Source organism: Gavia stellata, chromosome 18 (genome assembly GCF_030936135.1).
Source record: "Gavia stellata isolate bGavSte3 chromosome 18, bGavSte3.hap2, whole genome shotgun sequence".
Taxonomy (NCBI): Eukaryota; Metazoa; Chordata; class Aves; order Gaviiformes; family Gaviidae; genus Gavia; species Gavia stellata.
Genome location: NC_082611.1, coordinates 14,832,516 through 14,904,604, shown reverse-complemented (window position 1 = coordinate 14,904,604; position 72,089 = coordinate 14,832,516).

Here is a 72,089-nt window from a genome sequence, read left to right as displayed (position 1 = left end):
AATGTTCTTCTCCCTTCTAATTTCATTCCTAAACTTAAACTTCGTTTTGTTCATGATTCAAAGAGACAATGTGGAGCAGGTAATTTTTTTTGCCATTTAGATGAAAGAGAAATTAAGACCTTAACCTGCTAATTACCAAAAAATTTGTTAATTGTATTATATGAAGATTTGTTAGAGTGCTAGAATATTTATATGTAAAAGTATTGTGTTCATTCATCTGTGATGATTTAAAAATCTGTGTAATATTTTCTAGTGCAACAGCCACTGTCTGAGTTGATGGAAGGAGCTAAGAATAAATAAATTTTGCTTGAAATTTTCTAGACCTTATGTGTTGCTTCTTTTTATTATTTTCTGAAAAGCAAACATCGCATTGCATAGAATAGTGACTATGTTTTACATCACGCAAAAATTGCCAGTTGTTTTTAGACTGTGTCGTTTCTTGCCCTCCTTAGAATCAGCAAGGACACAACTGCTTATTTTGTCAACTTGCTTTAGCAGGTTACTCATTTTCTCTCTCGTGCACTAACAGAACTCTAATGCTAAGCCTTACTGTAGCTTTTTGCATTAATATCTTCTGCCTGCATATCAATGTTGTAAAAGAACGCTCACATATAACTTTGCTGATTTTACTCCTAAACTAACTTTCCTTTGCCCTTCCTCTTCCATGGACAACAAGCTGTCCTGCAAAAGGTAGATGATACACCGTGCTGTTAGCCCCGTAATCCGGACTACTTTCTTCCTACTCATTGCCAGAATTACATTTAAAGATTAAAAAAAAAGAAAGAGAGAGAGAGAAAGGAAAAAAAGTGTTGGTAGTTAATGCAGGTATGCGGAGGGAACTTAACAATAAGGTAAAGGAAGGCATGTTGCTGAGTGAGCAGATCCTAGGAATTTTAAATAACTTTAGGGCTGCTAAAAGGAAAAGTCTTAAGGTTTCTGGTGCAGGTGCTCATTCTGCAGAAAAACAGACACCATTAAGAGAGAAACATTTCAATTATCTTCTGTATAAGCACAAGCACATAAGGATATTAATATTGTATTTTAATCAGAGAAGAGACAATGGCTTAAATTAGACTTTTTTGTGTGCTTATTTGCAGGGCTTAGCCCAGAGTATATACATATCTAAGGCGATTTGTTTTCTGTAAATTCAGGAATGGATGTCTAAAAGCAAATTGATACATTTTTCAAAATCAGTGGTAAAATTTTTTTACTAGGGAGCTAGAATTTCAGGATTTTAGAATCATCCAACTAAAAGGCTGGTTTGGGACAACTATGTATATTTTTCATGTGTCACAGGCTAGCTTTATTTTGATCCTTGCCCATCGTATTTGATTGACCTAAGGAGCCATAGAATTGCCTAGTTTTCATTGTTAGAAAAAAGAGTTTTGAAGTCACTGAAGGTAGTTACTTTTGGGTTGAAAATTCTGCCAAAGCAGGAGAATCCACAGCTGTCCTCCTCCTTCTCCTCCTGGGCACACAACAAGAGGAAAGTCTGAGCTTTTATGGCAGATGAACTTTGGGAAGCTGCAGATTAGTACCAATTAAACCCAGCCCAGGGTGGCTCCAGCCTTCCCCTGGGTTAGGCTGGGGACTTGCACTGGAAGAGAGCTGAGATCAAGTCTCTGGCTGATGGATCGTTACTTATGGAGAACAGTAACGTATCAAATAGCTAAGACAATCAAATAATGAATACATAATGCAAACCACACAAATGCAGCCGTCTCAGGATTATTAAGACATCACCATGTGTTGCCTGAAAAAGGAACTCCAAGTTGTCAGCCATGCCACGCAGTACTGATGAGTGACAGCCACTTGCTTAGCGATGCAGTACGTAGGCACAGGCTGCACACCTGTAGGGGTTTAAGGTTTAAGTACAGTCTGATACCTTTGTGTTGTCTGGATGTAAGGCCACAATCACAACTGCTGAACCATGGAAGACAGCCATGGCAATTCTTCGCTGTCTGTCCTGGTAAATTAATAAACCATAGGCCAATCCAATGGGATTAAAATTATTCCTCTCCTATCACTGGTGCCCATTTTATTAGGCCTTCTGTGCACTGGGGAACGGAGGGTGACTCACTCTCTCCTCCCATATTTCTGCATACAGGAATTCTCTTTCAGCCTTCAAAGAAAAAATTGACCTTGAAGAAAGCACAGAATTGAGACTTTTCTCCATCTAAGTTGCATTCCTACACACACAGAGGAGAAATTCATGAGGTTTTTTTTTTGACCTTATGCTTTCCTGAACATTTTTTGTAATAACCCAACCTACGTAATTTATTTAAGGGTAATTGAAAACTGAATTTTCCTAGTATCTCAACTGCAAAAGCAAAGCAACTCTTCTGTGAATCTGTTGATAATGTGGAGAAAAAGGACAAAGACTTATGGAGAAGGAAACTGACAGTCTTGTCAGGAAGTTTAGAGGCTTAGCTCTTCAAGTCGCTTCTAATTATCTCCCCCTAAATAGAAAAATCACCAGGAGCTTGTAACGTGCCCACAGGACACTCCTTCCATTCATAACAATAAAAGAAGCATGTGCTAAAAAGTAATAGAAAACAATGCGGAAGACTTCACTATTAATGAAGTGTTCAGTGCCATGCCCCCATTTACAACTGGCCATCCATCTTCCAGAAAGTTTAACTTGAAACTGAAAAAAGCTCAAGAGGGGTCATGCAGAATTTTGGGAAATTTCCTTATGCCGGGCATCTGCAAAACCTCTGGGACTTCCCCTTATATGGGGAGTAGCTTGTAACTAGGATGGCTTTACTGGAAGCATTACTAAAGTTTTAAAGATTACTTCTAAAAGAGAGCAACTGTGATGGATTGCACTGATTGCAGTAGTCATTGCATTCCTACGGGGCAGCTTATGCAGGTTTTCTGAGCCCTTATTTTTATGTTTGATCCAGGAGAAGCAGTTTGCTTAAATAACTCAACTCAGTGGGGTGGTTTGTTGTTTTACCTTTTAAAGGCTCTTTTTACAATTCCTAATATTAAATTGGAGGAGATTGAGAAGATCAAACAGCAAGTAAAGATTTAAAAAGCATAACAGAGTCTGGAGCTAGGGAAAAAAACCCAACCAAACAAATAAAAGACCAAAGAAAACCCCCAGAAGATTCATGCGCTCTCAGTATATTAATCCGACTTTAAAGGGGAGGAGTCTCTTGGGGCTCGTTGGTGAGTAACTACAACAGCTATCTTTCAAGAGAGACCTGGGAAAAGGGAACGGACATGCAGAGGGGCAGCCCCCAACACACTTGCAGAGCCATTTTTCCCAGAGAGTGCCTCAACCGGTGCTGAAGAGCATAATGCAAAGCCATTATACATGGTGACGGGGTCCCCTCTGCAGCCACTTTCTCTTCCAAAGGAAAGTTCATCATCTGTGGTGTGAAAAGCACAAAGGCACTTACTTGCATTTCTCTTTTTGCAGCCAAGCCATGTGGCAAACCTAGTCAGTTGGGTTTTAAAGCCTTTGTTCTTAGCCCCTGACTGATATATAGCACTGTGACAGGCATAAGTTTTCTCCTTATTCAGCATGAAATTAACTTGACATGTTCAAAGAAGCAAAGCTATCAAGCTAGGATCATAATCAGCGTTAGCTTCTTCAGGGGAATCTTCACAGTCAAACACTAAAATGTAATCTGTACATGCAACGACTCCCACGAGCACCTCTGGCGCTGCAGCGGTCGTTCCACACATGCTCAAGAGCAGACGTGCTCTGGCTGCCCTTGCAAAGGGGCGAACTAAGGTTCAAATATTCCTCATGCCCTCCCCCTGCCTTCCCACAGTAGCCCCAAAGTTATCACAAGCCAGCCCAAATGCATTGTTTTAAATATGCTCGTAATGAGTAAATGCATCCATAGCCATTTGGATCTGGTATTTTAAATGTTTAAGTGCCTTTTGGGAAGCTTTTAGGCTGAAACGTTACTGCTAAGACACTGAAATATTAGTAAATCTTGCAAACGACACAAGTTCTAATGTTCCTCATTTTGGTGGTGCTGCGTGCTGTGCTAATGACCCGGTGACTGGATTTTCTGCTTTTGAAAGCGGAGCTATATGCTGTAAAACTTTCATCTAAGTTGAGCTGCCTCTCTCTAATGAATTTTTTATTTGTTTACTCCTTGTTTCACTAGAATTTAAAAGTAGCAATTAAAAAAACCCAACTAACCAAACCCTCACTCCCTAACAAGGCTCTTCCCTTAATTCAAGGTCTAATATAATGATGGGGAAAACGTCATGCTACATCCAGTAAAGTGAAAAGCAGTAAAGAAAGATGCATAAATATGCTTAGTATTTTACATGCGAAGAAATGCATAATTCATGTGATGGTGGTGTACATTCGCATGGGCCAGCACAGCTACATTCGCCACGCAGCTGTGCCTGTGCATGCCTCTGCATGAGCACAGGGCACTCTCAAGTTTGTCAGACATTCCTGATGTCTTTCGAACACAAGCCCAGCTTACTCTCTGTTTCCAATGTGGTTTGCTCAATATAGGGTGCAAGAGCTCCTGAGTTTGGCCTGTGTCAGGCGAGGGAGGCCGAGCTGGCACGGTCAGCACCTCCACAGTGGTTTGAAGCAGACCCTGAGCAACCTGTCTTACCCTCTGTGCCCAGCGTCCCGTCAGCGGGAGTCCAACGGTCCTTGGAAAAGAGGCCAAGAATGAAAAAGAAGCAGGAGTAGACAGTGAGAGGAGGATGCCGTGATCTCTGTTCATGCTGGGGGGGGGGTCACAAGTGGAAGGGGCGGGGGGAGACACATGATGGTGCTCCCGGCACTGCCGCCCCCCACGGCTGCTGCGGCACGCATCCTTGGCCCTGAGGCACAACCACCCATTTGTCCCAGGGGCTGCTTTGCCCAGGAGTAGAAAAATTACTCTGTGTACAACAATAAATAAAACTAAACAGCACTTACATTTAAAAAGCAGAGTAGAGACCCATATTTACATAGAGTTTACTTACAGTAGAGTTGGTCAAAACAATGTAATTAGAAAACTGTATGGTTGAAATATAGTTAGTTATTTTTGCCTTGTTTCTGAGCCACCTGTAAAGATAAAAATTGCCCCACTTAGGAGATAGGCAATAGATAGAAGCTTGTGCCTAGTGGAAATACATGATTGCCCGCCCGTCTCTTCCCTCTCAAATCAGCTATTATTCTGGTCCTCCAGAGCAAGGCAGGGCCAGGCTGGGCAATGTCTCCACACGGCTGACACTCCAACCACGTCTGTGCCCTGCAGAGCTCCCCAGAGCTCGGCACCGCTGAGAGCGGCGTCACTGGGGTCCAATTTTTAATGTCTAGCTGGAGTGCTTCGGGATGTCCTGTGCCTCTCAGCCCTTGGCTGGTACGAGCACAGCGAGGAACCTCGGCTGGATGGGGCACGCTGGAGAAATGACCCTTCTCCACTGGTTAGTGAGACAGGACACAGCAAACGTACCCCTGTGCGTGAAGTGGGGAGACAAGCCATTAACGATTTGGCTATGGGGAAAGAGCAAAGAAATGCCAGCACATTCACCCACCCCATGGAATGGGTGAGTTTTTCTCATCTCCATCCTTTCAGTGCCAGAGGTTTACAGCTCAGCCTCAACACAACGGTACTGGTGTTCATGGGGAGTGGCATGCTGTGGTGCAAGGGCCAAAATGAGCGGTGGGAGGAGAGGGCTGGGAGGGGCAGGAGGTTTTGCGGAGGTGTGGACAGAGGCAGTGTGGACCAGCAGCCCAAGGCATCCTCCTGCAACACTCAGCCGGCCTCGAAGTGGAACGCACACCTTCTGCTCCCCATCTTTTTTTTTTCTTTTTTTGGCTACACTCAGTTCCAAAACTTCCTGTTAGAGCTCCAAAAGCAGAGAGAATAGTGTGTTTTGAGAGTTGTAGGTCTTTATTACGGTAAAAATCTTAACATCTAAAATCCAATTCAGTCCTTGCTATAAATAAGTATAATGAAGAATTTAATGATATTTCCACTAAAATTAGTTAGAAGGCAAACTTTAAAAAATGGCACAGATCATTAACTGGGAATATTTCTCAGAAGAGATTTGTTATATTAAAAAGGCACTGAAATTACTAGCGTTAATCAACTGTATTGTATTAAAAACTCTGTAGATTAATTAAGTACTTTAAAGATGAAGAAATAAAAAAATGGGGGTATAGAAGAATCACAGGCTTGAATCTGGGGTTCCTGCCATGCTGCTTTCCCTGCACTCCTTAAGCACCTAATTTAGTAAGAATTCAGATTAAATAATTCTTCTTGGCTGGTCTAAGCTGTTTTTAATACCCCAACTCATAAGTAACAAAATTCCTGGCTATGAGAGTGGCATCACTTTTCATTCACTTTCCTCAAAGGCAGATGCAGGGCTCTCCCCCCACCCCAGCTGAATCTAGTCAGTAAAGGCCAAAGAAAGTCAGCAAAATGTATTTTATACAGTTTCCATGATACTTAGCTGTGATTCTTTGCCTACAGGACCTGGCATTTCTAGGCGGCCTCCTGCCTGAACAAATCTGGGTTTGTTTAGCCATTGACTTCAGATAAGAAGCGCATCCAGCTCAGTACGCCTAAAATTTTTATTTGCCCATGAGGGCAATTTAGCCTCTACACTGCTGGCTCCCTTAGGTACCGGCCTTTTAAGACAACTTCAGTTAAAAGTACCAACTTTTTTTTTAAAAATACTGGCAAACAGGTAGGCTACAGTTTATCCTCCTTCTTGTGGGAGACACAGAGCAGCTACTCTCTCATCCCGGCTGACAGCCTTGCACGCTGTTAGAAAGCAAGGTTATTCTGTGGATGGCCAACCAGCAGGACTAGGCCCACAGTAACCTCCTCCACGCAGTCAGTGGCTCCAGGAGTACACGTTCCTCTCCTATACCAGCCTACCTCATTGGCATATACGTTATATAAAATATTAGAATATTCACTACTCATTCTTGCAGAAAAATGTACTTTGCTATTATGGCACAGGAGAAGCAAACTCGTATTTGCCTGCTTGAATGTTGCTACATTTTTCTAAGCTTTTGCCAAATCCATTTGCACCAGCGATATTTCAAGAACTAGAAAAAATGGTGCTCCCTCTGCCTACAGCACCTATACTATAAGGAAACATCTGTAAGAATGGTCAACAAAGCTGTCCTCTCCCTACCTCCAAGATAAAAAGTAAAAATGTCTTTTCTTGTAAAAAGGCCTAAAATGAAGTTTATAAATGAAGAAACTTTAAACCAGTCTTCTTCCCATCCTGCACATGCACCAAGCACAGCCCAGCCTCCTAAAATAGAATGAGGTTGCTAACAGAAATTGTACCTCTTGGGCATTTGCGAAAGAACCACCTGTATGTTGTTTCCAAGCCTGTGTGCACTACAAAAGAAATTTCCTCCAGAGATCCTCTGCTTCAGTAACTGCTATTGAAAAGGCAGCTCAGAAGTAGAACATTTCACTGGTTTAAATTAAATATTCAAACTTGAAAGCTGGGAGACTTAGATTTTTTTTTTTTAAAATGGGCTTAGCATTAACAAAATAAAAAAAAACATTCTTGTGCAGTTTGTCTGGCTCAGTAGTAGGTATTATCATATATTCTTGTCCCCCACTTTCTTATTTCAATTGTGTGGTGCTTTAAATGATGCTGGGTAATACAGCAGACCGCGTATCAGAAGCAGGTCACCAGCTGATTTTCTGCAGCTGCTTTATAGAAAAGAATATTCCTTAAAACTCAAAAGCTCTTCAGCTAAGTCCCCAGTACTCAAGGAGCTGTTGTATATACAAGTTTTGTTACAGTGCATCTCACATTCTGGGCACGCTCCTTAGTTATGTGATAAAAATACTGACATATATTCATGTAAAATGCAATAACCTAAAATGTTTGTATCCACAGACTATCACTCAGACAAAATGAGCTGCCGTAATTTATTTATTTTATTTAATTTTATGGAGACAGTAAATCAGAGGATTCATTCACCTGTGGAGTTCAGCTCAAAGGATATACTTGTAATTATATTAATTGAAACATCTGGACACTGCCTTATACTGCAATTAGGCTTATGCTGCATGCAAACCATATTTTTTGTGATTATTTTAAAAACAGCAAAATAGGCATGTTTTCAAGCAGTCTTGAATTTTCTCTTTTTCCTGGTGTTTGTTTTGACTTTTTACTCCCTTAGCATTGGTCATTTTGCTATTGGTCAGGCAGTAAGATAAAAACCTGAAAGTAGCTGCAGCTGTTTTTCAACTCCCAGGCACTTCCCAGGGTGGATCTTCCAAGGCAGCAAAGCTGCTGGTGCGGAACCAGACATTAAGGAGAGGCTTTACTGGTGCAGCAGCCTTTCTGTGCTCCTGTGAGTAGTGCTGGTGGCTGTAAGGATGTTTCTCAGGCAGGAGGAAACCATGGGAGTCAGATCGCATTTTTCTTTTTTGTGGGAAAAATCTTTTGGCTGTGAAGAGATTTGTGCCTCAAGAAAAAAATGGCATGGGTGAGTGTTACTTAATGCAAACAAGCCCATGTTTGTTCTACTTTTCAACTTCTGTAGAGGCAAATGAAAAAAATCTCAGTCTTAGAGTTGGCCCTGAATAGGGAGGAGGTGGAGGAGTTGGGGATGGGATGAAGGAGTGAGGTTGAGCCTGGGAAGAAGGGGAATGTGGGGGGCAAGGTATTTTAGGTTTTGTGTTTGTTCCTCACCATCCAACACTATTTTAATTGGCAAGAAGTTAAATTAATTGCCCCCCTGAGTTGAGTCTGTTTTGCCCATGATGGTAATTGGTAAGTGAGCTCCCTTTATCCTAACTCATGAGCGTTTTCACATTATTTCCACCTCGTCCTGTTGAGAAGTGGGAGTGAGAGAGCGGCTGGGTGGGCATCTGGCAGGAGGCCATGGTCAACCCACCGCAAAGGGGGCACCACAGTGGCGGTGCGGGAGCACTTTGAGTGGGTATCATGAAATATGACAGTAACATTTATTTACTGAGGAAGAGGGAAAAGGGTTGTGAGACAGGGAACAGGAAGGCTAGGGGCTGGGGAAGTTTAATACAGGCAAGAGGAAAGCAAAGTGTTTGGCTGAGGAAGGTGCAATAATTGAGGGTTTTTGGTTGTTAAGGAATTTAATCAACCAACACTAATGGCATGTAAGGTTTATATAAATTAGAAGATAAACACAAACACTGTATCTGAATTTCCATGAATACTTGTAAAGAAGGTGTATGAGGCTATAAATATATTTCTAGCTTTTAAACATAGGTGGTCTGTTTATACCTGGTTAGCTGCCAGTAAAGCATAATGCTGCAGAATAGCCCTCAAAAGCAGAGGTGAGGAGCATAGGGCACAAACCAAACCCCTATCCAGGATTTAAGTCAGATTTGAGAGGTATGTGGTATCTGCACCTAATGCAACTCCACTGTGCAGTGTAGCCAGTCCTGAGCCCCTGGTAAAGGATGTCTCTTTGGATGGGTAAAGGGGTTCTGTTGTTTGTTCAGGTCCTTTCCTAGCAGTACAGCAGAGCTGCCGTGCCAGGCAGGCAACCGGTGCCTAATCTTGCTCTTAATATCTGCCTCTTGCAACATGTGTGTTGTTAAACTAGTGCTATACCCAAGCAGTTTTCATGAGTTAAAAACTTGTGCTCTGCCCATTTGTGGTGCAGGCTCATTCAGCAAAAGTGAACAAGTGTTACTGCAAAAAACCTCCTCTGATTGTGAGGGGTGTGAGCTGAAAGACACATCATTTCCACATTGCTTGATTAGAAACTTAAAGTGATAGTTCGGCTCAAGAACCCACATAAACTGGAGTACAAACACTTAATTGGCTTTTTCTGCTTTTGCTGGGAGGTGCCAATTAAGCAGACTCTACCTCACTGAAGTTGTTTAAGAGGGCAGTGAGGTCAAAACCAAAAAGCTGTGAACTTGGAGGGAGAAGGGGGTGTTAAGGAAGATCAGCTGTGTCCCTGCATTAGAAGAAAAGTTTCCTAATTTGTGAAGCAAACTTTTATAGCCAGCAGCAGAAGTGCAAGCTTGCAATGAGAACATCCCTAGAAGAGTTACTGCAGTCTCTTAAAAGAAAAAAGGCACATGCATGAGCACGGGCATTCCTCCCCTCCATGGACGAAAAGGTTTGAAAATTCCCTCCAAAGCACTGGGCTGCTTGCTTGCTTTGTATTTGAATGGCTCTTCATCTCTCTTCTAATTCAGTAGGTAGCAGCTGGGGTTTGTCCTGTAATGTTTGTGTCTTCTAGGTGATACCTAGTCACCAATATTGCTGAAAGTAATGTTAACAGCAGAAACAGAAGAAATGTCTGTATTATAATAAAGGAGTCATTTCTTCCAGGAACATTTGACTAGAGGCTGAATGACCTGGCCGTAAGTGTGCTCCAGGAAAGGCTCATTATGTCCCTCACTGGTGCTCATGAACCCTGGCCTCTTCTCTGTTGATGGAAGGCGATCATTGCTTATAGGCAACAGACACAGGAAGTGTGGAGGGGAAACATGATGCAATCACACAAATATATACTTCTAGTGTAAGCCATCGATGTATTAGTGCCTCATATTCAGATAGACCTATCAACACAGCATGAAAATAGGCCTTGAAGTTACTGTGCCTCAATGATGATCCAGGAACAGACTACAGGATCGTCAGGGAGTGTGTCTTCAGTTCTTCATACTGTGTTTCGAAGAAAAAAATAATAGGCAATCTCTGAGTTGCTGTGATTTTCAATTGTCTGAAGTGATGCAAGGAACCAGTACTACTTAATAAGGTTTTGTGGTTTCATGGCCCGTGTTTCATTTGAAGGGAAAGGGCATTTGCACAGACACTAAAATATAGTGGAGAAGAACTGTACAGAATTTATGCTGCCCCTGGGGTTAAGAGTGTCTGTATCTGAGGGTTTACATCCACCTTTTTTCCAGAAATGTTTGTGGGGTGAATTTTAAGTATTTTATCATGTGCAGGATTTGTAAATGTACAGGAGCAGGGTTAGGGCCATTGTGCTTTTAAGATAGCTGTTGTAAGCCTGGCGCTTTCAGAAAGCATGTGTACCTACGCAGCAGGTTTAATTCCAACGTGTATTGGCTGAACATGCTGCACTTGTGCTGCCTTATTCTGATACATCCCCAAAATTAGACTTACTATGCAGAATTTGGGGGTTCGCAAACTTGAACTGGAGATTTCAAAAGCAGGAAATTGGTTCCTGTGATCACAGAACCAGTTAGCTTTTGTTTTCTTTCTCTTGTTTAAGATGATAGCTTTAAACATAAGTAATTTTGAAAAATACAATCACTTCTAGTCTAAAACTGGGCATTATCGAATGGCAAAAAGGTTTCCATTCTGTGTAAAGAAGCTGAACTGGTGATTGTGACCAGGAACTGAAATCAAGTGTTTAGGATGCTTAGCCAACCAGAGTGAGCGTTCACAAATGTAGTACTTCAAAGGCGGTTTGCATTAGTGGTAAACAACCATCATGATGTTCTTGCCTGTTATATTACAGCTTAAATGTTCTGCGGTGCAGAACTGTTAGTTCTGCTTGTGTATAGCTATTACTTTAAAGTGAACGAGCTGTTGAGAAGAATGACTTTCTAAAGAATAACTTCAGAGCCCCACAGCAGAAGGCCAGCTTCCCCATGCTGGGATGCAATTTCAGCACTCTGAGTTTGGCAGAAGGACTTTGCCCTGCCCTCCCCTAAAAACTTTGCATGCATCTCCTCTTCTCCCCCACCCCCCTTTTCTTTTAGTATTTAGGTCAAAATTACAGTTGCACAAAAATAGGAGGTTGAAATGAAAAAGCATTCATTCCCAGCATTGTGTTAATATTGGAGCATAAATTGTAAAACAGAGCAGGTCAAAACCAGTTGAATCGCTTTGACTTCTTGCCGGTAAGGAATTAACAGAACATACGTTCAGTTCTGTTAATGTTCTTCAACTTTTCTGTTGCGTAAGAAAGTTGTATTTGCATCTCTGTGTATTTTGCCACTTTTGAATAGCACTATAAACTAGGGGCTGGAGACTGTATTCCCATATAGGGTAGACACTTGAACAAAAGTCCAGCTTTAAGATCATCATTGTTTTGACCTTTCTTCTCCGTTTCTGCTCAGTCCATACTGTGATCAGTCAATAGCTGCTGTGGGAACCCTGGGTCAATATAATTTAAACTGGTTAGTATGTCAGAATGATGCTACTTCAAATACCGTAACACTGCAACCTTGCTGTATAAATAAGTGTAGTAGAAACTAGTTGGAGAAAAGACAGGTATTTTTCTTTGAAAGGTGTGTTTAATGGGTTAATTATTTTAACAACATGACACCGCTTTTCAAACATTTCTGAGCTGACAAGTCTGGATGCATGCTGATATAAATGTTTCTTATAAAAACAGAACCAAAAACCCCTGGGAGAACTGTTTCCCTAATCTCAAGCAGATCACAGGAGAAGCTGGGGAAGATGCTATGAACATGTGAGAAACTAGCTTTGTCTCCTCCTTACCAGGTTGGTCTGAAGTGCTCTGGTTCATTAAACCTGAGCAGTTGCACCCCAGACTTCTGACTTGGAAAGTAGCATGTGTTGGTCAGAGAACTCCTTACTTGACCAAGGGTTTGTTTTCCCCATAAGAAAAATGTGTGTTATCTTAGTGATGGAGCTGTCGTTCACCTGGAGGTGTTGAGAGGTGTTCAGGCTGCCACTTACTGATTTGGGTAAGCCTCTGGTTCATGGTACTTTTCCAAAGCATTTACTTTTTTTTTGTAAACAAAGAAAATCTTAGCTTGCAGACTTAATGGAAAACATGAACCATCTGTGAATGTTACTTGCAGCTCATTTGCTTCATTGGCAAATATTAAACGGTGTTGTAAAGATCCACTGAAATTATGGAAATGGGTTTTAACATTAAAATCAAAGTGCAATTAGAACATTTCACTGCATAATTGTTTGGCAGACTAAGATAGTAAGCAGAAGATACCCAGCTTTCTGATTTATTGGTCACAGGTTGTTTCTTTAGAACTACAGAAGCTGGGATACGTTTTTGTATTTGTATTTTTTAAATGATCTACACAATTACGAAAAGACAGTGCACACACATCCCAGGTTTTATTTTGTATGCCTGTTTTTTACATTTCCAACCTGTTATCTCTGTTTTCTCTAACCCACCAGAAGTTGACACTTGCATGATTCAGGGATGGGGGGTACAGAGAGCCCTAACTTCATGTTTTACCTTTGTGTATGTCCTTGTCTGGAACTTATAGCAGATGTGGTTTTAATTATTATTCGGACATAAGAAAAAACAGTTAATCACCAGTGTGGCCCAGAGTGTTTTGTAAGTAAACATGATGTTGCAACAGACATGCAATTAATCACAAAACATACCAGTTCATACCATCTTCAAAATTGAAGAGGTTTAAAAAAAAATTTTGGGGTGAAATTCCTAAAAATAAATATTTTTTACATATGTAAAATAGAGATAGTGTTATGATTGCAATTTATTTGCCAAAAGCATGCTACAAATAGTGTCTGCTTTGCCCTTTTATATGAAGCAATGAGGAATTATGATAGGTAAGAACTGGCCCGTGATGCATAGACTCCTTGTGCTTTTAATTTATGTACAGGGTGCTCAGAGTAAGGATATATTTACCTCTCATGCAGCTGAACACTTGGAGCTTGACCCTGGAAATGAAATAACAAGTAGTTGAAACTACTGCATGGTTGTTTTTAGTGTAAAAGCTTTCCAGACTGCCTTTTTTGTTCAGTGCTTGTATGATGGACTCCTATTTGTGATAGGTTCCCAGGTGCTATTTTAATACAAATACAATACAAATAATTATATTTTTTTAAATGCATACCTTGAGCTCCAGTCTAGCTTCAGGAGTAAATATTTAAGTACCTCTAATACTGAACATTTGCTGAATGCCTTAGTATTCCTGTTATAACTGTTTAGTTTATTTATTTGTAGAATATTATTAGTCTTGAGGGGGCGGGGGGGGAAGTGTGTGTTACTGAGATCAACAGGAGTTTGGAGTCCACAGTACTTTTCTGGATGGGGTGAACAAGAAGTGCAGCAGACGATTTCAGCTCTAAGGTGGAATCATATTAGAATACCACAGAATCACTATGGTTGGAAAAGACCTGTAAGATCATCAAGTCCAACCTGAAAAAAAAAAACCACCACACAACAACAACAAGCCACAACACACCAAAAACCAACCCACCCAACACCACACAGCACCATGTCCATCAAGCTACATCCCACAATGCCACATCCACACGCATATATTGTTCCTTATGAGGTTGGAGGTATACTTCCAATCAGTATTATGGTGAATTACTTCGCAGGGAGCACTGTTGCTCTGTGGAAAGCATATGTTGCTGCTCTATTTGAGTTGTATGGTATCTGGGCATTGCAAATTACTGAAGATGTAGCAGAGCAACTTCTAGTGTTATAGGTGGGGCAGACATGAAGCATGCACCCATAAGCACACAAGGTTAATGCTAAAACCTAGCCATTTCCATGGCAGCTGGTTCAACAGCCAGGTGTTTCCTCTTGCTCCTGCAGCAGTCAGGGTGCTCCAGCTGCACAGGAATACTGGTGCTGGGGACCTCTTGCTCTTGTTCTAGCTTAGCCACTGCTAACCAGGGCAAGAATATGTTTTAGTAACTGCTTTAAAATCAAAGTATCTTTGGTCGCCTCTGCTTGTTCCTTGTAACCTGAGCGTGGTGGAATTCACTCTAGTTTGGTCATGAAAAGCAGTTCTCATCTCATGGAATTTCTGGATACACTGAGGCTCTTAGCAGCTCATTTTTCTTTGATTGCTGAAAAACTACACAAATGAGATGAAACTGGACACTGGGTGGCTGCAATGGCTGCCTTAACCAGGTTCTTCTCTATTCCATATTGATGTAGATGTTGCCTTATTACTTTATCTGGGTAAGAAAATTGGGTTCATTTAGCCATTTATCCTTAACCTGCCTTTGGGTGGTCTAGCTCCCTTTTATGTGCTGGCAGCCAATGTGAAAGCATTGCATTTGTTGGCACTGTATGTTAAGTAGTGATCAGATTTTGAGGCTTTTAAATGTACCTGGGAAACAATCATCTTTGCACTAACGAGCCTCCAGGTTTTCTAAGTTGTGGAGATGCTGGGTTTTGTGTGGTTTGTTAACCATAATACCTTTGACAACAATGCCTTAGGACAGGGAGGACATGTTGTCAGGACTAAGTGATTTTGATGAGATTTTCAGCTACTATCTGCTAGCACTTGTAAAAAAAGCCCTTCACCTGACCCTTAACCACTGTGGCTATTGTGTCTAGTTGGCTCTGGGAACAATGGTTCTACTGAAGGCAGCATCTGCAGATGGTTTCATTGGGTGCAGTCTTCACAAGAGATGAGCCAGGTGGTGGTGACAAGGCAGAGGTATGAAAGCATATTATGGGCTCAGGATCTGGAGGTAAGAATGGGAACCAGGTGGTACCTGAAGGCCAGGAATTAAATTAGGAGGACAAGTCCTGGCTGACAGTTGAAGCTGGAGGCTGTTGTTTTAATCCTCAATTTACACCCTGATGCTGGGTGGGCAGCTTACATAGTGTCTTTGACTTCTATGACCTGAGCTCATTCTGGCTTTGGACAACATTGTGTGTGGATCTACCAACGAAGATGGGCTGACAGAGTTCTGCAGTAGACCTGCCTTTCTGGTTTTGAATCGGGGCCTCTACCATGCCAAAGTGAGTTGAGACATTTGGGAGCTAAGGCAAAAGGATCATTTTGTGTATTCTGGGCCATTTCCCTGAATTAATGTGCTATAGGGTTTAGTGTGCAGAGGCTGACAGTTGTCTTTTCTCACCACCACTAAACACATGGATCAAACAAAACATTTCTCTAAAGGTAAAAAGAGCTAAAAAAAATCTCAGCAAGCATCATGCAAATGAATCTGCCTTCTCAATACAATTTCCCTGCAAACACCAACACAGTGTAGGTCTTTGTAATGTGATAAATCAGCTGAAGCAGCAGGAATCTAACTGAAGGAACAGCAACTTTTTTGAGCACTTCTGGAGGTTAATTGATGAAAGGATTTAGAGTTGATAAACACAACAGGAGGATTTGGATGTTTTCTCTCAGACGACCACCTGTATAGTCTGTGCTGCAAGTTATTTATTTAACAAGAACTGTAAGTATGAACATATAAAATGATAATTTCTCCTCAAAAAAACCTTTCTCCCTTTCAGTCTGTAGTATCCCACTATTGCTGTGACATCCCAGATAATTTCAGCTCTCTTCAGGGGTTTAGTACTTAGATACATGTACGTGCTAATCCACAAAGTAGATGGAGCAGGAAGATGACCTCCGAGCTGTGAATCCCCATGGATGGGAAACAAACAAAAAGGAATGGACCAAGGCAACTTTGCAATATGAAGCTGGCACGTGGTGATGATAAACAGTCAACATTGGCACAATGCTGCTGTTTAGCTTTCAACCGAGTTAGTCTTGCTGCTACCACTGGGAAAACTAATAACATAACAAATGAAACTATTGTTCAGTTTCATTAAAAAGAAATCTGATAAGATGGGGAAAATTGAATTAGCCAATCTCAATAGAGTTGCTGCTTGTTGGAACAAAAGCAGTATCATCTCTAATAGAATATGTCCCAGATAGTTTTGGCTGGTCCACACAGCCATGGAGTATGAATTCTGTGTGCAGATGCTGGCACAGCCATGCAGCACACTAATGTTAGCATTAGTGGGTCAGCACTCTCCATCTCCAGCAGTAGCTCCATAGCCAAGGCTGGCAGTGATACTTGTTAGATCAATGTGATGAATTGATTTCTCTTGGCAAAGCAGCATAGGGCTTCCTTCCAGTGAGGCTGACATGCCACTGCTGAGCGTCTGTCAGGTAAAGTGTCCCCTGAAATCTCGCAGTCTGAAGCCCATACACTAGCTGTCACTGTGGCTAGTTTGCCAGTGTGGGTAACTACTTAGATTTCTTTTTAAAAACTCAGTTCTACAATCATAAAGCTGAAAAAAAATTTCATGCCCAGGCCTCTTGATGCTATAGGCCAATGTTGGTTTTATTGTGCCTTTGAGTCTCCTGGCAAAGCCTCAGCAGAACATTGCTGTCCATAACTATGCATTTTCTGTAATGGTCCTAGCTTGAGCTTGCAATGTTTAAATGCTTCTATCTCTTCATGATGACTCAGAATTATTATACCTAAACTAATCAGTACTTGCCATTTGATGTTGGAAAAGGGAGTAGTTATGGCCTACAATTAACACGGTAGCTATGTTAATGGGAGTTGTTAGGGTTCCTGAGCTACCTATGACACAACCCAACTCCATGTCCTGTAACTTGTCATTGCAAGATGTCTGCAAGTACAAACAGACCAGATTGTATTTTGTATTTGTATAAATCATAACATTCAAGAGAGTGCAGAAATTTAATTTGCACCTTTACTTAGTGTGTGACTACATCTATCTAACCGGTAGGGTATGGAGAAGGATTTCATGCACGAAAGTTTATGAAGTCAGTGTTTGTTGGCAAAAGTTGAGGTGGAAATGGACAAAGTGTGACTGTTGTCTTTTTTCTTTTTTTTTCATTATTTAGTAGGACAGTGCAATGCTGGATTACAAAAAGGCAGGAATCACATGTGGAAAACTTGTTTTGAAGAAACCAAAAAAGAGCAGGAATGATAGGAGCTGTTAGGCTTTGAAGCAGTATGGGGTTGTGGGGTGAGGCAGGAGGGACTTGGTTATAATCAAGTGATAGTATACTTCAGGTAGGATCAATATTTTTTATATGTAATATAAACACCTACATATGATGTTTGGCAACAAAGGGGATATTTAAGGAGGTTAACGTGAATTAAGATTTGCAGAGGATTACCTAGCTAGCATTAAACCCCTTTGAAGTCTCAGTATTAGAATGTCCTTAATTCAGTTTAGATTCCTTATTTCTTATACAAACTAAGGTTATTTAATTCTGAATTAGAGACTTACCAATGCTTATTTTTACACCTTTATTCTGCTAGAATTAATTTTCCAGAGCTGCTTTTTCTTTTCTTTTTTTTTCTTTTAGTAGGCTTCTGGCTGGCTTCTACTAATCAAAACAGTGTTGCTGCTACAGAGAAGACTTCTTTTTCCTTGGCATGGCTGTCTGGGGACTTTAAAGCACTGCAGTGGCTGTTTGGTAATGCCCTATGACTTGTTGCATCTCCTAAAATATCTCTTATGTCTCATTCTTGCAAAAGTGGTGCATTCTAACTGTTCAGGTTTAAATAATATGTCATCAGATTTAAAAGCCTACTGTCCTTAGATGATCAGAATGAACTACTTCATTTTCAGTATGTGAGGAAATGAAACATCTTGTAATAGAAACTTAAATCTCCTGCCTGTGGAATGAAATGACCTTGCATGGTATAAGATTTACGTTTAAGCCAATGGGCACTAAAACCTGCTATATATAGTTTTGTATTTCCAACTAGCTGTAACTCCATTTTGTGAAATCAAAATGGAAATTGTATTCTGAGCGTTTTCATTTTAGCAGATTTAAATATAGTCATATAAATAAAACTATTAGGTGGCAAAGACTGAGAGAAAAAGAGATTTGAAGAGTAATATGTTGGAGAGACTGAGGATGTGTGGCAATTGTCAGAGAGAAAAGGTTCTTGAGCCACTGCTGGGATGCTCTTGAAATGTGAAGCAATAACAGAGAGATGGAGATGAGTAGAAGTTTGATGTGAGTCAGAAAACCCAAATTAGAAAACAGCTGGAAACAGGTTCCAAGTGGGCTGATCTTGTGGCAATGCATGGAGCGTGCAGCAGTTGTAGGAGTCTGTTACAGCATCACGTGTGCAAAGACTTGAAGAAAAAAGTTTTACTATATAATAGTTTTTAACAATGTTATTAACTGCCCTCTCCTATGCTAAAGAGCAGACCAAGTCTGTTCATTTGCATATTTTCTGACTTATTTGGACTGCCAAGGTGTGAATGACATTTAAATGTGATTCGAAACTTGGTACATAACTACCATGAGGTTACTGGTGTGATAAGGAGGAAGAGCTGTTGTGATGTAGACTTAAATTGTGCATTTGGGAAAATGGCTGTTTGGACTACAAAGGAAGTTCAATAAAATGCTGCTGTATCAAAACAGAACACCAAGAGGTTTTGTTAGTGGAGAGAGAAAACCTGGTTTCTCTTGGGACTGTGTCCTGCCAGCTCCCCTTGTCACCCCTCCGTTGTGCGTTACTGCCTATCTCCCTCGTTTGGCTGGGAAAACAGCAGCATGTTGTGGATGCCTGGATTTTGGTGTGCTGTCCTTGTGGTTGTGTTTCAGGGTAGGGCTTGAATTATCGTTGCCATCCTCAGAGGGGAGGAGAAGGGAAATAGAGGGAATTAGGATGGGTGATGGGAAATAGAACATTAATTTGGGTCTTTGTTCTCTGCCAGTCGTGAGCATTGTAGAAATGTCACATACTCAGGAGATAAATTGATCTTTCCATCAAACTTTAAGACATCAACATTCTTAAAACTTATTGTAGGAGTGGAGGCAGGCGTGGACAGAGAGTGCTTGTGGGTGTTGTGACTTCTAAGGCATCATCCTGTTTCTGGTTTTGGTGTGGATTCCAATATTCGGTTTTATTATAGTGCTATAGCTTTTGTAATTTTAAAGAAACGGTTTTGTTTTGATAGGACAGAAAATAAAGCAAGCTGATGTTCAAAGTAATGCTAGAGTCTACAGATATTAGTCAGGTGACTGTGTTTAAATTGACAGTGAAATGACATGAGGTAGTGAAGTAGAAGGAAGCATAGTGGGCCCCTGTTGATTGACTTAAGCAACTCACTTAATCTTGGCCTTCTGGCATCCAAGGTAAAACTAAAATTTGATCCACAAATTAATTTGAATAGGAAACAGGACAGCCACACACGAGGCTATTCAGAAATGGATACCAGAGAGTAAATTTTTGCTATCCTGTAATCCAGGTTAACATTCAAGAATAGGCAAGTCCTATTAAATAGATTTAACAGCCTATCAAAGTTTAGAACTTAAAAATCTTTGAAATACACATTCCTAGTGACTAGGACTACATACCTGTAACAAAGTATTTGTTGTTGGAGTCTCCATTGTAGCAATGGGTGTAGAACTGTATCTCAAATAATCTCTGCATAATCTCATTACTAATGTTTTCATTAGCATGCCTTTATCTCTCTGCATTTCTCCATATGACTACTGAAATATTGTTGAAGTGTTCTTCCAAGATAACTTCTATGAGTTAATGTAAGCATTTTGATATATTCAGATAACTTTTTAACCAAACTTGAAAGCATTCATATTTCATATCAGCAGATTAACTTCTCATTAGTTCCATGGAACTACTATATATAGCATTTTTTTTACTCTTATTGACTAAAAAGTAAAATGTAAGGATGAAATTTAATAAGGCTCCAGTAAAACTCTCAATGCAGTTTACGGTCTACCGCCTAAATCCATACATCTTTATTTCTGCAGAATTTACTTCATGCTGCGGTTTTATCATTTAAACAGTTGTGACATGGGTGGTCAAAAACAGGGATGAGCAGAATGATGTGTGACCATCTGATATTAACCATTCATGAAAAATAGTGAAACAGTGGAAAGAGGGAGAAAAAAGCTGTTAAAAATGGTCTTGGTTCAAAAGCAAAACATAGCAATTTAAAAGTGATCAATGCAAGTGGGGACTATTTTAAAACAACATCCATATAACTATTTCTTTGGTATATTTAAGTTGAAAAGTAAAGCAAGTAAGGTAGTGATTTTTCCTGTAAGGCTTCGTGAATACCACAGTTTTTTCACATGCTGATGATGAAATGATTTAACTGGAAACAATATAATCTTTATAGGTATACTTTTCTCTTATAAAAATTTGTGTTGTCACTGCTTTATCAATTAACTGGGCCTATGGCATCTTTGGGGAACACTCCCTAACGTTATAGTCTATTTAACCACAGATGGAGGAGGTCTTTACAAAAGGAAGTGTGAGTTATTGTTAATATGTGATGTTGAAGCTAAACTTTGTCTCAGCTGAGAGCAGGAAGAAATTCAGTTTTTCCACTGTATTTGTTGCATCCTTTCTTTCCTATATCCAGTTTGCTTTTTCAGCTTCTATGATTTTAGAAGCTTTTAGAAATAATGGCCACACTCACATCAAATTGTGAATTCAAAGGTTGATAGAAACTGCTCTCTCGGCTTACTTCTGAATCTCAGGAAAACCCAACTGCTGTTAGATAATGCTTTGTATGCTGTAAGATATATCATCTTTTTGATGGGGAACAAACAATAGATCCCAGTGGTGCATGACTGCTAAAACATTACTGAGCTAGCAAAATTCATACTCTAATATCGTGGGCTTGACTTCAGCATTTTCATTTGCTGAAACCTGTAGCTCAGGTAACCATTTCTGCTGCATGATTCATGCTGTGGCTGTATGATTACATTGGATTTCCTGTCTAAAACTATACATTTTTAAGAAACAGAAAGACTTTCCCATAGTTGGTAGTTCCTCAAACAAAAAAATGTGAGTATGTACTTATTTTATGGACTCAGTGTTTTCTTATTGTATGCTATACCTGTACAAGTTGCCATTAAGAGGATAATGATTTTTGGCACTACTTTTGGCTGGGAAGCATAACTCGTTAGCCTAAATTTAAGCTGTGCTTAAGCAGAGTTCATTTTACTTGAAAGATGACAGTGTTCTTTCTGCTGTGGTGCTTTTGCCAACCTCTCTGGTCAGGTGCTGTGTTTTCTGTCTTGGAGGCAGCGGTCCCTTAAAAAGGCATTTTGGGCCAGTAAACAGTTGGCTTAGTTACTCAGCCACCTCGTGTAGCCATCCCCGGCCCCTTGTTCCAAGCAGCAAAAAACCATGATTTACCTGGACTCCGACTACATCAGCAGGACCCAGTCCTATTTCTGCTTGTCACTGTGGAAGCTCTGGCAAAACAAACTACCTGGGAAGCCTTTCCTGAAGCTCCTGGGGACTGGCAACTCAAAAGTAGCTTTTTTCTTATACTCTGAGATATATACCTTTAGGTAAAAGAGTAAGCTTCTGCAGTAAAGGTTAAAGCATGCAGTCCTGCCCAGATAGTTACTAACATTTTAATTTTTTTCTTAATGCTTGGGAGATGTCAGCCCAGCCAACTTTCCTTTCTGATTAAGGAAGGACTGTTTCTCTCCGTTCCTGAATACATCAGGGCATTAGCTGACAACTGTTCCCTTCTCTTCTTATTTGGACTTGGAGGAAGTAGTTTCCTTTGACCTTACCGTTTATGAAAGTTGCTTTCATTCCTTCTCCCACCCCTCCCTTCCCCCTCCCCACAACCCCCCACACCCCCCCCGCTTTAATTTCTGGGAGAAATGTATCCTGTTTGCCTCTTGGGATCTATCTACATGTTTCTCCAATTAATGGTTCTGCTATGATTTCTTTGCAGACTTTGACTATTTCAATGCACACACATGCCTCCTCTGCTTTAACTCTGTACTACTTATCACCCAGGCAGTCTGAAGGCCATGAGTATTTAGAAAAAAAAATTAAATAGAAGTTCTACAACACTGTACCAAAAGTGTCTGCATGGCTGAAACCTTTTCATGTATAATGCATACATGTTAATGAGGTGAGAGGACACACTTGCTTTAAAATTAAATACTGGCTTGTAGCAGAGTAAAAAATTCCCATGGTCATTACCTAGAAAATGCAGCAATTGGGAATGAATGTGTTGCGTGAAATAAATAACACGGAGGCATCTTGATAACACGTGTCTGGTGTTACATTAGCGTATTGTGCTAGAAGGCTTTTGAAGCAAAAAGAAACAGGGCACACGCATTTTCACAGCTATGTTTTGTACTTCAGGTAAGTCTAATGCAAATGAGAGAGAAACTGGTGACACTAGACTAATAGCACTGTTTAGCCCTTAATACACTGTGCTTAATAATGACTCTGTACTTAACATTTTCAGAAGAAAAGCAAAAACAATTCACTCCACAGGAGGCCTCATGGCTTTTTGTTTCCTGTTTTTCAAAAATGAATATTCAGACTAAGAAAAATTAGAGAGTATAATGAAACAAGGTAAGAATCTAACGTAAATCACTTCCAGTGAAAGATCACTCCATGTTATAAAACAGCAGCTGGAGACAGTGGTTTCTTGAAAAAGTAATGGCGGTATTAATATAAAGAGTCTGGAATTACAGCAGGTTGATGCATCTGTATAATCTAAACATAGGCAAACTTAGAGCAAATGCCTTCTGTAAAGTGAGACTTGTATCTCGAGCTAATTCTTGTCCGATAGACCTTCTAATCACTTAAGTGGAAGTTAAGGCCACAACTGGGACTGATCTTCATTTTTGTCAAGTGGGACTGCCAACAGGTCCAGTTCCCATTATTTCAGTGTTATGGGGAAAGCAGAGGGATGACCCAATATTTACTTATTATCACAATCCCAAGTCAGGCATTGTAATAATAATAATAATGATAAAAAATGGAGAATAGAAACATAGCCCAGTTTGCCTCTACTTGATAATCTAGATTCAAGTAAAATAAACTTGTACAGTACATCAACTCCTGTTGAATAAATAACTAGGGCTCAAATATATATCCTGGATCTGCAGTGATAAAATGGCAGCACTCTTGGTTACCTTTCTACTTGTGATTTGTCCATACTGATGACAAACTTTTTTTAGCTGAGTGCACTGCTTATGGTGCAGGTTCCTGTCAGTGTGAATTTGATTCATTTTACATTATTGCACCAATGGTTAAATCATGTCACTTCTATCTGTAGCTACATGTAGTTGATTTGTGGTATATGTCTAACTGGTGAATACATAAGATTGATTACGATAGCATTTCTGAAAGTGTAATGATAACTTCTTATGGCTTTCAACTCTATCATTGTGCTGGTGTCACACTGTTCTGGAATGAAAGGCAATTTGAGAACTCATGTTATATCTGTCATGCTATCTTGCAGGAAAAGGTAGGGAGAGTAGCAATATTAAAACAAACTGGGGTGGGGGGAAATCGCATTTCTTCATTACATTTTTTTGGTAACAAAAATTGTCAAAGTATTCAGATGTTTCACAACACCCTATAGAAAAGAACATATTCAAGATAGTACGGTGAATGGAGGTCTGTAATAGCTGAAAATGAGTAAACAGAAATCTGCATTTGGGTGTTAATGCAACATTAAATATAAGAGGGTTTTTTAGTATCTGAATTTTGAAAGGTCAGTTTTCATGTTGAGTTTGAGACTGTGAAGTGTGTTGGATTGCCTGTGACCATTTTCTCAGATTCACAGTGGCTCTGCTTTTTAAAAGTGGTTAGTGATTTGGGTGCCCATTTAAAGGCATCAGAACTAATAGGATTCTTCAAAACCTGTTAGCTATATGGCCTATGTGGTTTTTTTATTTTAACAAAATAGCCCACTGATACTCTTAAAGCTGCTTAAAGCCTGTGTCAGCCAGCATTCAGAATCTAAGCAGACAAAAGAAATACAGAGTAGGTGAAATGAAAATTCAAAGATGCCATAGAAATTCAGTAGCAGATCTGGGAATGTCTTTCTAATACTTTGGGTCCCTTGATTCATCATCTTCAGAAGCAATGAAACATCTGGCATACTTGACTTCTTGTCTATGCTATATTCTTTTGTATGTATTTCTTCCGAATAATCTGACCAAACCAGAAAAAAGTGTTATGTCAAATGTGGAATTTGCCTGTGGGCTGAGTCATGGAAAAAAGGCAGTGCTTGGTCCTGAGGAAGCAAGTCGTTTGATGTTCTTCATCTTGGAACCCCATGGGCTAAAAATGGATGCTCTATATCAGAAGAAATCCTAAAAGCTTCTCTTCTAGAACTGGTCAATCGTGGAAAGGTCCATAAAATGTGTCCCATTGGAAACAAACATTAAATATCTAGCAATCTTCCTACAGTAAGTGAAAGTCTAATGACAACTAGATGCTTCCAAAGTTATATTGCCTACTTTGCGTCTTCACGATTTTTGTCTTTTGTTTTCCACCCATACACTACCTTTTTTGGAGGACATGCAGATTTCAGCTTGTGGCCACAGCATGTTTTATTGAAGCCCCTGGACATACCTTCTGCTTTCCTTTCATTCCAAAGTGGAGGAGGAGTGAACTATTCTCCCTGTTTACATAGTGATAGCTAAAACCATGGAAGTTCCTCTCCAAAGACTGCACTAAATACAGGTGCTGTGGTTAACTATGGCTGTAACTATGTACTTTTCAGTCAGCTGGAATAGGCAGAGAGCACAACAGAGCCACAAATACAGCAAGAAATAAACTTCTTGCCTTTCTCCCAGGGTCATGCAATAGGAAGAACATTTTAAAGAGCATTGGCTGTGCTGACAGTGTTGGAATAGTGACTAAGGAATCTGACCCTTGCCTTGAAGTTTTCTGCTCAGAGAGGTCATATGTCTCTTGTAAGCAGCCAGTGATGCATTGACAGAATACCTAGCTACAGAATCTGTTTCTGACCAGCTCACCACTCCAAATAACAGCAAACCATGTAGGCTAACAAGATGTTGATTGTCAAAGATCATTCAAATGCAATGATAATGTTTTCAGTCTGTGTTAACTGGGCCTTCCTCCTTCTATAACAGTGTTTGCAAGTACTACTTAAAAGCCAGATGAGTTAATTAAGCTGTTCAAAGAATGTGTACAATACTTGAAATTAAAAGCAGGTTTGATTTGTCTCTAACCACTGTACGAATGCATTAGGGACTGGATTGTCACATCCTTTGAAGATACGGTAGTCAGAAAACCACACTGACCGTTAATTGAGTGCTAATGGCAGATACTACTATCTGGAGTTAATTGCTGGTTGGTATATAAATATATGAATTTTATCTTGCACCTCAGGCATTTAAATAAAGAGACTGTAGTTTGATGTGTTCTGATATGGTGTCTAAGGCACCTTTCCTAGTTGTTTCCTTAAGTTCAACAAAAAGCATTTACTGAAAGTAGCTTCCTGCTATTGGTGGTGTTTTCCAATGAGGCATGTTTAAGAAAATGATTCCTTGTGCAATTGTCAGGTCTTGTACATTTTAGCTGCTGCTCCAGTCAGGATGTAGATGTTCCCTTAATTGAAATTTGATTTCTGAAAGAGTAGGGGGTCAGTAAAAATCTAATGTTTTCACTGTGTATAGTTCATGCTGATAAGCAAATTGAAACAATCGCTGTCCTAAGTAGATATGAATTTTGCAGCAGTGAAGTATATTCAAAGTATACATCAACTCACAAAGAAAAGCACTATTTGAAAGTACTGACCTAATTCTTGACTAATTTGTGCCTCCCACCTTTCTACCAAGGACCTTCTGAGCTTGATCAAGGTGGGCTGTAGCGCCCACCTTGCAAACTCTCATTTTTGCATGATAAAGCATGCATTATTTCTGAGTAATTCCATAGACCTTGTATTCCTGGAAACTGCAAGCCAAGGAGTCCTCCAAAACTACAGAAAATCACCTTTTGACAGTTCATGTTGTTTGGAAGTTAAGTACAGGATCAAATAAGAAGTTTGGGCAGAGAGGGCTGGATTAGGAACAGTTATATTGTTCCAGAGAGATCTGGGGAATGATGTTGGGTTTTGATTAAATCCGTTCACTCATCCCAAGGAAAACTAAGTTCTACTTAACCAAATTACTAATAGTATGAATCATGTGCCTTGCATCACATGCTTTCTCTGGTCATTATGGGTGACAAATCCGTGTGACAGAGGTCTCTAAAATGCATGATAGTTGCAGTAGGAAGGGAAAAAGGAAAAGAGGGAATAGAAAGAGAAGTCAGACTCTGACAAGAGGTTTTTTGTTTGCTTGTTTTGTGAAAATAAGCTGAGGAGTATAACATGCAGCAAAAATCAAAGACTGGTTTTGCAAATATCTGTGTGATCTTTCATGCACCTTTAAAGTCTTGTGTGTAATGCTTGCATACCTGCCTTTCCTTCACTAGAATGCTGTAATTGCACCTTGGAGACTGGTATTTTGTAGCCCTCTCCAGAATCACTTCATGGTACACTTCCGTAAGTTCAGTTACTCTTTTCTAATTACTGAGACTACTAGAAGCAGAGTGGGGGAAACCCTCTCAACTGAAGAGCTTGTCTACTTCAAACTGAGCACCACTTCATAGTAAATTCCCTTTTTTTTGTAACAAGACATGGGAGGGAAATCGTGGTATAACTTTCCTTTAGTAAATGCAACACTTTTGGTCCTATTTTTACTGTGAAAGCTGCTAGAAAATTGAGTTCAGAGTACTGAGGACACAGTTCAGAAGTTTTGAACCCTAATGTACCTGCTTTACTGAAGAAGAATAATGAAGCAGAATAGCCACAACTGCTCAATAGTTTCACTCTATTGAATTGCGTCAGCTTTAGACAACCAGATTTGAACTGTGACATGTGAAAGGGAATGTTGTAAATAGCACGGCTGTGTGCACAGCACAGTCCCTCTCTTCAGCCTGCCTTTCCCTGTAAGTCTGTCTAGCTTAGAGTTCAACACAAGCTTCTTTCTCACCAATATGAATGGATTTTAATAATTTGGAAACATCCAGACATCTGAACTTCAACTCCAAGCTATCTAAGTCTGCTGTATATCTTTTTTTGCATTTGTATTATCTACATCTAATGTGATTTATTCAGTTCACACAGAAGTTTGTTTCCAATTAAAATTTTCAGTTGTAAAATGGTACTGGAGAATTTGAAGTTTTTTTTAGTAGGGATAGAAGAACTAGTTCAGGCAAAATAAGATTCAATTCAAGTGTGGGTAGAGTTTATGGGATTGTAGGGGTTTAGGTTTTTTGTTTTTTTCTCACTCCTCTGTAATTCCTAATTTTGGACAGAACAGATGGACTGAAATTCTTTCTCTTCCCTAGTTTCCCTTCCAGGAGAAGACAAATTCACAGGGACAGATTCACTGGTATAACTGAAGTAGGGAACTGGCCTGCTGTGTTTCTGACCAATTGAAATCTGGAATAGAACAAGAAAGTGAGCTTTAACATGACTTTAGCCAATGGAAAAAAATCCATCCCATTGAAAAAAGAAATAAAGAAAAATAGCCAAGATAGGTATAAGGATCAAGCCGTTAATCAAAAGGAAATGATAGAGGTGTTGGATTAGTCCATATATTAATGTTGGATAAAACAAAGAGGAGTTCCCCTCTGAGGTGACTTCTATCACTATACTGGTGATGTGCCTGTATCCCAGATCAGATGGAAATGATGTAGAAGGTCTGGGTTGCCAGAGCTCTGACTATGGGAGTGCACAGCTGTTCTCGCTGATCCAGGAACCTTGTTGCACAGCTTCTGCACCTACGCAGTGAATCAAACTCAGGTTTAGGCAAGCACAGTATCTACTGCATTTAGGGACAGATTAACTTCATTGTCCAAGTGAAGTAATGACTGTACTATGCATGTTCAGCTCTGGTTAAAAATGAAATGAAGCAAAATCAGTTCATTCATGAAGATGAATGGAATCCTGGCAGGTTAAGTTGTAGAGCTAATGTCTCAGGAGAAGATGCCAATGAAGTTGCAATATAATATGTGCTGGGGCTGCAGACCTTAAGTAGTGCTGGTGGGGGGTATTCAGCCCCAGTAGAGAACTCAACTCGGTGGCTTGGCCATACCAGTTTTTGAGCAGCCACATCCCATGACAGTTGGGAATAATTTGTGGCTGGTGACAGCAAAGACTAAGACAACCTCAAAATCTTTTTACTAAAGATGCCCAGTTTCTGTGAGAACCCTCTTTGTGACAACAGGCTTAGGCAAAAGTAAGAGCGTTTAGCTTTTATAATGGTCTTTTCTCGCATGAGCACTTGGAAGTGAGATCCATTGGAGGGCTTCTAGACAAACCAAGCTGGGCTCAGGAACTCTCTCCTGAGCTGAATATAGTTGGAGACCAGGAAAGGAGTCAAAGTGCTAGAGGAGTTGACACTGCTCCTGTTCTTGCCTGGCTGTCTGCTTGTGGCCAGTGCTGGAGATGGCAGAGTGGTCTTGATGAGCCCTTGCCTGAACCAGTATGATAGCTCTTTGCTCATCGTGTGGCACATAATACTTCACAAAGGTGAAGGAGACCCACAACCCTGAAAGGCAGACTTCTTCCAGCTGCTGGATCTAAATTCTCTTAAGTACCCATCTATGGCAGAGAAGAGAATAATTATAGTACACTGACTCTACTATGTAAGAAAATTATTTAATAAGCCCTTGAATGTCTATACTTAAACGCTAGCCAGCTGGCTTGGTAACTCCAGGGAAGAGAGGCTATGCTTTTCCTTTAACAACTTGTTTTCAATCAAGCAAGCTAAATTTTTGCAAGATCAATATGAGATGAACAGAAAATATTTGATTACCTCAGGAGCTGTCAATGTCTGATTTTTTTTCTAAGCTGACAGAAATAATGTTTGGGGCAGCAAATATACATACTTCTGCTTCTTATTTTTTAACATTATTCATGGGCTGAAATTTAGCTTGAAATTGAAACAATAAGAGGAGTTAGAATTCTGCAAAAGCACCGCTTTAATTTGCAGTATAGGAACAACTGAAACTGCCAACTGGGATGAAGTTTACCAGCATACAGAAGGCATCTGTAGTGTGATGCAAAGTACAGTGAAACTTGCTTGTAAATCACACTGCCTTTTAAAATTCAAGTCCTTCTCTCTGGCAAGGTAGTACGCTTCTGAAGTATTACCCCATGCCTGAAATTACTCTAACAAATATTGTCTGTGAGAAAGGTGAACCAGGCAAATTGTCTGAGAACAAACAGCTTGTGGTGGGCGGAACAAACATGCGGGGTGGATGTTGCAGTCACTTTTGCGCTCTGCTTGTGTCCCATCTAGGCACGAATTCTAAAATTTCCAAGTTTTTTAAATATTGGATGTTATTACTAAATCTCAAATGGCTATATGAAAGGTCACTACCTTCACACTTGCTTTACAGGTGGTTATACTCACACTTGGTAAGTCCTCACAGCAGGAACAAGAATACATCGTACGTTTTCTATCCTGTGCTCTGAAAGTGCCTTTAAAATGTAGTAGTGTTACCTACCTAGCAATTGTCCCCAGCAACCTCTTGAGATCTGAGCTATTAACTACCAGTGAATGAGTATATGTGCTGTGGCCTTTAACCTCATCTTTGGGTTCTCATTTCTGATATTTCTTTCAATAACTTTGCCGGTTTCTTTTTCTTTTTTTTAAACTGTCACTGAGATTTTTTTTCCAGAGCCATGTCTCACATTTTTGGGCTGTATCCCCAGGATAGAAATACTTACCTTTTCTTTCATATCTCATGTGCAATTTGTTGGCCCTGACAATTCCTTTCATTCTGAAAAATATTGCTTTAGAGAAATCAGTTTTAAAACCTAGCAGCAATTCAGACTATTTTTGTCTCTAGCCATTCCAAAGAAATACCAGTTGCCAACTTGTCTTGAATGCTGCAGCAGTAATCAGCACTTCCAGCTAATGGCTTCTGACACACTTTTGTAGAAATGCTGCTGAAAACTCATGATCTGGCTCTTCTTTTTAGGCAAGCAAAGGAAAATGCTGGGGGAGAGAAAAGATGAAAGCATTTACTTCCTCCCCCTTGGAATAAGGGCTGTGAAAAGGGATGAGGAAATGTCAATGTGGGATCCGGAACTTGCTGAGGATGAGCAAAGGGACACTGTTGTTGTGCCTCCAAAGGAGCTGTCACCTTAAGTTATGATGCTGTGCTATGGCAGCCTGCCACCCCCCACATGGGTATACTTTGAAGTGAACAGACTAGAAGTGGTTCAACTTCCCAGGCACAGCAGTTTGGATAATGTCAAGGAGGGGATAAAAGGAAAGAAGCTTGCTTGTCAATGTTAAAAGAAGAAATAAAAAATTAACTAAACCTTTCCCATCTGCTGTGCCAGTAACTTGAAAACTGACCTAGTGGCTTTTAGCCCCTTTTTTTTTGTCGGGCTTTTGAGAGTGAAAAAGTTTTTAAACATGTCCTTCAGAATACAACTTGTGTAGGTGGGGATGCAGTCAACTTTTCTCCCTTCTTGAGAGAAGGCAAGTGAGGGAGATGGAGCACATGTACCAATACGATACCTACAGTAACCTGGGGAGTGCACGGGTGTCCCTGGGTGTGATTACTGACCCTACACAGCACAGAAACCAGATTCCCTAGGTGCTATGGATCGTGTGGAGCTTTGGAAGTAATGTTCCCTCTTCGTTTTCATGGGACAAAGTTTTTGCCCCAAGTGTCTTGCAGCTTGGAGTTGAAGGTACTTTGCCTGTGGACAGCAGTGTCTGGTGCAAGGAGGTCCTTCAGCTTCATTTTTATCTAGCATCCTTCCAGACATAATTTCTAATCAAATAAAGCTATGGTGAATACATTGTAATGATGATGACTAGCTTGTCTGATCTGAACAAGACAGCCTTTTCCTTTGAATGTGGCTAAAAGGAAAAAGGCCTTTTCTTTTTTTTTCCTAGATCCTATATCTTTTCTTTTTGTACTTACAGCACAGCTGTGAGTCTTTTTTGCATCTTTGCAGCCTTCTGCTTGATTCTTCAGCATGTTTATTTTTTCTGTTAGCTGGTCCTTACTGCTATTCCCACAGTCTGAAATGCTTTTTAAAATGCAGTTTATTACTGTTAATAAAAACTCAAGCACTCCTTTTTTATATCTAACATTAATGTTCAGGTATCAGATGTCTGTGGATGTTTAAAATAATGTATTTTAAACTTGAGTATAGTTAATAAGTCTGAGGGAATGGGTGGGAAACTCCATAGGCAGCAAGAGTATGCTTTTTCTTATCTGGTTACCCAGAAACGCATTAATATCGGGGAAAATCACAGCACTGTGAGTTTAAACAAAATCTCATTTGTGTCTCATTATAAGATACAGGTCTACTTAATTTCCTTTTGTTCTCTTTTTTGCTTGTTTTTTTTTAAGGTTAAAGAACCAACCATGTACTCCCTGGCCAAATCTCTACCAAGCCAAGCAAAACCCTTCTTTTTATCCTTCTTTGATACTATAATGCTTTATACAGGACCAATGTAAAATCCTTTCTTCTACCCTTGCCACCTGACATCTTAAAAATAGGATTTATCTATGAATGTTTATTCTTTTCTATCCTCTATTCTAACAGTGTAAATATTTGATTTCACAGTTGTGAAGTTAGTATAAACTTCAGAGTAAAAACTTGGCTTAATTAAAAATATCAAAATATGTGTCAGCTTTGTGTATGTAGAAGAGGATGGGTTGGAATTAGCTACCTACAAATGTCGCTGCACATGTTTCAATGTCTATTCCTTTTTGAAGAATGTCTTTCAAAGGTGGATTTTGCAGTGGGTACAATAGCACTTATGTAAAATTAGATAATGAGAATGAAAGCTTCTCTTCTGTCAGGCACTTCTAAATATAGAAAGTTAGGACTTATCCTAAAACTTCCTTTAAATATACTTTCTAAAAATATGCTTTTGCATGTGGTGTAAGATACACCAGTACAAGTATGTCATAAAAGCTGCTGAATTTTAAACACCCTCTTGTTTATGTGCCTGCCATCATCTCAAAGCACAAAAAAAAAATCTAGAGGTCAAACTAAATGAAATAGCAACGCAATCAGTTAGCTTGGCATATAAATTTTTCATTTGCAATAGTAATTGCTTAAAGATGTAAAAGAAGAGATCATCTTGAAAACTTGCTGGAAGTAAAAAATAAACACATGGCAAAAAGTATGGGGATTACTTTGATCCATGATAGTTCTGTGTTTGATATTATGGCTAAATTTTATAGTTCTCCTGGACAATTATTTTTTTTTAATGTTAGACTATCTAGGATAATTAGTTGAGGGGGGTGAAGGTTACACCACAGGATGAAACATTCATTGGTACTAGAGTCTGGGTAAATAGAAAGCTACATTGCAAAAGGCAGCACTTTAGGTTTTATACAATGCAATGCCAGGTGCAGCTTGATTTCATAAAACAATAACCCCTGGCTGATGGAGTGTAATATGGCACATCTTCAAGAATAAATGAGACAAAATATTCCAATTACAGACTAATCTTACTTCTTTCTATCCTGAGCCAAGTATTTGCCTCAATTGTTCAGCAACAAATTACCCCGGCAGCAGAGAACTACCACAGAGGATAACAAAGTGGTGTCTGCTCAGAGAGATTAACTGTTGATCGGATCCTCATATTGAGAGTTCTTGAAGGAAAAAAAGCAAGCTAATTCACAGCAGATGAGACACTGATGTCTTGTTCTTTGTCTTCAGAGGAGCCTTCTGCGCTGCGTTCACCAGGATTTTTTTGGAAGCTGCTTTTTGAAGATTTGTGCATGCCTTCTGCACAACACATGGTGCAATAAAAAAAAAAGAAACCTACAGGAACAGTTTTATGGCGGGTGGGGAAAATCTTAGATGTGTTGAGCAGTGACAATTAATGCATGTGTTCAGCACTTCCAAGAGATTTAATTAATGATTTGGCATTAACTCTTTCATGTATACATGTCTTAAGAATGTATTCCTTTTTCTATTGTGTTGGATTGTGGTTTTAAGGCTGAGGCTGATTTTCCCCTGCATGCTGCAGAGGTGAATTTATAAAGAGGCAAAACTGAGATGTAATGAGACAATCAAGGGTAATACTAATTTCAGCCATACCATGAATATAAATCTATTATTGTGCTGAAGAAGTTTTAGTGAATGATATTAATGTATGTACTGCAGTTGAACTTACTCCATTTTACTCTGCACGTTGGTATTCCCCCTCCCCACCTGCTATAAATACTTTTATGTAGCTACTCTAATGATGGCCTTTCTGTGTTTTTCAGTTAGAGCTGTGGGTCCCTCGCAGTCATCCGTGGCATCCCCTGGGGATCACATGGATATGCAATTCCTTGTTTGCTTACAGCTGATTAAATGGAGGTTGTTGATCCACACAGACTCATTAGAGAGTTTGAAATTCTTTACAGCCAGGTACTGTTGCGGCAATGATCAATTAGTTTGTAAATATTTTTCTGCAGCTTAGAAATGTATTATTACCATGTTGGAAACAGCCACTTGACATGATGTGTATATTTTAGACTATGAAGATCAGCTGTATTTTTCAATGTGTAAAACCACTGCATTGGAATACCTATATGCAGATGGAAGAACAAATTTGGCCAAAATTTTCAGTGAGTTGTTAATAGCCGTTATTTGGAGAAATTTGGGGTTTAACCTAGCATGGTATCTTAGTATAACACTTCACCTGTGTCTTCTCTATTATTAAACACCCAGATCTAGGTTAACTGAGCTGCTTAGCGAGCACAGGCTGTTAAAGGGAGTTCCTGACATCAGCTATTTCCTTGCTCTTTTGGAAATATTTTCTTCAGGGAGACCAAGCAGTATTTCAAACACAACCCAGCAATCTTGCACAGTCCTGAGTTATTCCCGGGACAGCCCAGACAGTGACTGCTTATGATTCTCTGTCTGCTTGCCCCTCAGTTTAAAAATACAGGTTTTGTTGACCTTGTTTCCGATTGTATTGAGCAGTATGCCTAAATCACTTCAGGAAACAGTCACTGAAAGTCTGAGGTAGCTGGACAGCCCCAGCAACTTTACGGAACAATGTGAGAAACACTTGAAGAAAGTGATTTTCAGAATATTAAAAAAAGCTCAGAGTTATGGGACTTCGATGAAATGTGGCAATTCACTTTGTTTAGGTGGTGAGTGTTAAATAATAATGAATGTAGCAAGTAAGAGGGTTTAATGCGGTCAACTTCTGTTTAAGAGGGTGGGATTGTTGGGTTTCAGATGCTTAGGTCATGGATAGCTCCTGTGAGCAGAGGTGAGAAAGCACAAGTAAGATGCAAAGCCAAAGGTGCTGACGAAAATCAAACCTTTGGAGAACCAGTGTAACCAGCATTTTATCAAGCGCAGGACTCCTTGGGAGGGTAGCACAGGTGAATGAGTTGCCTTCAACTGGAAATACTGATGAAAAATACTTGGTTACTTCAAAATGGAAGACCAAAGAATGACTTTGCTGTTATTTTCCCCATGTATTGTGAGTAATCGAGTGCACTCATGTTGCCATTTTGGCTCCAGCAGAGATGTGCACCAACGCATAGCCGGTCCATTGCCTTGTGTGCAGACTGTCTGTAACGCTATAAACTAGATTATCAAGGTGTTTGCCAATGCTTTGGATTCTCAAAATGCTCGTCCATCCTTGAGACATCTGCAATCAGCCAACTGCTATAGACTTTGCCAGCCAATGCTGTTTGGCAAATAGGAAGGCAGTCTTGTTATAGATGGTTTGATTTAACATACCTGCTCAGAAAAGTGGATGACTATTCATTTAGCTAGCGAGATACTAAGGCTAGTATTTCAGCAGGTTATGATGTAGGTTTGGAATTATGGCATGGTAACTTTTCTTTTCCTGGAGCAATTTCAAGTGAAATTGAGCACTTTTGTAAATTTAGTGGTTTCAAAATTCCATGTACTCACTTTACAAACTGTTCTAACAATCCACATTCATGTGAATGCATATCTCTTACACTAACAATGTCTAAAAGGCTCCTGCTTGCTTTCTCCTTTCATTTAAATAAAAACTTTAGGGGGAAGGGGGGCGGGGGGGGAACAACCCACCTTTTTTTTCCATGCTTCCTGACAGGAGATTGTTTCAAATTTGAGCTTTTCCCCCAAACTCCCAGAGTACAGCTGCTCCTTTGCAGAGCACCTGTACATGGTGAGGTATCGTTATTATGGCTTCAGGCAAGTCTTTGTGCATTGTATTAGAAAACAGTCCCGAATCCCATAATACTGACAAGATATGGCCAGAGCTGTATATGGGCAGATCCAGCGCTCAGAAACCTGGTTAATACAGTGTTCTGTGTCACCATGTGACCATGAAGGACTGACTTTTGCTTTATGGCCTTTTCTGTATCCAGGTTGTGTTCACATAGTGGAAATTTAGCATGGATCTTCAAGTCTTTGGCTAGGTGCCATGACTGTGAGAGACAGGCTCTAAATCCAAGAGATTGCCCTGACCAGAGCTAGAAATGCTCTGCGGTGCTTCTCTTTGTTTCCTAATGGCAAGGCTTCAAACCCCATTTCTCCAGCCTGCTGTAATTCCATAGAAAAATGGGACAGACCAGGCATGCAACTCATTACTTTTGTACCTTACTGGGCTACACAGATTTTATGTATAATGTGGATTTTTAAGGCACATATTTCCTCAATCATAAAGCTATATTAATGCAACACAGGTATGTTGGATTATAGCATGTAAAAGAATGTGACAGTCCTGAAATTCCTATTGGAGGCCTTAAAAATGCATTACTTGTATAATTACAGCAAAGAAGCAGCCGTTCTGCTAATGCCCTGAAATGTGTGCCAGCTCTTCAGGGCATGCTACATAATGTGACCCTAAGAAGAAATGTCCTACTTTCAAAGATGAAGAAGTTAAGACAATGAGTTACAGAATTAGACGATGAGGAAATAATGAAGGAGACATAAGAACTAATTGCAGAGGGAGATGTCACGAAAGTATTTCTAAACTTGTACACCGGGGCAATAGAAGTGGTGCCAAACTGATTTCCATATGCATGTTAAATGTATTAACCATCTTCTTTCCTTATGTAACATATCTAAATAATTAAAATGTGCTCTTTATGTAACTAAAAGAACATACTGCCATTAGCAAAGTTTAAGGGGTAAGAAAAGATTTTGGAAAAAAAAAAGGCTTTCTACCCCTTTAGCTGTAGAAACGATAGCCCAAGTATTGTTTTGCTTATTCCATAATTCTTTGGGCCAAATTTGAGTGAAATGGGCATTGGAAATGTTCTAATGAAACTCATGAGAGTTCCTTTGCTTCTTCCAAGCTTAACTTGGGCTATAGTCATTATTAGTTTGGGGGCAAACTGTGTCTTCAGTATGTTGGATTTGCTGCACTCGCCATGTACAGTGGAAATTCTCCTTTCAGAGGCAGAAATCAGATCTTTGTTCTAATGTTTTTAAATCTACCTTATCTTTTGTAATGAACTGGGGGGCTGGTTGGAAATCAATTCTGCCCAGGTTACATCTAAAAATGACTGAGGTAGCCTCACTGCAGCAAACTAGCTTAACTGAGATGCAGGTGTGTGCAATTGCGTTGTTCAGGCAATTGACTGCAGTTGATAAGCTACCAGGCTTCAGTTCTCTGTAGCCCATTGTAAAGAAAATATGCAGTATCCACGGTATGTTGTTGGGTTTTTTTTTAAACTTTGTTTCATGTTTGTGTATAGTTGCGTAGCAGTGACGTTTCTTCACTGTGGTCTTTGTATTGGCAATCATCAAGAGATATTAAGGTCCTTTTTTTAGATTAAATCCTGGTTTTCTGTGCTAGAAACAATTGAACAGTTGGAAGGAGCAAACTTATTTGTAGCTCCAGTAGCCAAGCAGAGGCACTGTAGAGCTCATATGCAAGACAGCTTTCAGGTGACTAGTAAAGCATCACTCTGGGAAAGAGTATGTGACTTCTTACTATTTGCTGCAATTAAGAATAATATGGATAACTAAGCAAAAGGGGTTTTTTTTTAAACGCTTTTTTTTCTCTGAGTTTTAATTTTGGTTTTGAAGTTCTTCATTCACAACGTTAAAAGTGAAATGATGTTCTTAAGACATTTTCCAGTTGCAGAAGCCCTCTTCTGTTTGCAGCTATGCGATGTGATGTTTCAAAGTGCTTTTCTCCCTTCAGTGCCAAATACTTCTTAATTTTATTTGGCGCACAGTAAATATTTATTTTTGTTCTCCTAGAGATAAAGGATTTGTATGCAATGTTTTTGAGTTGTTTGGAAACAATGTTTGTCTTAATAATTGGATGCATTTATCCTGTTTTGTTGCTGCTTTTTTTTTAAATGGGTTGCTGTTTTTCTTCAGTGGGGTCTGCTCTTTAAAGACTTGTTTAGTGAACCTAGATTCTTAGTCTAAAATATACTAAATATTACATGTTTGCAACATAAGCTGCGTGGAAGGAAAACTACAAAATTATTCCATCTATTCCATTAAATTCTTGCCAAAATGGGGTGTGTGTTGGGGGTTATTTTTTCCTTTTTTAAAGTTATTTCAACACCTGGTATTTACTTAGGAAGCCATCAAGGACTCATGTCGTTCTCAAATTGCTGCTCTTCTCTAATCTTCCTTCTGTTGCTCTTTGGATGAATGTGATAGACTGCTTTGCGTGCCTAGGAAGCTTTATTTCTCACTAGGTAGAATCACGTGTTGACATGTCTCAGGGAGCCCCATATGCCAAGACACCTGATCCAGTCTTTAAAGCCTACCAGGTATGTGTCAGACCTGGAAGAACCTCTTTCAAACTTCCTCTCCTGTCACTTTGCTATTTTTAAGAGCTATCTTAGTAGTGTGCAGAGTGGAATAGACTACAGGAGTATAGGTTCTTATGTATTCCTTTCAAGCAATAAATAAATAATGCATTCCAGGCTGTGTTACCAGCAGATGTTCATTGTTCCAGCATTACGGTTCTAGAGATAGTTAGTAGTTAGTTCCAAAGTAGTTTTACAGTACTTCAGCTACTGGGGAACAACTAAAAAGACACTGTTGCAGGTTTCAGTTCCCAGAAGGTAACTTTAAATAGTTGAGTTTTGCATGTTAGGAAGAGACAGGTGAAAGGGGAGTTAAAATTCTGAACTCATGGAGTGACTTTCATATAATGAGTAGACTTTAGCCTCAATTGTCACTCTAGAAGATGAGTTCTAGTCATTAATAAGCAGGATGTCTCTCTATTATGGCATACATTAATTTGTTTGGCTCCTCTTTGATGAGCTGAAGATCGTTGTTGACTGACTTTTCTTCAGCGTCAGTATCCTCTGAGTGAAATAGTGTAATTTGTATTTCCCACTAATAAAGGAGGAAAGGCACTGACTGATATGATGACCAGGATTGCAGTCTTTTGATTGTTGTTTATGAAGATGTTACATTAATTGGAAAGAGACCTTGGTGGACTCCGAGTCAAACCCTTCTCTGAACAAGGTAGCGAACAATTATTGCACTGATTTGGTAGAGGACAGCCATTTAGTTTCTTATTCTGGTAGTGCCTACAGGCCTAGGGTGGGACCAAGGTCCCTTTGGCACAGTGCTACACAAAGAGTAAGTGGCTACTATGGCCCTGAAGAACTTCCACCCCAATGAATTTCCATCTGATGTTCTGAAGTTCTGTAAATGTCTTAAAAAACTTTCTTAGATAAATTTTGACAGTTTAATGCTGATTTTCTTTCGTTTTCATTTCACTGGCTTTGAAAGAAAGAAAATTATTTTTTTCCTGTCTAAATTTTAAGGGTTTACTGAGCTTTAGCACCAAGTGCTCTTAACTCTAGTAGAATTCTTTTCTAGGGTTGTGAAATAATGGCACAACTACATGCGAGGTACTGGATGTATATCTACCTATGTGCACAAACACTTCCAGAGTTGTTATGGAATACTTTGTCAGCTCATATCAGTCACGAATCGTACATGTAAAATAAAGGGATAACAAATACTTAGAGGCGTTCTAATACACCCTTCTATCTGCCACATCAGAGAGTGATCATTGCAAATGGGATTATGCAGCAATATAACAAATGTCTTTTGGTTTCTATCCTCCAGCTGTAATCAAATAGGAAGAAAGTAGGAAAAACATTCTCTCATGCATATTTTTTTCTTCATATTCTTTTTCTGTGATTGCTGTTTCACCTTTTTAATGTATTTTTTCTTAAGCGAAGGATGAAAAATGTGTATGCTTTCTTGAAATGATGTTTAATATGATGGAATTCAGCATTCTCTTAGGTCAGTGTTTCCTGTGGTTCTGCAGTTATGCATTAGGGAGGTAAACCTAGATCTATGAGATAACTCTTGTTTTGACAGCATCTAAACTTATCCCATGCATTTTACATTGGACCATTTGTTGTGCTATCGGAGGTAAGTATTAAAAAAGTAAATTCTGGTGACCAGATTTATGCTGAGTCTGAACTCTCCTTGGGAATCTTCTACACTTGGTGCAGTTAGCTTTGTCCGTGTTGTTGGTGCAGAAGTTTAGATGCATTAATTTGGGTAGAAAGCCCCAAAATAACTTTGGCGGTTTTTTTCCCTTTTATTCATTCCTTTTGCAGTCATATTTCCTCACTTCCACAAATAAATGTCTTGTTTGGGAGAGGTTTCCCAGGCCATTTCTGTTGGTGAATTAAGTTCGCCTGCCAGCAGAAAGAGGTTCTGTGTGAGGCACTGGTTCTGTGCTGTAGCCAGTACCCAAGGTCTGGTTTTAACTGGTGAAAAACAATGTGGCTGCACACTCTTTTGGTGTCAGACTGGATTCCACTTTGCGCCGATTATAAGCTCAGCAAAACGCTGAGGCGGGTCACTGACGTCCAGAGAAGACAAGCTTACATTTCCAAAATGGCTGTCCTGGAGCCACAGGAGCGAAGCACTGTGGAGACACTTGCATTGTTCAGCACACAGCCTTTGAACGGAGAGCTTGATTTCCCAGGCTGTCAGTTCAAGCGTTTTACACCAACACTAAATCTTAAAGGAAAGTCTCCTTCCAGCAATGTATGGCAGATACACACAGCTGTTTGGCCTGGTGTTACTACACACCCATCTGCAGCGATGCTGCAGACTGGTTGTTCATTGAGAGGAGGGCGTGAAGGGTGGCCTTGGAGAGCGTTCACAGCTTGGGATGTGGGGAAGGGAAGAGGAGCAGGGAACCTCCTTGCCGTCTTTTCTGAACCGTTTGTCAGCAAAGGCTATACATGGTCTTAGGTGAACCCCTCTGATGGGTGGGGCGAGGAGGAAGGACTGAAAGCAACCTTCAGTTTTTGTTGGATATTTTAAGATTTCCTATCAGTTTCTGGTTTTCTGCCTTTTTAAGTTAAGAAGATGGTACAAGAATTTAATACCTGCTCTCTTCCAGTGCTTCTGCTTTATCAGTTGCCGTGCCAAAGCATGAAAATTTCTGTGATGACGTTACCATTTTGCTAATGGTTCATGCCCTAGTGGATACCCTCCATTGCCCTAAAATATGCAATCATTTAATTGTCATTGCAATCCTATTATATTGCCATTATGGAACGTCTGGTGGGGAAAGCTATGAACATGTTATTAGTGCTGAAAGGGACAATTTACTGAATCTTGCTAAATGCCATCACTTCTCAAAAATGAATCAAAATTACTTTATTATGCACATCTTACTTTAATATTCTGCTCAGATAATGATTGGGAGCCATTGATCATTTTCTGAGTTGAGATTCTTTTGCACGATTTTTAGTTTGTTGCAACAGTAGGAATGCTAAAAAATTCTTGACTAGGCTTCTTCCTGCATCCTCCCCTTTTTTTTTAAAAAAAAAGAAAAAGGCAGCTTTTGTTGAACTGGAATTGTGAGTATGGATTTTGAAGCCTTTTGTGTTTAGTGACCTGAGTAGCAAGTGTCATGTTCCTGTTCATAAGTTCTATACGAGTGAATCTGATCTCGGCTTCCTCCTGGCACTGTCACCAATTTTTTTTTTTTTTTGGCTCCTCTTTCCTTGCTTTATTTTCTGTTAGCTGTTTTGTAAACTCTTCACAGCATAGAATCTCAGTGAGTATTTGAAATAGCGTTGTACTATGCTCTGTACAACCTCACTTGAGGTCTCCAATTACAACCGAAGTACAAATAATTAACTTCCCAAGTGTGACTCTTGCACTTGACAAGGGGTTGGTTGCAGTTGAAGCACATGCAGCACATTCTCACTGTGGGATAATGTGCTTATCAAGTGAGCTTAAAATTATAGGCTATTCCCAGAGATGGTTTGGGGGATTGGTGAAGTTGAACTTCTTATTGATTCTAGAAATTGCATTTCCTTCCATGGATGGCTGAAAGGATCATTCCCTCATCTTTGAAATTACCATGCAAAGAGCTATGGGAAATCCGAAAGAAAATGTCTTTGTGGAACACTATGGAGAGCAACAGGGCCTTCTCCAATGTATTATAAATGCTGGAGGAAAAGCTATTTTAACCATAATAGAAGAAGGTATCATAGAAGTCCTTTAATAACTTTATAGTTTGATGTCTTTGTAAGTGCACATAAAACAAACTAAAGAGTGTTACAGGCAAATTGTGATTAATAATTTGAGTTTGGAGGGCATTAAAAATCTTAAGGTGTGATAATTGAGAAATGTATCAAGATTAAGAAGGTAGATATATGCTTATGCTGCAAGTGTGTCTCCAAGCAAAGCAAGAATAGTTTGTTGTGACTTTTTCCTCTTTTTAATACATGTGATATGTTTAGCTGTTTCAGATGGATTCTGCAAATATCTTTTTTTATCCTACATTTCTTCATGGTAATTTCAAATTTGTAGTTCTGGGCCAGCTGACACCACACAAATAGAATTATTACTATACAACTTAGTTTGGAAAAGGGGTTTTGAAAAGCAGTTTTGAATTGGCTTCTGGCAATTCTCTTGTACATAAACTCATTTTAACTGCATAAAAACTACTATATTGCACTGAGAAACTGTAGTGAATGTGCATTTAGATGTTATGAATAACTGCAGTTAAGTAGAAATGAAACTGAAGTAAATCTGAATTTTATTTGCACTTTCCCTTAATTTTAATGCCACTCAAGCTGCTGCTTCCTTTTTTCCAAAGTAACATAGCTGTTAAGGATAAAGAGTGTGCATGTGTTTATCTGTGAAATGCTGAAGTACTGTTGGCCTACATGTAACATGGTTTATAAGCACAGAGGCTATGCAATGAAATTTTGACTGCTGGACATTATTTTAAAGCTGTTTGTTCCTGTCATGGAAATGCATTACAACTAATAAAAGATACGGCAGAGAAAACTGAATAACCACTTCAAAATTTAAGATTTCTGTGAATGATAAGTGATACTTATGCCTTGGCAATCAAGAGGCCGTTAAAAGATAATCGTGGTGGGGATGCGCACAAGGGCTTGTTTCTGCAGATACTAATTGGTTTCTTGCATTGCGCTTGCGGCCTGCCAGAACACTTGGCTTTGTGCTGTGACAATAAATGGTCCACCCAGTGAAACCACGTGAATGACCATAACCCCTCTGGTCTGCATCCACATCTGACTTAGAGGACCACAAGTAACTGTGGGGAAAAATTTCAAACCTGCTTGAAAGATTTAGTCTCCTTTGTCTCATTTTTGAACATTACTCACCTGCCTAGGAATCTCAGTCCTCAGAAAGTTAATGTGTTTTTTCTGCCAACGCAGTCAACAGCTTCTGAAAATTTTACCATCAAAATTGTGGGTTACTGAAGGTTTTCTCAATTTATCAGGCTGTAATGGCTTTTATTGTTTTCCCTGCTGTTCTTGTTTTGTGTTGCCAACTCATTTGTACCTAAACTTTTTGGACCATTTCTCTTCTGTCAACTCTCAACTTTTGTCATATACCACCATGCACAATTACCATCAAAGTGTAATTGGAAATGCTAAAGAAGGTAGTATGAGCCTGTGCACTGCCTGCCTGGCTTCTGCCAGCAACTAATGAACAACCCCTCTGCCCTGAACACACTGATGTGCTGGAAAACAAGCCCAAATATTGAACGCAAAAACTCTTAGCAAAGCCGTCGTGCAGCTGAGCAGTTTGATGCTGCTGCTTTTCCACAGTGCAAACGCCCACCTGAGGAAGTGTGACACAGCCCAGGTCGTCCTTCCGTTGTGCAGTGCTGGTCCTGATGACCGTGCCTCGCTAATCCCCGTCTTGTGTCTGGGATCGCTCTGCAGAGGCTGCACACTGCTCCCGCAGGCTGGATGTCATCTGATCAGCCCTGGCGTTGTGGTGGCCTACGCAAGGATTGCCTCTGCTCTAATAAAATCGGGAAGGCTGGACACCCTGCCTATGCTGTAGGGTTCCTGAGAAAGCGTGAGATGTATGGAAGGTGGGAATAGCTTGGCTCTCTGTGTCAAGCAGTAAAACTCAGTGCCTTTGGGAAATGTGTTAGAAGTCTTGGGACCCAAAAGAGGTGCTAGTTATCCCTGCTGTGGTGACTGGGCTGGTTTCACAGCACTGCTGACTGCGCTGGGAGGCCAGGTTGTTGCAGCTGTGCAGTGGATTTAGTGTCGCTGCCTTTGCTTCAGGGTTCAGAGCTCCATCAACATACAGAGTAGTCTGAGCACCAGTTTCTGGGCTCTGCTTCTTTGAGATCTTACTGAGCTTCTGGGAACCCTGTGAGGAACTTGAAGGTGCCTACTGCTGCCAGGTGAGGCTAAGGAGATAAGTAAGGGTAGCTCTAGCAGCTTCTAACAAACTCTGCCAGCTGTCCTTGATCAAAGGGTGCCTGCAGCCTCTCTTCTAGCTGCCCTCTCTGACTAGGGAGGGTCAAGCACCCTAGGCACCCATTGCTCGGAGACTGGCTGGGCATCAGACTGCTTGTGAGAGGTGGTGAGTGATCGCCTTTGCTTCCTTTTCTTTTTTGAGCCTGGAAAAGGAGGAGGGGAGAGGATGAGGACCTAATGTGCCCTAATGCACTGGTACAGTATCAAAGCTGCAGGCATCCTCCTCTCAAGACCTCCTACAACTGCTGCTGGGATGAGTGGTCCTCATGGTAGGTGCTACAAGTATGGGCATCAGGCACTGAAAAGAAAATTTTGCCTCATCAACGCTTGACTTGACATAGCAGAAAAAATGTAAAATATTGGTGGTTTGTGTACCCTTACCTCTGCTATGAAAAGGAAGCCATAATTATATTCGTGCCATATTTTCTTCTCTGTTTTAGAAAAACAAATATCAACATAATGATACGTCTGAGAAATGGTTTAAATAGCCAAACACTTGTTTACTGTTTAATGGCTGAGATTAAAAGCAGAGTCAATAGCGAAGCAAAGCTCATTTAGATGCTGTCATATTTTACCACCAAGATTTTTTTGGTTTATGTTCTTTTACAGTATTTCTCATTCATTTGTTCATGTTAGTGATTCCCGTTAGTCTCTGTAGAAACTACACAAACATGAGTTTTAGTTTCCTCCCAGTAATACAGTATTGTCCCTGCTAGTAGCAGGCCGCAGGCTTTGTACGGAGTTTGAAGGCCTTGGGGCCTGCTGGTCAGGCTGGCTTCAAACAAACCCACCTCTACCTGCCTGGAGCTCTGTTCTTCTTTGGCTTAGCTGTAAAAGCAACTTTTCTAATGGCCAGATGGCTGTGCCCAATTTGTTTCTTGTGTGACTATGTTTGTGTGGTACAACTGTGGGGTTTATACAGACAGTAGTAACAAGGTGTTATTCTGTGTAGGCCGAGACACTTTTGAGTAAGGTAACGGTGCAGCGCAGAGAGACACAGACCTGGTATGGTGGCAGTGGCCTCGCAAGTGGGGAGGCAAGATGCGGTGTAGAAGCGTACAGGTGTGGGATGATGAAAGACAAGGGCACGGGAGACCCAAAGGCTATAAACAGCTCACCCAGGGTCAGCTGAAGAAGTGCAGACCTAGAGCTGGACAAAGCCCATTTATGGGTAAGAAAGGGAGGAAAGTCAAGTACCCCTAACCAAGGTAAACCACACCACCTGCACGTGTAACATGCAGCTGCAGACCAATGAAGAAAGAACAAGGTTTAAGAGTGTGTTAGAAAGCATAAAAAAATAGCTCTGTGTGAATCCAGAAAGAAGAAAGTAGAAGAGGAAGAAGAAACCTCTTCAGCATTACACCTTTTCCAGTGAGGAAGCTGGGACACCAATGATTTTGGTGCCTTCAGCCTTAGGATCCAAAGGGGTGGTGGAAGGGCAAGATTACCACTGGAAAAAGTCTGGGTGTTAGTATTGCGTGCATAAGAATTGCAACTGTATCATTATTGAGAGTACGTTTTTGTAATAGTATTCTCATTTTTTTTCTTTTAATGATTCTATCTGGACTAATAAATGATTCTTTGATTAGACTGTTCATATTGCAATTATAGTACTAGCAAATCATTGGCTGGACATATAAGGTGCATTTTCTTTTTGCCCGTATCAGGATTTTGAGCATAACTTCTCTGATCTCTTTTGAGTTTACAGTGGAACAAATAAGAAAAAAAATCTTTGAGCAGTCTGCTGGCATGGAGCCCGACTAGATTCAGGAGTTATCCCACAGTGCAGTGTTCCTCCTCCTTTTCTTTCCTTAACTTTTAACTTGTTTTATCATGTCCACCCTGCTTTTCCCTTCTTGAATGAGCTATCTAAATGCCTGAGAATTAGTATAGCCTAGAAAATTTTTAATTCATGCCCTAATTAATGAACATAACGTAATGTACACCTGTGGTGATAATATCTTTATTAGCATTGAAAGGGTAGACATCAAAGCATTATATCGGGCAAAACCATCTATTTCTAATTTAATGGAATCACAATTAAAGTGTATTTTGTCAGAATGAAACCACATTGTAACTGGAGTTCTGCATGGTGAGCAGAAATCCTCCCATCCCAAATTGAAGATTAATAATACGGTAGGCTTTTATGTTCAGTGTGCTAACTGAAGCATTAGCTTGCAATACAAGTTTAACATCAGTGAACACTTTATGAATTCACTCTTTTAACACCTGACAGGTGTTTTAAGAGGTAAATGCATTAACATTATTTTTGCTTTATAAATAAGCTTGAAACAATGTTCTTAGCTTAACGTGAACACTTTCAATAAAGAGAAAATGCTGCAGCTTTCAGAGCAATAATCCATTTTCTGTATGGATAAACTGAGGCTGAAGGCAAAGTAGTTTGTCTCTATCTAGTATTGTAACTACATTACCTTTTGCCTTTTAAAACTGAAACCCTTCCTATTAGGGTACAAGCAACGCTGAGGTTTCTTTCCTGCAGCTTTTTTGCTTCTTTTCCAAATTCCTTTCCTGTTAATCCTATTTTATAATAATTTGTTGAAGGATTTTTGTTTCCTCATCTCTCCGAAGTGGGAAGTTCGTTCTTACTGAAAAAAATACGTTGGAGATCTATTGTATAAAGACTGAATATGCTTACTTTGGCAAAATTCTCCATCATCTTATTGTTCTTTTTAAGAACCATGAAGAAAACTGGTCTTGTTCAATATTGCCTGTTCAAGCAGGGTCTTGTAGGCATGACAAGAAGAATATGTTGTTGGGGAGTTGAATGCAGATGGTTTTGGAACTCATCCATCTCTTGAGACAGGGGTGGGGGAGCAAGGGAAAGGTAACAATAAATTTGTTATAAGACAAATATAAGGTGCATGTTCCCATAAGAAGGATAGCAGCCAATCAGAAGAAAAAAAAAAAGAAATTCCCAGTAAGGCAGGGCTTGATTTTTTTCATATTCGCTGGATCGTGTTCATATTTCTTTTCTGTCAGGAAGGATGAAGTGACCAAAAATGGTGCTTTCCCACTCTCCAACCTTTTTTTCCTTTGTTCCTCCATGGATTCTTAGATTTATTTTTATCTTGGAAAAGCTGCAGTTTACTGGTGCAGTAGGTTAGCTTTTATCGTTATAAAATTTAGGAGAGAGTGATATCCTTTCCATACAACTTCCAGAGTGCTTTCTAAAACCTTTATTGCTGTAATCTTTCAAATTCAGTAAGAATCCTTGACCTTTGCTTGCTCCATTATTTCAGAGATGTTGCATCATTTTGATTCCCCTGTACTATCGCATCATCAAGGCAAAATATCTTTCCTTATGGAAACGGTACAGCTACATCAGATAAACAAGTCTTCCCCTCTTCAGTTATCACAGTAAATGCTATAGAGGAAGACAGAGAGTCTGACTGTACTCACGTAGAGAAGTAACTACTACTGCATTGCGGAACAGGTACAATTTAAATGGATGGAAGATACCTAGAATGGAAGTGAGGTATATTCCTAATGTCTAGTGATTACCTATACAAAAACTTCTTAATCTACATTTAAAAAGGAAAGAAAGAAAAAAAAAATCATTTATTTGAAAATGTGAAAATGAAACTGTCCTTATTCTTCAAATTTTACAAAGAGTATTTTCACTCTATTCTAATTTGGGGCTCAAATTAACAATCCAGAAACTCTTGGTCTGGCTGCCAGAAACAGTGGATTCCTACTAATCCTTTTACATCTGCAAATACTAACATGGTCTCTCCATACTATTCAAGTATCTTTGGTAGATACAATCCATAGATAGGGGGGTGTGTGTTTATATAAATATGCATGTTTGCTCCCAGAACTTCTGTGCAATGGGAGAAACCTCTTATTCCTGAGTTATTAACCGGGATTAAACATGGAAGATACGAAGCCGTTCATGAATGGCAAAGGCTTATTCGTAGTATGCTTCTGTAAACTCTAACCATCTTTAATGTATGGGTGTAGGAGTGATTGCTGCTTTTTGAAGCTAATGACATAGTGTGTTCTCAGGCTTGTGCTGATACATTAAACAATGTCAGAAGTGCCCAGCAGACCACATTAATGTTTCTCACTTACAAATTTATTAAAATGTGTAACATTTCCAGTTACCTTGCAAGTATGAAAGGACATAACCTCATAGGAATATATTTGAGCCTCTGAGGAAAAAAGTTCTAAAACTCACATAAAGGGCACTGTAAGTCCAATTAACATATGAAAGTCCCAGCAGTGGAGTTCCTTGAAGAAAATTAAGAAAAATGTCGGGATGAATATTTAGAGTTTACAGTTTTACACTGATCAACAGCTCTGTGTTCATTAGCTGGCACATCCCTTCTAATTTGTGATCTCATTTGTACTGTGTCAACAGCTTTTAGCAGCGCCTCTCCGGGTTCTGTTTACTTTAAAACATAGTTTCTGTAATCAAAAAGAAAAGTGGAAGCAAAATCAGCATTTCAAAACCTATAGTCATACCAGTTCCTACACGCTCCACTGCTACCAGGTTGAGTTTGGCTGGTTGATCCTGTGAGTTGGTGAGAGTTTTTGTGTTGGGCTTTTCACATCTGAGTATAACTGGTTAGTGTTTTCAGTGAATCACTACAGATTTTGTGACATCTTAAAAGCATTCAAGAATTGACCTTTTTTTCCTTTATGCTGTATTCTCAAAGTAATCTTTTCTTTCACATTTTATGATGTGATAAAAACATGACTGCTGTGACTTATACAGGCAAATTTGGCAGTCTCTCCCTATTTACTTGAACTAGAAGGTATATATCAAATTTGTGCCTGTCCCAAGGAATATGTTATCTGAAAGAGTAGATAGTGTGTTAGTGGATCAGACATGGATTAAGGTGCTGCTGTTGTAAGTGTGCGTGCTAGGTATGATTTACAGTTTAAGCCATTTTCCCCTATTTAATTTAATTTGCTTTTTTCGTTTTACTTATGTGTTTTGTAGTTCACTACTACTGTTATTTTTGTTATGTACTTTAACACAAAAGAAGCTTACACAATGCCAGAAACTATATTCCATTCAACTCAGCAATTTTTCTCTTCATGGTACAAAATATTTTTCCATTCGTTACTTTTTTTTTTTTCAGTCAACAGCTATTTTAAAAGAGTTTGGAGCATTCCAATATGCCTTGTAACTTTGCAAGACCTGAATCGTCCTACGCCTGCTTATAACAGGTACCTAGGCTTAGTCGAGACATTGGCCTCGTTTCCTTCTTGTCCCAAACTCTGCTTCGGTTATATCAGAGACTTAAGTCCTGTGAAATGGGGCCCTACTGTTGTCAGTTGGGTCTGCTGTTTCTCAACAAATTTAAGAAGTGTAATTTGCCTGACTGACTATTAGGTTTGCTATCTTGCTATTAGTGCTCCTTCCTTTGCTGGCTTCATCTGTAACAAGTCAGAGTTCATTTATTATAGAAACACATAGATATACGGAAGCAGAAATCATGAAGAGAATATTCCCTATTCCTTAAAAGAGGAATGTCCTTAAATTATAATGAGTTATAAAGAACTTTTTTTATTGGCATTGCTTTTGTTAAACTCTCAGCCTCTCTGTCTAGAAGAATAAGAGGCAGAACTATCACCTGACAGGGGGAGGGAGGGAAGAATATAAAACCACCTTTGCCTGTTTGATGTTTTGTAAGTTTGCAGGAGCTAATACAAACCCTCCTGTTAAGGCAGCTTCTATTTTGGTCCTATAGTAAAGGAAGAGGAACAATTTACACTGTTTTCCCCCACGTGCTCTTGTGTGAAGCATCCTCTAGAAACGGCTTGCAGTCATTTACGTGTGGTGGGATCTTGCAGAATGACAAACAGCAAGGGGAAAAAAAAAAGTAAGATTAGAACAAAAAGCATGTGGCTGTGTAGTTAGCCGAAGTATCGGACAGAAAAGTTTGAGATATTAGTAGCCTTCAAAAAAGAATTAGAATCAAGCGGGAGGGACTGGAAGCAGCTGTGTGTGTGATGTAGCAGTTCACGTAGCTCTGCAGCTATCAAAATAGCTCTGTATATACTTGGTTAAAAATTCTGGTTAGTCTTTATTACAGCCCTCTACTCGAATGTTCCTTATTCTTTCCTGCCGCACTATCAATAAAGAGGGAAGGTAGCCTCAGAGCACTGCTGTAGTGTGCATCTTTGTAGACTTCCACAGTTCCTGATGAAAAGACAAGCTTTTACAGATGTAGAGTGAATGAGAAGCTGAGCTGTTTCCTCAAAGCACAGCCTCTGCTTAATGGCATTTTTCACTACAGCACTGTTATTGAAATTTGTGTGGGTGATGTCAGTTTGATAAGCTCAGCACTTTTAGGGGACATTGACAGAAACTAAATTGGAAAAATGCAACAAATGTTAGGTTTTAGCAGAGTATCGACTTAATATAGATTGAACAGGGGAGAAAAATATTGTGTGGTGTGCAACTTGAACTTCACATTGTCTCATTAAAGACTCGGCAATGGATAACACTGTCTGCCTGTTTTGCCCTCAGCTGTAGACCTAGCAGATCATTCATGTAAGGAGTAATAATATACTACTCCATGGCACTTTGCTGGAACTGCCACAAGGTATTTTGAAAATCTGTTTTTATTACTTACAAAAATCTACACTCCATTCATTTCTGTATAACTCTTTTTGCTCGCTCCCCACTTTCTTTTCTCTGGCCCCACATCTATTTCTTATTCATTTGTTTTACCAGAATTTCTTTCTTATACACAGCAGTCAATCATGTATCCCTTGAAACCCTGAAGTCCCCAAACCTGGGTATGTACGATGCATCTGCCTCTTTCCCCTCCCTTTTAATGGTGTACCTAAGAAAAATCTGTCAGAAGAAATATTAGTTTCTATCAATGGGAAGATTTTGCCTGCTGTCTGGATTAAATTGATTAACTGAAAAATTGAAATCTAAGTCAACCAACTTAGATTTTTCACAAGAAAAAAACAGTAAGTCTTGCAATATAAGCTCAATTATTAACTTTAGATTTTCAATCTTTGTGTTTTACGTTAACTATAAGCATCTGTTTTAGAAATGTATGGCTGTAGGTTGACAGAACATTGCTTCCGTCACGAATGCGAATCCAAAGCAATTTAATCTGATATTAGCCCAAACACTCACTAACCAAATAAGAACAACCATGGGTTTGCCAGACAGAGACGTGGCCAAAGAGAGATGCAGTGCCTGCAGCGCATTCTGCTTGGCTGCTGTGACTGCAGATGGTAAAGAAGTTACAGAAGAGCAGCTAGTTGGTGGTTTGGTTTGGTTTCCTCCAAACAAATTGGTTAACGTAATCCCATTGTTTACTCACCAGAGAATAAAATAGATGGTATTTGTCAACCGTGCAGAGAGTAACGTTTTGGTAGCAGGTACTTGTTATGTATTTGTGGACCACTTCTCACAATGGACCCTGACTGTGACTCTGCAATACTAATATTGAGTGCTTTCCATTTTCTAAATAATAATTCTACACAACTCATTATTTACATTCAGCATGTGCAAAAAGCTTTTTGTTTTTTCCAAGAAGCTCATAATATGAGTTTGTGCAATAGCCTCTGGAATACTGAGTTTTGCACCCTCAGTGTGAGGAAAAACTGTTTGTCTACTTTTAGAAAGCGTATAGGTTTGACCCTTCATGACCAAAATATAATATGAATATTAAATTCCACAAAACCCAGAGCAAAGAATATTATTAATATTTTTCCAGCTTGTGTTCGTTTCATGATTGCAACACAAGCGCTGGATGTGATTTTCCTGTCTTGAAACAAACACAGCAATAAGTCTATCTGGTCTGCCAAGAAAAGATGCAACATCCAGACAGTTCTTTGTACTGTTGAATGAAATGAGGCTATTTTGACTAGTGTTTGGGATATACAACATATGGCATGCTGCTGATTTTTTTTGCTTGTGAAGAATCATATTGGATTCATGTATCTGATGATATAACTCCAACGGCATCCTACAAAATACTGAAATGGTAACTCAGCATGTTCTTTAAACGGTGTCAGAACCATAAAAAGTTATTGTTGGCTCTGTTCCAGCACTTCCCCTCTTTTATTAAACCTTACTTCTTAGCTTTTGACTAATCACAGTCTGCCTACATGTTAGGCAGATTTTCTCCTTTTTTTTAGGAAGCCAAGTGTTTCGTGAGGTGGTTTGGTGTTTTGCCTTTCTGCCCCCTGCAACAGCTTGTGGTTTCAGTCTTCTGACAATAACTAACCTTCAGCCTGAAACCCCATCCAGGACAGCAGTATTCAGAATCTGCTGCCAAGTACTCCGTGGGTTCTGGGGAAATAGCTTGTTTGTGGCTCACTGCAGAGGAAGCTTTCCTATTGGTGCTGAAGCCTCTGATTCCCAATCACGCTGGCGTTTGAGGGGCTCAGGGGAGCATCATTGCCTTGGTGCTGTCTGCTCATATGATCTAATCATTAAGCTTTCAGTACTCATCCGAAGCCGCTGCTCTTGGATTTGGGCAATAAAGAGAGATCGTTGCTGTCCCATGTCTTCCATATTGTGATGCTTTATTAAGATTCATATCTTTCTAGACCCAGCAAGGCAAACAAAAATGACATATGTTCATTGTATCTCTGTTTCATGGTTTTTCAAGCTAATTTCATGTTGATCAGGCTGTCTTTTTGGGGATGTGAACATAATGATTTAAGATGTTTAAAGCTTGGCTATGAAGTGTGGTTTCATGGTTAAGTAAACTTCAGGCTGCGCTGTATCCTTTCTTCCCCCTGTACTTGCGGACTTCCACATCTCCCTGTGTTGGCATCACTAATTATCCAGTGAGCTTGTTCAGCTCTCTGGTGTAGGTAGGAACAAATTGTTTCATAGGATTCATTTTCAGATGGGTTGGGAAACTGAGCTGATTACCTGCTCATTTTCTTTAACATCAAGAAAACAAACAAAAATTAGCATCAGCTGAGCTGCTGTGTATATTTTGTTGTTAGAGACAGTGGGTGCCAGCTTAATATACACATTTCAACTTTTGGGTTGATCCAAGTCCTGAAATGTGTGGCACTGTAGTCTGCAATCACCCAGTATATTCAAATCCTGTCTTGGATAATGCACTTTTACAAAACAGATTAATCACTTAATTGAGGTGGCCTTTATTTTTTTTTTTCTTTTTGTATGCCATTTTGGGGTATTGCGTATTACATGTGAACATTTCACCTGTGCTCTGGTGTTAATGATTACAAACAATCGGTGCTTTTTTTAATGTCACCTGTGTGATCCAATATACATATTGTGATCCTGTCCACCTCTTTACTTGTCTTCTTACACAAATTTAATATTGTTGCTACAGTATTTTCCTGCAGTCTAATTTTCTGGTAACTTTTGATTTTTATAGGCTAAAACATGTCTCAGGGAAAGAGCTTGTTGATTGGTATTCTTGTTTTATAAAGAGCTAATTTTATAACCCTTACAGTTTCTTCTTTTTTTCAGTGCTTGCTTTTTCAAAAAGAATAGCAAATCTGCTGTATCTGAGAGCTGATATGCTTACTTTTCTCATAACTTTTTGCTGCTATATTCTTAAGAATTTCTCAATGATGCATATGGTCTGTATGAACAAGATGCCCTTTCTGTATTTCCTTTCATTCCTTTCTTCCCAAAGGTTTCATGTTCCTAAAATTTTAATGTAAAAACATTTTTTTTTGTTTTAAATTCTCAGATGATCCATAACTCCGTTTTACTCAATCATTAAATTATAAGGTGCCACCTTGTTATTTCTGTCATTTCCTCGCTGATCCACAAATTCATGAACCCGAAAGCGAACTTCAATTTAAAAGTCTTCTAAAAATATTCCTTCCTGGGATCTGTTGCTACAGCTTGTGTTCGACATGAACCGCTCCTGTTATTCATTTGCTCCATTTCAAAGAGACTGCAGGAGCAGAATCCATTTTGGCTGCGCGCTGTCTGGAGGCATGCGCAATGCAGAGCGCTCACCAAGTGTGTGACAGTGGAACCTGCGGGTGCATGAGGATTGATTTTTGAAGGGATACTTAGACAGAAAATAAATTACACCTTTGTAACCCCACTGCTATTTTCTTGAGTAATATTAAGTTTCCCATCCTAAACCATGTGGGATTTGGGCAGGTTAAAGCCATCCTAAGGGAAAATAGAAATTTTTACCCACATTAGACTTTTCTAAAGCATGTTCTCCAAACAAGTTAAATAAATAAAAGCATAATGATTTTTGCAGAAGCTTTCTCAAAAACAGTCCCAGGCAATGACAATGTCTAACTTCAAAACATTATGCTGGAATTTTCTGGGGAAAGCAATGAGATTTTCAATGGGATATGTGAATTCAGGCCCATGCTGCAATATCAGGAGTCTCTGTAACTTCAGTTGGCTCACATGCATTATCTAATTCAGGCTAAACTGGTAAGAGCATGAGGCAATCTGGGTTGTTAATTGTCTCTGCAGCCCAGCCCATGGGAAGACTGAGGATGAGATCGAGTCGGCATCCCAAGTTAAAAAGCACAGGCTGCGCTGTGCTTGCTGCTGTTTTAAATTAGGTTGCTTGACAAAGTTTAATAACGGTGTGTGTTTGTTTGTTTCTTTCACGGTAGAGATATTCTCTAGTGTGGTCTCCACACATGTAACACTGTCAGCTACTTCTAAACTATTGCCAAAACATTTTTACTATGGTTAAAATGAGTGAGATATATAGAAATGAAGCTGAACTGAGCAAAACTCAAGGAATCAGGCAATATATTGCTGACAAATTTATCTCTATTGAATATGAGGGTTGGTGACAAGGCAGACTGACTGTAATGCGTTGTTTTCAGATAATGTGTACATCTTTAATCTGTGTATTCCAGTTTTGAAGCTATATGGCTATTGTGTCTTAAGAGTTAAGGAAGAAACAAAAGGTTGTTTAGTGGTTACAGCTATGACTTGGCTAACAACTCGGGCTGTAAGGGCAAGGTTATTCTAAAAAATTATGCAGATGTCTGTACATTTATGGTGCTAGTCCTTTGCACATAAAGCCTGGAAGCTTGATGATAATGCATAAAAATAATGGTTATCTGTGACACTTGGTATATTTTGAGTAACTTTCTATACTTAGTGATCTTTAGACAGTATAAAAATTATTGGTAGACTTTTCTTGTCTGTGTTAAAACAAGATGATTTGCAGAGTTGTTTAATGGATCTTTACTCTTTCACAGCTATAAAACAGCAAATCTCTTATTTCTCTTTTTGACTTCTGCTTCTGATGGGTCCCTTTGGTTTTGATGTTATGTATTTAAAAACGAATCTGGTAAGAGATACTGGTTACATTAGATTTGAAGAACTGCTTTTCTTGATCTGTCCTCCAGTGGCTCTGGAGAAAGGTCTAGGGACTATCTTTTTGTGATCAACACTGCCACAGATGATCCCTCAATTTCTCAATCAATCTACTAGTAAAGTGAATGTAGACACTTATAGCATTTCCCAGGCCAAATGCAAGTCTGAGGGTGTATGGATTGTGAAAAGAAGCAGCCACAGAAATTAAGGGAGCAAATTAACAGAATCAGTGAGGAGAGGCTCTGTGGGAGCTGATTTGCCTGCCCTTGCACAGGGCCCTGTGGGGTCTGGGCAATGGAGGGACAAGCAGCCTTGAGGATGGGGAGGGAAAGAGGAGGAGAAGCTGTGCTTCAGGCAAGGGCTTTCACGTATAAACTGCAGCAGGAGCTCTTCTTGGTATACCAACTTTCAGCTGGTGTTCATTGTGCCTGTGTGTCATAAACATCCTGTCTCCCCCTCCAGCCAAGATCCTTCATTCACTGGCAAATAACTGCATTATTAATTTATGTTATTTTATAATTATCTATGTATATATACTCATCTATGCTTATACACAGATATAGACATATAAAATGGATAATTGTATAGAATATAGAAAATTCCCATCTATATAAAAATATATATACATATATACGTATTTTTAAAAAATAGTAATTCTGGCCTCCTTTTAGCAAGCTAAGCAAAACAAATGCGTATGTCCAACATTTATTGCTAGGAATAATGACCTAAATTATCTTCTTGTTAGAGTTCAGATAGCTTCATTATTATAGGGTTTCCTCAGAGCAACTCTGAAGAATTTTTTGTATAATCTGTACTTATTTATCAAAAGGGTCATTATCTGTGTTGTAATTACAGTATGCATGCTGCTTTTAGATAGGAAGAGAACTAAAGCTGTTTAAAAAACTGGAGATAATTTAAAAAAAAAAAGCAGAAGCAGCAGGGCTGCTAAAATTCATCACAACCATCATCTTCATAGTATTGTCAAGGTGCTGAGAAACTTCCACCTCCACAATTTGCATGTTGGTCTGCAACATGAATCAAGCTATTCTGAAATGTTTAGAAAGTAATTATTTTTAAAATTTTGTTTACAAAAATTAGAATTTTGTTTACAGGATTATGTACTCTGTAAATTAAACTTTATTTTATGAGCTCATTAGGAAAGAAAACAAAGACACAAAACAAACAAGGGCTCAACCCCCTTTGTACTGACTAGTCTAACATGTGACTTCACTAATTCATCACTTCATGAGGTTTCTAACTCACAAGTTCTCTAATTCATAAATTGTAACTTGTGCACCTATGAGCAAGCTAGTTACCTAGCTAACAGTGCTCATCCTTTCTCTGTCACGGTGCAGGTGTCCCCAGTATCACATCAGGAAACAAGAAAGCCTCAGAAGTCCAGCTGCTGTTGGATCTGCTTCAAAAGCTTTCTTGGGTAAACTGACGTATTTACACCTTCCAGCTTGGAAGTTTGGTCTACACCATTTCCATGAATTAGTGGGTTCTGAAGAAATTCACTTCTTGCAGATAATCCACCATCCTTGCACATCCCTCAATCTGCAAGGATGATGGCTGGAGGGGACAGCAGGCTGCAGGTGATAGTGGCTGCATAAAGACCTTTAGCCCTTTCTGGCCATCGTGTCTGGCCTGTGTGTTGCCCTCGCTTTGACCGAATGGTGCTGATCCCAGCACGCATCAGGCCTTTGCACGAGCTGTGTGTTCTGAGCAGTAGTTGAGTGAACGGTCACAACTTGGCCTTTCTTATTCTTGTTTTGAAATTAGCATGCAAGTTACTATATATGGTTATAAGATTATCTAAAGGTTTTTCCATAAGCCTAAAAATTTATATTGTACAATTTCAGATTTTTTGTAAGCACTGAGGTTCACCTGTAAGTAATTACCTAATGAAGCAAATGTAACTTTGACATTTGATATTGTATGGTTTTGTAACCTACGAAGAATTTACCCTTTATCTATTTCATAATAACATTAGGAAGAATGCCATGCCAACAGATCTAATTAGGAGGAGAGCTGGTTTATACTGTGACGTTAGAGGGTAGAAATAGTACTGGAGTATGTGGTAATTAAGGTGTTGATAGCTTTTCCTAAACAAATTTGGGTCTATGGTGAACTTTGAATATAGTCCAGCCTTATTGTTTGACTAGTCACTTCTTTGAATATATTTGTGAATATATATTCTTTGAACTTTCAATATACACCTGTGGCATGATGGCACTCAGCTCGGATGTGATGGTAAAAAATATTGACTCTACTTGTATTAATGCTGTACTGAAATGTACTTTGCACAAGAACTGTTTGAAATTAGTTCAGTTTGCTACCCCACTGTAACATATGACATTTTTCTAATTAGGGCAATGTTTAATTTACTGTCTCATGGCTTTTTGAATAAATATAAATTGTCATACTAAAGTGACAGGTGTAAAACCCTGGGTAGCTGTGTTAGAGAGGTTAATTTGCTCTTAATCAAATCAGTTCTGCTTCACTTTCTCATGGGGAGTGAGAGATAATAGGCCTGTTTAACTGGAGATTAGGCAGCCTTTTTCCTGGAATTCCCAAAGGGTTCACCTGAGACTTACTGTGTCGTATTCTCTATAAAGATATTTGAATACATCAACATTTAAAGATGTGCTACATCTAGTCACAAGGGTATTTCATAGCCCGCTTTTGGTTCAGCAGCACTGAAAGGGGACCTAAGACTAGAAGAGCTGTAGGAATGTGATCTTGTGGAGAGCTGTAATATACCACCCAAGAAGGGACCCATGCCTTTTCCGGGTTTGGAAAAGAAAGAGGGACCAATTTATTTTCCTTTCTTATTATTGAGCTGAAAAGGGAGAAAAGGTCCTCACCTCATCGTTATATTTTGCAGTGAGAAAGGTGTCAATATGCACTGTGCTGAGAGTTGATAAAAGAGGTAAGAAACATAAATAAAGGCGCCTGCCAATTTGTAGGAAGTGAGAGCAATGTAGGAATCCATCGAGGGAACATGTAAGCATAAATAAGAAGTTTGGTTTGTAGGATCAATAGGTTGAGGCTTTGTGCCGGAAGGCCTATCGCTGCAGCGCTTGGAAGGATTTGATGAGAAGGAGCAGTCCCTGGTGAGACAGCGTGAGCATCCTGCCATGAGGGGTACAGGAGGAGAGCTGTGTAATGTGAAAAACACTCAACAAACAAACTTGGAGGGAAAGAAGAAAAGGCTGAGGAAATTTTGTGTGCTAAGAGAGCAACCTAGTGTGTCGAGGAATGTCTGAGGCTATGGATGAGAGTGATGGAAGATTTGTTTGCCCGCTACATCTGGGATGAGAGTTTGGCATGGAATTCAGGGACAAATTGGCATCTTCGTTTCATGATCTTCTGTGTAAATAACTTCTTTACTTACAAAATGGGAGTGGTATAAAGCAGCCTTTAGACTTCTTTAAAGTTGTGACACTTCCTTGTGTGCTTGTTTTTAAGCAGTCCTGGTTTGTCTTTTGCTAGCAGTGTGAAAAATGAAATCACCATCCCTGCATGGGAATCTGTATGCATAGGAGAAGCCAGAAGCACAAACCTTGATGACAACTTGTGCCTGGCAAGCGCAGCAGGTGAGGTTGTTACTGGTTCATCATGTACAGCACAAAGGGATGCAACGTGAGGAAAGGTCTTTTTCTTCATTCTGCCTCAACGTCAGGGAAAACCCCCCTAAATAACATTAACTTCAGTGGGCTGTAAAGGTAAATGTGTGACAGATTTGGGTCTGGATTTGCTCCATTGGGAGAGAAAGGTATGTCTTGACCAAATCTGTCAATCTGTCCAATCTCCGTCATGGAGAACCAGGAAAAAGTGATCCAGTACATGCAAAGTTCTAAGTAAATTCCTCCCGAAGTGATTACACATGAAGAAAAGCCATCTTCTCTTTAATAATTTAGGAGATAGGAAATTAATTTTTTGTAGTCCCTGGCCATAGATGAATGCTGCAGTAAATTAAGTCTGATTTTTGTTTGTGTGTGTCTATTATTCCTGGGTTATAACATGCAAAGGCAGACTCCCACCTGTGACTTATTTTCTATTTATTTGAATGAGTTTTGTGTAAGCCAAATACTTGGAGAAATGTACGGGTTTTATTTTTTTACATAACCTATACTGTATGTAAAACAAGCAAATCCTCTGACATGTTTAGAGTCCTATATTCTGGATGTGCTGGGCAAAATAAGAAGGATAGATACTATCGCTCTTCTATTATTTATGGACTATAAAGTCTTTACAGTGGCATTGACAAAGGGTTTATAGTCAGTACACAAGCTGGTTATACCATAAATTGTAATGTTATATGATAAACTGGAAGTTTATAGCAGTAGTAGATATCAAAGAAAAAAAATGAATTTTGGTTTGAAATGATCTATCATGGGATGGAGTTGCTACACGTTTAAATATTCAACCATTTTTGTCTTCATTTATTTTGAAGTTACTGATAATTCATGTGCTACAGAACAAGGATTTATAGGTTTATTTAGAGACTGCTGTGGGGGGAGGTAGGAATAGACCCTTTAAACTCAAGAACAACACATTCTGGTGCGGTAGCTGAGAAACACTGATGCAATTAAATTGATTCAAGTCTTTGGTTTCCAGCTCTAGAGATGGCAAACAGAGCTGTTGCTAAATATTTGGTCTGTTGCTACAGGGCTCCCAACAATGCAATAAAATAGTTGGATTACTATTTCTAGGAATGTAAATGGAAACTACTTACAGCAAAAATGTCTTAAACATAATTTAATTGCTTTGAGTTTACATAAAAACTAAAAGCAGTAAAATGTCAACAAATGTTAATTCCCCTTCCTTTGTGAGTTTCATTCCTTCCTTTAGCTAATGATTCTGTAAACAAAAACCAAAATATTCTTAGTGTTTACTCACAACACTTAATTTCATTTAAAAATATCTCATTGTAATTTCTCCCATTGTAGGAATTACTATGTATTAAATTCTTTTTCTTTATTTAAATTCATTATTTCTCACGGTTCTTTTCTCCCTTCAAAGCATTTTTGGTGTATAAGTACATTACAGATTGAATGACATGACAACCTTACTAACAATTTGCAGGTAAAATTAGAGGTAAAATTTTCAAGTTTTTAGAACTGACTTGAAATATCAAGTGTACCATAGGAATTGTCAAGCTTTGAAAACTCTTCTGCTGCCTTAATTTGTAATATGCTCAAGACTTAGGTACATCCAGGGTTTTGGAAGGCTTAAGATTAGACAAAAAAAATAGAGGGAAAACCCCTTTTATATAAATGAGTATTGATAATTTGTTATTGGTGGTTACTAGTGTGTTGGTAAGACCTAGATTCACCAAATGAAACAAAAAAAATCCTGTTCTTGGCAGTAGGGAGACTCAAGACAGGTGGTTCAGGTAAGAGCATGGAGTCCAAACAGACAAAACAGCATGACGGGAGACAGGGGATTGAAGAAGACACCAAGCTGTCAACCCAGTGCAATGCAGCGCCTGGGCTGCAGGGCTCAGGGCCAAACTCAGCCCCTTACAGCCTTAATCTCTCTCTGCCCTGACCCAGACAAAGGGAGCTGGCAATGTGGGTCTCCGCTCCTCTCCTTTCATGAAGGCTGTCCACACTGTGGGGACTTCGATGGTTCCAAACCGGCCCCTGAGCCTCCGCAGTCCACATCCGGTTGTTTTAAAGGTCACCCAGCGCCAACTTCAGCTTGGGATGGTTAGGGGCAGTTAGTGGTGGCTCCTAACTTTGATAAAGTTTACTTGTTGTCTCTCAGTTACTACAAATAAGCAAATCCTTCCTTTCTCTTGGCTTTGAATTTCTTCTGAGGGTCCCCATTCCTCTCTTGTAGCTGACATATTCTTCAGAGATGAGAGTGTATCTGTTAGGAAGGGAGAGAGGCTTTAAAACCCCTTCAACAGTCAGCAGAGTGGCATGAGAAATTATGTTCGGGGAGCAAAATATGAGCAATATTTCAGTCTCTCCCTATTGCCAGGGGCCCAGGTAATATCTGAGCGCATGCACAGCACATATATATCACTAGCTTCCAAGCTCTGCACCAGTGTGACTAGATAATGAATATGTATGAAAGGGGAAATGGGGGGGTGGGGGTTTTTCGGGTTTGTTTGTTTTTTTCAAAAGAAATATTTTTGTTTCCGGGGAAAAAAATAGTAACTACTGCTTTCCCTTGAAGTACAAGTCTTGCATTGTGTACGTTGTTAAAGTACAATGCTAAGGATGAAAAAATGTATCTCCTCAAGCTATTTCTTGAGTTCTTTTTCATGCAACATAACAGTTTTCAGTTGTACCATCTAGCACTCAAGTGGTCTTTTTTGGTTTAGTTATGCCAGCGGAATTCTTTGAAGAAATTAAAAAAAAACAACAAACCATTTTGGGGTTAGACTCTCTGCTTGTTTTCAGCCCTCTGTGATCTTTGACATCCCTGCAAAGGGAGAGAAAAATTGGGGTTGGTAGCATTTCCCCATTTGTAATGGTGTAAGCAAACACATATCCTAAGACCCTGCCTGATTTTTCACATCTGCTTCCTCTCTGTCACTGATGTTTTGAGTATGAAATAGTTCCGCAGGAATTTCAGATAGCAGAGCTTTATGGGTGCTTTGGCCACTGTTCCACCCTAGAAACCCTAATAAAGTTGACATTAGCATCTGCAAGACAGGTTCTTTCAAGATGGGCATGTATTTTAGTCTTTATGGTTGCCACTGCCACTGTAAATCAACACTGAATATTCACACAGGGACAAATTCATCACGTAGCCAGAATACTTGTAGTGAATTGTAGGCAGCTTTGTGTGGTGGGGGATAATAATAGGAGAAGAGCTCTGCTGCAGCACGGGTCTGCTCTTCCCCTAGATGGGCACAAAGACTGATATATCAGAAACTTTCTGTGGTCCTGTTCAAGCTTTGTCCCTAACTTTCCTCAAGGCCAAGAGAGCTCTAATGAGCCTTAATTGCTCTAAGCAGCCTCACCTGCCCCTCTTCCTATGGCCTGGGAGCCCTATTTAAGCTCAAGTCGGCCTGAGATATGGCTAGTTCCCTCCTGGCATCTGCTGAGTGCTGGGCTGTGGCCTGGCCCTGCTGCATCACCCTTTCTAAGGTATTGCAAGACTGCGCCCGGCGGTGCAGGGCCAGTTTTTGGGAGCAGTCCCACTCCTCCGAAATTGGCAGTGGGCGTTCCCAGCAGGTTTGGATTTAAGCTGCAGAAGAATTGTATAGCTCTTGTGTAGCTTCCCATATTTGACTTCTCCCATGTTTATTGTGATCAGTGATGCAGATGCTTTTACAGGGAAGCCTCTTATTTTTTTTTTCTACTCAAGTTGCTCCCTGCTTTGTCTAGGAAGTTGCGTTATTTATCTGCAGCTTAAAACTGCTCCCTTTTTAGAGCACAAAGAATGACACTGTCAGTTTACCAACATAAAAAAAAGAGGGGGGGCGGGGCAGAGCCGGGGACATGTTTACATGCCAGTGGCTTTTGTTTGTGCCTGGTAGGTAAAGTGACTGAATAGTTAAATTACTGTTGTGCTTGTATACAAGGTCATCACTGATTTCCCTGAAATACCTCCAAGTTGTTCCTACCTCATAACATCTATAAAAAATAGTAATTGGACCACATGTATTTTTGAGGATTTATGGGCTGTTCATGATGCATTCAGTTATGAATATGATATACACCATTTTAATATGAAACAGTTCTTTGGGTGGTAATGATTCCTTTTTAATTTCCTGAGCAGAGTACACTCTTGTAAGACCAATACCTGTATTAATCTATCACTATCTAGAGTGAATAACTAAAAATGTATTTAGGTTTTCAGTTGCTGTGAGAGGCACTAATTTGTAGTTGTTGGTGAATCTGGGCTGTGAAATCTCAATTTGAATTCTGTGGGCCTATGCTTTCACTTGCTGGTGGAAGAAGCTCATTGAAATTGGTGCAAGGAGCAATGTTGTTACAGGCCTTAAAAAAAAACAACAGTGCTTAGCTTGTGTCTGTGATGCAACCTTGGTCGTCTTCCTCCTCTCCAGGTAGAGTTCTTCTAGGGAGGTGGGATTTTTCTGGATGCCTGTGTAGAGTAAGCTGTCACTCCAGCCAGGCACGCTGCCTAAAGATCTTGAAGGATATGGATATTTCTGCTGTGGAAGGAAATTGCCTATTACACTAAGTAAGATAACCCAAATCTTTGATATCTTCCCAGTATATGATTGCTGAATTGCCAGTTTTAAGTACAGATGTTTTTAGCTCTGTATAATGCTTTAGTATCTGGTAGTTTGCTCAAGCAATTGCACTCATATTTTCTAGATAGCCGGAGGTACCTCCAAGTCTGGACCATTAAAAGCTAGCTGGTGTCTTGTCCTAGTCATGAATATCTTTCCTAATACTTGTAGTAGGGTTCAATTAAATCACTTTCTTTTTGGGGCGTGCCAAAATGCAAGCCTGTATTAAATCTTAAAGTGAGGTGGAGAGATGTTGTCTTGTGCTCTTACCATATGCGAAGCTTGTCTTCAGTACGGTCTCTTTGGAAAGAAGAGAAAAGGTTGATGGTCTGCTTGTGCAAGCCTTGAGCCCACACGTGACTACTGCTCTGGAGTGCATCATCCCGCAACGTGTTGCAGTGACCCCTTTCAGTTCTGCATAGCAAGAAGGATGAGCCTTCTGCAGCTGCACAGAGGGCACTGCAGAGATATTCTCCTGCTTCTCATCCCTCGCTTTCCAAGAGCTGTCTTGACACACTACTGGGTTTTTTAACTATGCAGTTATACTGTCAAAGAGAAATATGGATCGTGATCCACATCTGAGCTGTTGGTATTTTGTTTACAAAATATCGTATTTTTTGATTCAAGTCTAGACCCATACACGCTTAGTAAGTATAAGCAGAATTTAGCACTGAAAAGATAACATCACTTTACCTTGCATTTTAAAACTATAGTAAATGTTTGCTAAAGATATGTGTATATTATACCTTAAACGCATACAGTCCCTCTTAAGTCTTCCAGTAGCAATTGTGGCTTATGTAGCTGAAAGCTAATTTTGCAACAAAATCTTCCAAGTATGGTATTTAGAAAACCAAATTACACTTACAGTCACAAATTAATCCTGGCTGTGGAAGGTCCTACATACAACTTAAGCTTTCCATTAACAGCTCAAGCGATCCTCCTGAGTTGGAGATAATTTCACACCAATAGAGGAGTAATACGGTGAGAACAGTCTAACCACTACAAAAGAGGCAAAAGCCTGAGCAACTAATTGGTTTGGATCACTGCAAGAGCACTGTGGCAAGCCCATCACACAGAGCTTAAGGACTACAGGACCCCTGTTCACACTAAGCACCCAAAACTGATTTCAAAACATTTATTTGAACACTTTCTCTTCAAAAGGTTTTTTATTTTTTTCTTTCCCTCTCCCCTACATTTATTGTCTACAGTGCCCCTCCTTCCTTTCTGAGATTCTAAATGAATCCATGAAATAACCAAATAAGTTTGTTCCAAAGTGGAAGGCACACTTGTTTTTCAAGACTATGCTATACATAGAGAAATTTATTTGTAGGGAAGAACCTTTCCACTAGGTTTATCAACACACAGTTCTTCCTCAGACTCTGTATAAGCAAATAAATGATTCCTTTAGATGAATCATAATTGCTCATGGTGTGGATAAGGTGGCTATGAGTATAAATATAGGTGGTTTCTGAACTTTTGACTATGTAATGTGATATTGAAGAGATTCAGCCTAATCCTTAAGGATGAATGGCGGCACAGTGTGAAGCTCTGCACTAGTGCTGAGTAGCAGAGTAGGAAAATCAGCATACCACAGAGGCTGGGTGGTCTCTGGACCTCAAGTCAGCTCACTGAATCAGGTTGCTGAATTCTACACAGTTCTGCATTATATATCTCATGCTGTTGATTTGCTATCCTGGTTTTGTGGTACATTGTTTAAGTTTGTGAGTTATTTCTCTAAACAATGGGACTGTTGAGGAATGCTTGTAGCACGGACGGGTGATGGTCAGCCTATTGTAGTGATTCTTTGAGTCTTATTTGATATTTGACCTACAATTATCTTTCTAGTATATTTGGTAAGAAGTAGCTGAAAGCATGAGATTACAGATGTGCGTGCTGCTGACATCATCATAACTGAGACATACTGGCTTGCTTAAAGAAATTTTAGTAAATGTGCTGAAGCTTTCAACTGGCATAACACAAATGCCTAGTGTTGACTTAAAATGTCTGCATTTGCATCTTATGCAACCCCAACTAAAAATCCTCTAGTCTTCCTGGTTTTGGACTTTTACTTGGAGAGAAATGTTCTTCATCTATGTTAACCTGCTGCCTGAGGCAGAAAGTAGATTTTGATTCTGTCTGTATTTTCCTCATTAGTAAAGGAAGCATGATCCAAGTCCCTCTTAATGCCTTAACGCCTGTCTGGCCTTAAACATTGATGAATATATCTCGAGTCCTACGAAGCAAGAGGTAGCTGAGCAAGCACAAGGACGGTAACAACCAAGGGTCCCATTTGCCCCTCAAGTGAGGGTGGAAGCAGTGCTGAGGGCTATGTGCTACTCCGTGTGATGCTGGCTGTCCCAGTGCTGGAGGAAAGCATGCAGTCAGCCCTTGGCGCTGAAGCCAAGAATAGGGTTCCCCTGGCTGTGTTGCAACAACTGACTGTCAGCTTATTTTCAAGGAAAAAGAGGCTTGTACAATTCCATTGCCATTTTTCTGCCTATTTGTCTCTCAAACTTAGTCTTTTAACCATGTGAAACAAATCTAAAAGAGAATTTTCAAATGCAAACGGAACCCTATGATTTGGGAGTAGGCATCTGGTAGAGGAGACCCAGGGAAAGAATAGCCATGCAAGCTTATTCCTGGCTAGCACCAGTGAAATCACATGTGAGAGAATTGCTAGAAATTGCTAAATAGCAGGATGCTGTTCAATCAGAAGTCACAATGAGCTTCCAACACATGCCTCAGGCTTCATTATTCATGTAGCTTTTCTGTCTCATTGTCTTCAATATCGGTGTGTACAATTTAGAAATCCAGCCCAAAAGCTTGCACTTTATGGATTTGGTCTCTTATAAAACAGCTTTTGTAGCACTTTTGGGATTTTTCGGTCTGTCTCACCACTTAGGCGTGCTAAGCTTTGCATTGTTTGGGTACTTCCCAACTATCACTCTCTTTCTACCTTTTCCAATAGTATAAGGAAATGGTTACATCATTTCATTTTACTGATTTGTGTTATGCTTTACAGCCTATAGGAATGCAGAACTTGCTGTAGGAAAGGTAAAATAAAGGAAGAGAGAAAATATCTCCACAACAAGTAAGCAAGTTTAGCTAATTATCTCTTTTGTAGTTATTCTCTACTCAGCATATCTGCATAATTTTTGTTGCCCAAATTACCCGTAGATTAAAGTAAAGCTTACATATAAATAGGGAGTATTTCCTCAATTCAGCTGTGCAACTCCCTGTAAGGCAGAGGAACACGTATGTGCATATTTTACAATACCACTGAGCCCACTTTTTTCATTCTTTTTAAGTCTCAGTAGGTTTATGCGGCTGTGACCGTTGGGCCTTTGATCAGCCTCGCTGTTTGAAATCTCGGAGTGGCTAATAGCTCCCTGTTAGCGAGGGGGAGGAGATGAGCACTGAAGCTTACAATCACAGTCCATCACATGGTGAACTCCTGAACCAAAGTGTTTTGGAGTGATTTTTAAAGTGGGAGTTCGAATTCACAGAGTTTGAAGTTTGCACTAATACCAGTGCCTCAGTGTGGAGATGACAAAAGTCTTTCTGAGCGGGTTAATGAAAGGAACTGGAGGGGTGCACAGGACATAAGTGTGCATAGTTGTTCAGGTCCACCAGAAAGTATCCCACACAGACATGTTGACTCTGTAAGGAAGGTACTTATTTGAAATCTTGTGCTATTGAGGACTGGAGGAAACTCCTGTAACCCCCCCTAACTGACAGGCCAGCCCAGCCCATTGTCTTCTTAAAGCCAAGGTTAGAGGCTGCACTCAGTCTCTGAATGAGGATAAGTAATGTGCTTAGTGCTGTTCTGCACCATGGGATAGCTTACAGTTACAAATGTAAATGTTGGAAAGAAGGAGAATTCCAAGTAATGTTTTTAAGTATCTTTTCTTTAAGATAACCAAGATGAAATGTCAGAAGTTTTGAATGTAAAATTCTGGATGTACCAGCAGTGTGTTATAGGTGCTGCTAGTTTTGAGAGCTGGTGGTGGACTTCTGGTGGAAAAAAAAATTGTATAGTTTGGGTGGCCTCTAGATCAGTAAAGAAAAGTAGTAGAAACTACTAATAAAAGGGGAAAAGTGACAATAAATTAATGCTTATTCCAAGTGAAAGCACGGGTAATGAAAAAAAAGGCAGGACTTAAAAGTTACATAATAATTTCATTTCTGTGTCCCAGTATTAGGAGCCCAGTTAATAAAGAGGCATAAAGTCTGCCACTGAAACAGATGACATGATTTACATGATTGAAATGTTAGTTATGTTAGTTAGAAATCAATAGTTACGACTTATTTCGGAGGAATCTGGTAGGCATAGACGTAAACAACCCTCTTGTAAAAAATAACTTTTCTAGCTAAAGATACTGAAACAAAATTATCTTGAATGGTTATGGATCAACTGCTGATCAAATGAGGTACCCATAGTTTGTTTAACAACCACTGAATTCCAGAAGAGGACAGGATAATTCATTTCCTACATTTACTTGTGATACTTAAAGTGGAAGAACTATGGCTAGTTTGGCAAATTTCAATTTGAGACAGAGATGCTGGAGGTTGAATGCTGCAGGTAGTAAAACACATCAGGAATTTTCAACTACCACATGCCCCAATTTAAAAACTATTGTATTCAGCACGAGGAAAATTTGTGTTAGTTTTCCTAATTAAAGGCAATGGAACTGATGACAGATCTAAGTGTTAGTGGTCATTTAGCTATACAGTGTAATTCTGAGGTATATTTGATGCAAGCAATCAACATGTACTTTCATAAGACTAAACAAAAAGTTATATATTGAGCAACAGAGAGCTTGGACCATGCTTTCAGTCTGGGGTGCTTGCATACTTGACAAGAATCATGTTAAAAATAGTTGAGGATCTGGGGAATATGACTATGGTGGGATGTTAACTGAAACGGTTGCCGTAGTCCAGACCATAAATGCATTTGAAGGGGAATCCAAAGTCAGAGTAGGCAGGCAATACTATGTTTGACTGGTATGAATCACAAAAACGTCATTACTTTTTAGCTCTTCTGTTTGAAGAGGTTTGGTTTTTATGATTTTTGGTTTGGTTTTTAAGGAGATTCTGAGAAGCACTTGAAAACAGTGCTGGTAAACGGATATTGCTCCATCTTATACTTGATTACCTTTACCCTGCATCTGAATTTAGATTATCCTGCACAAGCTCAAGGTATGAATTTGTTTGGGAAGACCAGGTTGCCCTCCTGGGCAAACCTGAGTTTCCAGCTTTTCAGGAAGGATGCAGAGTCAAAGGGGAAAAGGGTGATTATTTTCTGCCTTTCTCAGAAGGCCTTTCCTGTCTTTTACCCCAAGGTCTGTACCAGTAAAAGGTGCTTTGCTCTTGGCCTGAAGCAGAGTTTTCACTTAATTTTTTTATTATTAGGCAATCTTAATAAAACCCTAGAATGTTCAATATCAGCAAAACTGTTTTGCCAAAGAGCTTCTTGGAGATCTGTCTGTTTTAAGACCATAATTTGATGCTAAAGATAGGGGAAAACAGTAAATAGATGCAAGAAAAGCTTTAGAGGACAGTGTGTTCCACAAATCCACAATTCTCATTATCTCCTCTCAGCAGTGCATCCAATCCATGACTGTCAGATGAATTGGATCTTGCATTGCAAAAGGCATTATCTTCCATAGGGAAAAAATGTTCGGAGGCATCAAAGAGTACTCTGAGAACAAGAGCATCATTTAAGCAATGAGTAGCTGCTGACTCACCAGAAAAAAAAATCTGCAGAGGCAGCTAATTTACATATAACGATACTTAGCGTTTGTAAACACTGCCTTGCATCTAGAGAGAACTGTGCAAACATCTAATCATCTATCACTTACACAAACAGATTAGTTCTGTTAGCCACTTTGGACTCCTCCATTCCTGAGAAATATAATCGAATCTGTAGTCTCAATATAACTTGTTTATCTTTGTCAGGACAGAAAAAGGGAAGTAAAAGTCCTAGGATTTTCCAGGTTGCTTTGGAGAGTAAGTTATCCAACTCCTGCTGAACAGCAGGGGGAACTGAGTACTTAATTGCCTTTCAAACTAACTACTTCTAAATTCAATTTTAATCTCACCTACAAAAGATGATAATGCAAATTTCTATATTTTTTATACGTGAAACATTTATTTGTTGTAAATTTAATACTCGGATTTTCAATGTTCTTGCTAAACAATTCCGCTTTGTAGATGAACTAAGTAGATTCAGAACTTCTAGACATTTTCATTACATTTAATATCATCTTTAGACCAATGAGGTTGGAAAGGTGTAAAATAAGAGTAATATTTCACTACTTTTTAAGTAGTTAGCTTGATGTTCATGTCAAACTGAGCTACAAATAAAAAAAAAAGTATTAATTTAAAGACAATCTCCTCCAGACTTTTTGAAGGAATTAACTGGCCAATTAGTTAGCAAATGAAATATTATCCTTTATGCAGATAAAACACAAAAATCAGGTGAGGAATTAGCACTCTTCTAAGTGTGCATCTCTATATATTTATTCATAATATATGTCATTCAATATTATGTTCAACCACTGTTTCTTTCCTTCTTTCTGTAAAATTCAAACTCCCAATAGGGTACATAAAGTACTATGACATTATGGCTTCTATTGCTTCTCAGCGAGCTCTGCCTTTGAACGTGAGGATGTACTTTTTGAGCAGCTCTGATGGGTAGAGGGCATTGGACTAAGCCTCAGAGATTCTGGCTCGATTTCTGCCTCAGTCATGAGCTTTCATACACTATTTTTGTTATTAAATGATGATTTAATACAGTGCCATATATTTCTGAAAATGAAGCGTAACAAAAAAAATCATAGTATATAAGACTATGTATAAGTGTGTTTGTGTGTCTGTGTATATATACGTATAAAAAAATAAAAGGTCCATAGTGTGGAGCAGTAAAAGAAGAAGGGTCACACAAGGAAGCAGGTTAGCAGAAAAGTAGAGTGCATAGCAGCTTGTAGTAGGTATAAAAAATATGCATGTCTTGACTTTTATTCCATTTACTTCTTCATGGGCAGAAGTTGGTAATAGACTATTTTAATACTTTTTCAAAAGCTGCCTAGGAAGCCTAGCTACTAAGCCATAAAGGGAATGGGTAAGTCCCCAGAAGGCTTCCTTTCTTTTATAAATATGTAGGGAGAAAAGCAAGATAAAAAAAATACAACTTCAAAGATAGATGTAAAATAATTTTCCTTTATCTATTATCTTGCCTACTGCAATGCACTATAGCAGTTTTCCGAATGTTATGGAATTTAACGTTAAACAAAAATAAGCAGAAACAAAAATCTGTTCTAATTTCCTTCTAATTACTTGCTCAGAAACAATCAAGCTGCTAGTCAGGGGAATTGAAGACAGCACACAGATTAACATTTTACTATCTTTGTTTTTACATACAAAACTTGGTTACTTTGTTAATGGACAAAAAAGAGATTGTTGAATTTCATTTAAAATGCAGATAGCTGATTATTTCTTGAAAAAATATTTACATGATCTCGTGGCAAGTTAATCTTGAGATTGCTTTTTTTTCAGCACTACTGGCTAAAGAAAGATGCCTTCCAAATCTCAGGGAGGTTCTTCTAAAGCTGCTGAACAAAATCCTAAATTAAAGTAACATTGATAATACTTCTGTTCATTAAAAATAAGGATGAGAATGCTGAGTTGAAGTGCCTTCAGAACAAATACATTTATAAAGATCAGAAACAACTTGAAACTGATTTCTTTTGCATCTGCACTTGTGTAGTCTTGTATGCATCACTAAAACTCTCACGCTTTCTTTTTCTGATGTAAATGAAAGGAAAGCATGAGCTTAACGTTTTCGAAGTGTTACCTGTACCCATAGGAAAGGTACAATATATATTTGGATTATTGTATTTCTTTATGTTATTGTATTTCTTTATACTGGGTCTCGAGCATTATCTAGTACACTTAGGAAAGTATGTGATTTGGTTTTAGAGGAAACTGTACTCCTAAATTCCTTGGAAAAATCTCTCTCACTAAATCTGTTATAGCCCTGATTTTGTACAGAGATAACAAACAGCATGTGTCTTGTCTTTTCTTTACATGCTTAACAAAAATAGTTTGATTTAATTCTAAACTACAAGCATGGCAAACAAAAGAGTTTTATAATGATTTTTCAATAGAGAGAATTTTCCTCGGGCTTTTCCTCAGGCTTTTCCTCCCTTATTAAAGTTGACTGCAGGTAAGGAGGGAGGGGTTTGTTTTTAAGTTATCAATTTGGAATAAAGAAGGAGTTTACATATTTCTCTGCCTGAGATGTTTGTTTCTGAGTTTGATACCTGTTTTTTTTTCTACGTTGGCATATTTCTGCAAAACTTTAGTGACATA